Source organism: Protomyctophum parallelum, assembly GCF_964188405.1.
Source record: "Protomyctophum parallelum genome assembly, chromosome: 16".
Classification (NCBI taxonomy): domain Eukaryota; kingdom Metazoa; phylum Chordata; class Actinopteri; order Myctophiformes; family Myctophidae; genus Protomyctophum; species Protomyctophum parallelum.
In genome coordinates this window covers 24,437,825-24,489,936 of record NC_139711.1, presented here as the reverse complement: position 1 = coordinate 24,489,936, position 52,112 = coordinate 24,437,825, and the positions used below count along the sequence as shown (strand labels likewise).

General features: G+C 42.9%; 7 protein-coding genes across 8 annotated transcripts; 3 read left to right on the top strand and 4 right to left on the bottom strand.

Annotated features, from left to right (window-relative positions):
- Positions 1-1,636: 1,636 nt before the first annotated feature.
- Positions 1,637-6,500, top strand: LOC310873393 (transmembrane protein 179). Its single transcript, XM_083785763.1, has 4 exons — positions 1,637-2,135; positions 3,156-3,293; positions 4,508-4,586; positions 4,764-6,500. The coding sequence occupies exons 1-4, from the start codon at positions 1,813-1,815 to the stop codon at positions 4,956-4,958; spliced, it is 735 nt and encodes a 244-aa protein (XP_083641889.1). The 5' UTR covers positions 1,637-1,812; the 3' UTR covers positions 4,959-6,500.
- A 401-nt stretch (positions 6,501-6,901) lies between these two features.
- On the top strand, positions 6,902-12,239 carry LOC310872978 (heterogeneous nuclear ribonucleoprotein U-like protein 2). Its single transcript, XM_083785202.1, has 11 exons — positions 6,902-7,798; positions 8,007-8,077; positions 8,376-8,627; positions 8,775-8,887; positions 9,028-9,291; positions 9,440-9,562; positions 9,670-9,771; positions 9,987-10,155; positions 10,453-10,680; positions 11,951-12,000; positions 12,097-12,239. Exons 1-11 carry the CDS (start codon positions 7,089-7,091, stop codon positions 12,193-12,195), a joined length of 2,181 nt encoding a protein of 726 aa, XP_083641328.1. The 5' UTR covers positions 6,902-7,088; the 3' UTR covers positions 12,196-12,239.
- Positions 12,240-12,643: 404 nt separating this feature from the next.
- On the bottom strand, positions 12,644-19,865 carry nudt22 (nudix (nucleoside diphosphate linked moiety X)-type motif 22). 2 transcript variants are annotated; one of them, XM_083785204.1, is made up of 7 exons: positions 19,544-19,865; positions 18,811-18,948; positions 17,591-18,296; positions 17,198-17,323; positions 16,923-17,020; positions 14,249-14,342; positions 12,644-12,817 (listed from the first exon to the last, which is right to left on the bottom strand). In XM_083785204.1, the coding sequence occupies exons 2-7, from the start codon at positions 18,894-18,896 to the stop codon at positions 12,674-12,676; spliced, it is 1,254 nt and encodes a 417-aa protein (XP_083641330.1). In that variant the 5' UTR covers positions 18,897-18,948; positions 19,544-19,865; the 3' UTR covers positions 12,644-12,673. The 2 variants fall into 2 exon arrangements, with proteins under 2 accessions (XP_083641330.1, XP_083641329.1); XM_083785203.1 differs by having other exon boundaries at positions 18,811-18,902.
- Positions 19,866-20,109: 244 nt separating this feature from the next.
- On the bottom strand, positions 20,110-22,710 carry LOC310872980 (F-box/LRR-repeat protein 12). The gene is made up of 3 exons (XM_083785205.1): positions 22,324-22,710; positions 22,085-22,160; positions 20,110-21,809 (listed from the first exon to the last, which is right to left on the bottom strand). The coding sequence occupies exons 1-3, from the start codon at positions 22,422-22,424 to the stop codon at positions 20,778-20,780; spliced, it is 1,209 nt and encodes a 402-aa protein (XP_083641331.1). The 5' UTR covers positions 22,425-22,710; the 3' UTR covers positions 20,110-20,777.
- Positions 22,711-22,848: 138 nt separating this feature from the next.
- cops6 (COP9 signalosome subunit 6) lies at positions 22,849-28,089 on the top strand. The gene is made up of 10 exons (XM_083785207.1): positions 22,849-23,161; positions 23,909-24,034; positions 24,571-24,702; positions 25,517-25,605; positions 25,698-25,760; positions 25,877-25,924; positions 26,027-26,141; positions 26,719-26,811; positions 27,210-27,310; positions 27,658-28,089. Exons 1-10 carry the CDS (start codon positions 23,119-23,121, stop codon positions 27,796-27,798), a joined length of 951 nt encoding a protein of 316 aa, XP_083641333.1. The 5' UTR covers positions 22,849-23,118; the 3' UTR covers positions 27,799-28,089.
- Positions 28,090-28,717: 628 nt separating this feature from the next.
- Positions 28,718-31,547, bottom strand: and4 (actinodin4). The gene is made up of 5 exons (XM_083785206.1): positions 31,537-31,547; positions 31,260-31,323; positions 31,043-31,087; positions 30,711-30,871; positions 28,718-30,286 (listed from the first exon to the last, which is right to left on the bottom strand). Exons 2-5 carry the CDS (start codon positions 31,309-31,311, stop codon positions 29,519-29,521), a joined length of 1,026 nt encoding a protein of 341 aa, XP_083641332.1. The 5' UTR covers positions 31,312-31,323; positions 31,537-31,547; the 3' UTR covers positions 28,718-29,518.
- A 1,126-nt stretch (positions 31,548-32,673) lies between these two features.
- mcm7 (minichromosome maintenance complex component 7) lies at positions 32,674-46,267 on the bottom strand. Its single transcript, XM_083785179.1, has 15 exons — positions 46,092-46,267; positions 44,067-44,146; positions 42,063-42,227; positions 40,727-40,851; positions 40,267-40,447; positions 40,016-40,153; positions 39,591-39,740; positions 39,055-39,169; positions 38,749-38,880; positions 38,371-38,454; positions 37,704-37,915; positions 36,830-37,095; positions 36,070-36,238; positions 34,429-34,538; positions 32,674-33,430 (listed from the first exon to the last, which is right to left on the bottom strand). Exons 1-15 carry the CDS (start codon positions 46,120-46,122, stop codon positions 33,208-33,210), a joined length of 2,181 nt encoding a protein of 726 aa, XP_083641305.1. The 5' UTR covers positions 46,123-46,267; the 3' UTR covers positions 32,674-33,207.
- Between the last annotated feature and the right edge of the window lie 5,845 nt (positions 46,268-52,112).

The following is a 52,112-nucleotide window of genomic DNA, read 5'->3' as shown; positions in this document are numbered from 1 at the left end:
GGGTGTAAACAGAGCTTGGAAACTTTAGTTAATAATATCCATTATCCATATCATCCAATATCTTCTACTACTACTAGCCTACTATCTATCATTCAAACATTATTTAAATGCTGATGTAATGTATAGATTGGCTAGTATAGCCTAGTGGCTGTTTCTCCTCCCGTGGGGGTGGGGCGGCAACTGGCCCTTGAAACTACACAGCCAAGTCCAACCCTGCCCAGCATTCCTCCATTCAGCAGCAGTGATGTGCTGCACTGATGTGCTTGCAGATAATTTGGGAAAGGGGCAAAGGGCAGTAGGGCACCCCACCATTCCCTTAAAGTGGCACTACACTACTATAATGTAACTTTTTCTTTTCATGAATAAAATATAAATGTATCTAGTCTGTATGGTAGAGTATTTTTTAATACAATATAACTTATACCGTTGGGGTGGTTGTATTTTGTCTCCCTGCTGTTCAGACAGGATTTGACACGAATTATTATAGGCCTATGCAGGCTATCCCCTGCCCAAGCAGGCCAGGCAGGTGTTAAAGGTCCAGCACTTGCGCAGGAAACTGGTTTCAAATGGGTAGAAGAGGAGGTTACATAGTGCAGCTTTACAACTCACGATGGTGGTGGGCCTACATCTAGGGCTAGGAGCGAAAGGCTTTAAATTAAAACAGCAAATTTGAACCATGGTTAAGGGTTGTTTATATGAATTAACGAAAAAGAGCCCTACAAAATAGACCTAAATCATAGGCCAATGTGAAAAGGGTACAGAAACTATAGAAAAATACGCACATCACTTCAAGGAGGTGCTGGGTTCAAAAAAGTAACATATGAAAAGAGAAGGGAACCCGCACTCTCATATGCTCCAAAAGATAACTTTTATTGACGACGTTTCGAGCCAAGGCTCTTCATCTGGTCAAACTCAAGATGTCAGTGATCCACCCACTTAAATAGACACCCACGGGTCACGTTACTAGTCAGTGGGTGGAACTAACACTACATGGTCATTAGAAAGGGTGCCATTTGTTCTTACACCATTGATGGCAATTGAATGATTTGAGGCATTTTGTTCCAAAAATGTGTTTTGCAAAAATCCATCTGTTGGTGGCGCTATAACAGGCCAATGTGAAAAGGGTTGTATATATTCCTCAGCGTAGGAAAGTCTGTGAAAGATTTCACGTAAGTTGCACGCTGTGTTCATGATTTGAGGCTTTTTGTTTCAAAAGGGCCAATCCTGCAAACTTTGAAAGCCAATGTTAGCCAATTAAGATGGAATATGAAATATGGGACAGATCCATCTTGAACACATGATTATAGAGATAGTGTGTAACGATTTTCTGGATTTTTGGACAGAATGCACCACTCAGTTCACACAGGTGTGATTTTTCCAAGAAGTCCAGATAGGCCAAAAAATATTAAACTTAATTTTAGATGAAACATAACATTAGGTATGTATAGTTGCTATTACACTTACTTATAACCCACATGGACAATAAGCATTCCCAGCTTGAAATAATTTGCACGCACTGTCTGCAACGAGCATAATGCACAGAATGGATCGTCTGTCTCACCAAGGCAAAACAGACATGCGTGTGGCGAGTGCGTCATCGCTGGCAAGTTTTGTAATATATGAGGGGCGTTGTATAACAGAAACAGATCCATGCCTGCCTTGTGCTGTAAATAGACCGCTGCCTAACCCCGCCCGGGTGCCGTTGGGTTGGCCTGGAAATAACAAGGGAATTTGATAATGCTAATTATTTTTTTAACAACCTAAACTGTATTCAGAGTCCAGTTTCTTGTTTAATGCCATTGAACTTCAGACATGGAGCTCGATCGACGACTGTTGCTGGCCCACTGCGCAGCCCACACCCTGTCGGTCCTGGCGGGGCTACTGGTGGTCGTTCCGCTGGCTCTCAACGGATCCGCGTTCAAGGGGCGCTGTGCGCTCTTTTCCACGGGTTTCTGGAGGACTGAGAACCGCACGGAGCTGACGGGCCAGCCGGGGGACATCTCTCATCTGGTGGTCCAGCAGTGGGGTCCGCCAGCAGCGTGCCAGTTCGCTACGTTTGTCGGAATTTTCACAGTGCTGTATGGTGCCGCGCAAGGCTGGAGGAGTCTCTTCTATCTCCACGGACGACATGACGAGTAAATAAACACACAGCTAACAATTTGACACCACACCACATCAGACAAACCCATGATGTGTTTTAGTGTACAAAGAGTAGTAGATTCAATTTCAATCATTCAAGACTGAGAATTTACAGTATCAGAATAATAATATATAATAATATAATAATATTTGGGCTGGGGGCATTTCAGGAGGACATACTACTACCCAAATAAAACACTGGAGCACGTGACTCGACTGGTCTGCATTCTGCACGTATTGCGTTTTGGCTAGGAGTTGATACATCAGTCACCCCTGCAAAATAATAAATAGGAGTCGTAGGACCTACTGTAGGCTACGTGCACTGCAGGCTGAGTGAATATAGTAGGCCTATTGTATGTCTCTGCTGAAGTGCCCACCCTGCCACAGGTAGGATTCTTTCAGATTTTGTGTGTAGGCCAGGCCTATATTTCACAAATGAAGTACCGTACATAAAAGTATAAAAGTAAAATGTGCATTTTAAAAAGTAAGCTTAAAGATTTAGCCGACAACTGTAGTAAACCAGTCATAATCTATCCATGTGAGCACTGTTTTAGCCAGCCATAATCTGATAATCTAAGTCCTCTATTAAAACATTGACATTGTAGGCCTACTCTAGTTTTCTCCAGGTGAGAGTTCCAGAATTTAGCCACCTTTACAGAAAAGACCAAATGAGGTATTTTAGCCTATATTGTTGGGACCATTATGTTGATACTTGATATCATCATATTTAGTCTCCATGGGTGCTATGGTCATAATAAAGAGCCAATAACGTCTATAAACATGGCCTGATAAAATAATATCATCAGGTAAACATGGGACAGTTAGCATTTTATCAGATTCTGAGATGGAGTGTGGGCAATAATCACAGTAGGTGAAGTGCTTCTTAGCATTGGATAGAGTGAAAATATTCAAAGGCTTTCTGCAAGATAATGTAATTTATAAATACATTGTTTATTGTCATATATATTGTGTTTTATCCCATATCTAATTGTCTATCATGTGTGTTTGTTCATTAGCACCCTGTTCTCCTCCTTCCTGACGGTGTTACTGAGTCTGTGTGTGCTCTTCTTGTCTGGAGGAGCCAGCATGACATTGTCACTGGGCTTGGCCTCCTGGTGTGACACGGTCACCGATGACAACACACGCCCTTACAGGTAATAATATGTATATTATAAATAATACTAATTCTTTTTTTTTATGGACATGAGAATCAAGACATACATAACAATGACACATACACCAGACTATATAGTGTATAATAAACGAGTGACAGGCCTATTAGAATGACTAATGAGGTATATGAATACAACAGTTTTGAAACAGAGCATACACAGTAGCAGGGCATGCAGATCAGCAGTTATACAGTGGAGTCGAGGTGAGCCGTAATAGGGCCCCATATATATTCAAATGTTGCTAGACTGTCCTAGCCGTTGCAACGCAGCCTCTCCAAGTGTATCAGTGATAGAAATTCGTTAAGCCATTTAGTGATTGTGAAACAAGGTACAGTGGGTGTCTAACACTCAGTTGAAATAATTATTTTGGCTACTAGTGTACCGAGGCGAGCATGAGCGTCTGCTGTATAGTATATGGCAGCAGCCGCAGCGTGAGGGAGGTGTCAGAGCAGCCAAACAGGGAACAATATTAATAATATGGTATACTAAATATTTTGCCAACACGAAACAATCTTTGGGCTAATACTAAATCTTGTCTCGAATCGATGTAGATACAACATTAGTATACTGTACACACAGTATGCTGCTCACTGGCTACCCCAGTGTTTTATGGGCTGCTGCAAATAAGCATCTGCTGAGGTTAGCATTACCGTGGCTCGCATGTCTCTTGGGCAAAAAGTCAAACTTTTCATTGAATCTAACAAATTCAATTTCAATAGCACTATGTCATCATTACTGCATGATTACATTGTAATCAAGCGGTAATGACGACAGTGCTATTCTCCTTGTCATTTGTAACAATAAGTATAATTGTGTATGTTGTGTGTTGTACAGTGCACCTCACTGTGTTTATAGCAGCTTAGACTCATAAAAAATAAAGCCTGGGTATCGAGGCTACTCATGGAACAACATTCTTTATTTTTCACAAGCATCTATCATTATCTATCAGAATGATAGACGCTTGTGACCAGGATGCAGGCACTGTAATGTTAAGCCTGATTTATACTTAGTTAAACGCCAGGTCACCGGAAATAGTTGATCTACAAGCTCAGGACTCATGTTGCATTGCGACACATTGTGAGATTGCTATTTTGCGTATTTGACACCAACGCAGAACTAATTATAAATCAGGCTTTATTCATCTTGGTGTTCAATTTGTAGTCTATTTCACCCAGTTATGTTTTGTTTGTGTGCAGTTGTGCAGAGTCCGAGTCTGTCCCCCTTTACCTGGACGTGGACACTTCCTCCTTCTACACAGAGCTAAATCTTGCACAGGTAGGGGTGATTATTTGAAAGTCGGTCTATGCATATTACTGTACCTCTCCGGGAAATTTTCTGATTCTGTTATATGAAATAGTGTTTTCTAAGGGTAATTGATTAGTGTTCTTGACTGACTGTGTTTATGTGCATGCATTTGATCTGGTCTGCCTGTCTGTCTCCCTCTGTCCTCAGGCATCATTGTGGTTCGTCACAGCTCTGTGGCTCACCCAATCAATCATAGCCTTCCTGCGTCTCTACCACTCCCACAGCCAACACATGACTGGGCCGTGCATGCCCAGAGAGAAGGAAATGCTCTTAGGACACACGCCCTCCGATGGCTCCCCCTCCCCTCCCCTCCATCCCTCAACGCCCACCATTTTTGTCTAAATGTCGACATTTCTTAGCCGAAGAACCACAGAATAATAAACTCAACCCAACAATCCTAGGCCTAAGTACATTTACACCAACCAATTGGATTGACCCTAAAAATTCAAATTCTACCCATTGTTTACTACAGGCACATTAAAGTTAAAGATTAATATAAATGAAAGCATTTAACTGATAGGCAATCAAGTCTGCCTGCATTCTGTGCTTGAAAGCACAGAATGCCCATGTAATAATCACCATTCCTATTCACCTATTCCTCCATAGATTACCTTATGTAGTAAGCATAGAGCTTGTAGAATATGGACACATAAGCTATGGACCAGGCCATGATATCTTATTATATAATAGTTACATTAATATAACACAATTATGGTGACACAAAATATGAATGTGGCCAAAACTCCCCAAATTTGCATGGTACTGCTACCCTAGTTTTGCATCAGTCTAAATCCTCTGGTACTCATACCTGGAGTCTCATACGGGTTAAAAGTAATGTAACAGAACATCAACAATAACAAAACAAAATCTAGAAAAGATTAAATAATTGCATTTAGTGATCTAGTCTATTCACTACAGTGTTATTTCCACAAGCCAAAGCGTATCCTCCTGGTAATTTTGATCGTTACAGTGACATTGATGTCTGTGCATCATATTCACAAAATTGATTGCAAGTTGCAACCACACGACCAACAGTAACCTCCTGTTGCTGCACAGACTGTGACATCATTGTCAGTGTCAGCGTTATTTAATATGCATGGGTTATGTTATGTTATGCTAGGTAGTTGTGGTGTTTTGCAAGTTTGTACACTGCAAGCCTGTCAGGGAAAATACACATACAGTATTGTATTGTTTACTCTTCCACTATGTTGAGATACTGCACTGAGGCGATGTGGCCGAGAGCCACTGTATTGTTGACACAGCTCACTGTGTGAGTATGATGTGAATTATCTATTCTCTATACTGTGTAACGGAAACCACTGTCCTCTCTTCACTCTTCTTATAAACTTGTATGAATGATGCCATATGTGTGGATGCAGCCTGAAGGGTGAAGGCACTACAATATGAAGCAGTCAGTCCTGCACATTAACTTAACCACAATGACGGCTTGATCCAATTCTCTAGGAGTTAACCCACACTCTGTGGGTAATTTTGGTGACAGAATGAATGAAAAAAGCTTTCATTGTGAGAAGGATTCCTGCTGAGCCAAAAAGGTCTATAGTAGGTTTCGGTGAAATCGAAAGAGCCTAATTTAGATATGGTATCCTACCCTGAGCAGCTGTAATGACACACATATGGCGGAGCAGTAAAAGTAAATAAGTGAACCAAGATGAGACAGTATTGTCTTTGTTTGAATTGAACACGTTAACTGTTTTGTAATATGTTTGACATTGTTGTTTATTTTTGTTACCATTTATGCCTGTTTGGTGAATATTTATATATCCTTGTGTTTTTGTTGTTTTTGCATTTGCTCGGTCCAATAAAAACATTTGTGAATTCAAAATGGATTAGAATATGTTTAGATTTTGTATTTATTGTTGAACTTATTATTGGATCAATTGTCCTGTTAATTCTGAGTAAAGATATTCATTCAGATTGCAGTATAGCAGTTCAGTAGTAAACTATATCATCTTATGTATCTAATTAATAACCCAACACTAGTTATTGGTGTCCAAAACTATTAGTATTTATTCAGAATGTACCCAGAATCAGTCTTTGCCTTGATGGCAGTGTGGGCTTATTGTGGGGGGATCGAGTACAAAGTGGTGTTGACGGTTACTGTACTAGTGGAAAGAAATATATTAAATTGGTTGATACGAAAATAAGTAGGCCCTAAATATAGCCTCCATTTTTTTCAAAATGCACGCCCGCTAGTCCGAATGCTGATATGTACCAGTAGATGGTGCTGTAGGCGTAATCTGCTCAAAAACAATCGCAAAAGGATGAAGACGAGTTTAACCAATCACAAGACAAGGCACCATATTGAATTGTGTTTGTTGTTTTGGTGTTTCACTTGTGGTATTTCGCCCGTGTCTTCTTACCGTGTGTTTTGCCGTCTTTTACCGACGTTATCTACTCTAGACTGGTACGGTATATTGCATTAGGAACAAAGATAGCGATAAATTACGAAAAATGAAGTTAACGGAAATAAAAAAGCTCAAAGTACCGGAACTAAGAGTCAAACTTAAAGAATTCGGACTGGACACCAAGGGACTCAAAGCTGAACTCGTGGGTCGACTGTGGTCTGCGGTTGAAGCCGGATTGCAATCGAGAGAATGCGACAGCGAAACTGTTGTTAACAGCAGTACAGATGATGGACAAATACAAAACAACTGCCCACCAACAACAACGGCGCCGATGGACGTCGTCGCCACATCGCCCGATCTCCAGGAACCCTATGCCATTGTCACATCGAAGTCGAACGTTACTTCTGATCCAGAACAAGAGTATGTGCCGTCGTGCAAACGTCTGTTTACAAGACAATTCACAGACACTGCCACTCAGACCAGTCCTCAGTCCGGGTCAAGGCAACTGCTTGGTGAGTCGACAATATTGACTTTTATGACAGAAACAGAGCTGCCCGCGGCCGCCGCGTGTCAGACGGTCTCAATCCAACAAGTAGTTCGAGAACACACGGAACACCGGACAACCCTTGTGTCTAGCTCCGTAAGAGCTGATTCAAGCCACGACCCACTGTCCCTGCCGGAGGAGGGACGAGAGTTGGAGGAAGGAAGGATAAATCATCATGATACAGAAGAAGAGGGAGGCATACCTCTCTTTGTGGGGGAGGTCTACAAAGGCAGGTCTTTCTATGAGTTCAAAGAGGAGATTCGGTATAAAAGGTAAGACAAAAGAGAGGCCGTTGACAGGCTTTGCGTTTGTGCTGGAATCCCTTGAAAATCCTCAAAAATAGCAGATATAAGCTCACAGTGTTACACTTTGTGCCGTGCTGCAAACATCTGCTATTACTGGAAAAAACTTTTCTACTAGGATGAGCTGTAGCCTACTTCACCCTCATGCACCATCTGTTTCTTCCTCCACTACAACCAGGGCCAAATCACCACAGCCTCCGCCAGAGAGAGAGGATGTGGACGTGGGAGAGAAAGTCAAACTGGATCGATGTGAGTCTCTCAAAATGACTACATAATCGGCTGTTGCTTAATGTTGAATTTCAGAGCTGTGCCACATCTACCGAAAATTGTTCTTCATTGTTAATGTGTATATTATTCTGCACAAATAATGACCATAGAACTGTAATTCCAGACCAACGTTATGCCAGGTGATTTCAGTAATAATTACATCCCCAGTTTCTGGTTAAAGTGGTTTAGAATTGAATGAAAATGTAATTGATTACACATTATTGGTCTGCATTGGACATTGATGGCATAGATAGTATCATATATGTCGCTCTTCCCACAGATACTTGTGACCTTCACTTTGAAGTGGGTCCTGATGGTTCCTGTGGTCAGCCACGGTTCTGGGATCGTTTCCCACTACTGTGGTCAGGCTGCAGGCTGAGCCATGGAGCTTGGCGAGGCCAGGTGGGATTTGAGGTGAGGCTGGACAGGAAGCTCCTGGTTGCAGGTCCAGAAGAGCAGACGTCCTGTCGAGGCCCGCAGCCTTTCGGCCTGAGAGTGGGATGGTCAGTGGCTGAAAGCCCTCTACTGCTGGGTTAGTACCAGGAACTAGTAGGAAGGACAAGCATTCATTTTAGATTATTTGTTTTGTTTTTTTGCATTAAACCTTTCAATGTACCAAAATAGTTATGGGTCAATCCCATTTCCCCCCCCCCCCCCACTCTGGCCTTTCAACTCACAGGTGAAGAGGACTTATCTTATGCTTACGATAGTTGGGGCAATAAAGTCTCTGATGGAAAGGAGGTGGTGTTTGGGGAACCCTTCTCGGAAGGTGATGTCATTGGATGTTACGCTGTGAGTAAAACTTTCACCTACATGTCTATTTTGTACTGTGGTCATATGTAGAATAGTTAAGCATACATAGTTGTGTCTGTTATTAGAGAGATCATGAAATCTGTACATGACATCCGCGTTTTGTTTGTGTACGCCTGTAGTTTTTCTACGAGAGCTGCATTCAACTTTCCTACCATAAGAACGGACGTGCCATGGGGATTGCATTTCAACTGGATTCCAAGGTGCTCCTGGGGCGTGCCCTGTTCCCACATGTCCTCTGTAAGGGCTGCTCCGTCAGCTTTCACCTGGATTCCACAATGCCTCCCTGGTACCCCGGCCCTCCAGGCTGCACCTCACTTGCATCCCTGCCTACAGAAGATATGCTCTGTTCCCCACGGCCTCCTTCCCCCATAGGAAAGTGTGAGGTGAGGCTTGGCTGTGGTATTTTGATGGCAAATATGTTGCCTTACATTGAGGCTCTATCTATATGCTGTTACTTTTGTAACATATCCTCCCAGAGAACATTTTCAGATCTCTCATCATTTCTTAAAATCTTTCTCTGTCCCTCTCCAGGTGATAATGTTGGTGGGTCTCCCTGGTTCTGGGAAGACTCACTGGGCCAAAGATCACATTAAACAGCAGCCAGGGAAACACTTCAAACTGTTGGGTACCGAGGCGGTAGTCGCCTGTATGATTGTAAGTCTTACTTCTGACCTAGGCAAGCTGCAGTTTAAGCTCCCTAATACTTGACCATTTTGTTATATAAATCAAATGTGATTGATCATCTGTATGTTTGTGTAAAGAGTGGAGGCAACAGGGAGAGCCAGCTACAGCAGGCCTCTCAGTGTGTGACTGAGTTGATCAAGATGGCTGCTCACACTCCAGGAAACTATATCCTTGACCAGGTAATTAAAGTATCCAACTCTAACACACAGACTACAGTGAACTCTAAAATGTGAATCATAGTAATATGCAGATAAATACATTTCATATGAGTTTTGGTTTAGTTGTATGATAGAATCACGGATATAAATATTAAATTTACAATATCCTATCTATGTCTGTATTTTACTAAAGTGCTGTAAAACACTTAAATAACAACTATACACTATGTCCTCAGTCCAACGTGCTCTTCTCTGCACGGCGCCACAAGTTGCAGCTGTTCAGTGGCTTCAGGCGAAGGGTGGTGGTGGTCTTCCCCACAGCAGAGGAGTGGCAGAGACGGTTGGAACAGCACCAGAGACGGGAAGGGGAGGAGATCCCAGACACTGCCCTTCTCAAACTACAAGGTCTGACACATTGTGATAGTATTTGATAGATACAATCCTGGCCTGAGAAGTATTACAGATAAGGTTGCCCCGTAAAACAGCACAATGTAACCTAAACCATAACCATGTTTCATGAACAAACTCCATGCTCTTAAGGCCAAACTGCACCAATGCAACTAGTTGCAACTGCTATTGGGGATAATGGTCGCATTGGTGTGGTTTCGGCTTCAGATAATGTCGCTGACACAGAAGGCAGTATCAGAGTATGAAAGATCTTGCTACTATTCATAATGACGTGTCATTGTCTCTTCTCTCCAGCAAGTTGCAGTCTGCCAGAGCAGCAGGGGGAGCTCTTGGAGGAGTTGCAGTATGTTGAGCTGCCCAATGAACAGGCACAAGTCCTCCTTCAGAAATATAAAGAGGGGGCACGCGGCATGCTTCCCCCCATTGCCAGACGAGAAAAGAAGAAACACCGCCTCAGACAGAACAGGCCAATCCCATATTGTCCTCCCCCGACTCATAAGAGCCAATGGAATGGGATGCATGGTCAGTATACACTATACAGGATGACGACAGTATAAGATATTGACAAGATAGCCAATCCCACACCTCACCACTAGTATGAAATAGCACAAACCTCGCACCTTTGGTATGCAAATTCGGGGGGTGCGCCATTTTGAAGGTGATAGTCACTATACCTGGCCAACGGATATATATAAAAACAGTGCGTCAAAAGTATTAAGCCAACAATGTTACAAGCAAGTGTGTACAGTGTAAAACATAACTATGGTAAAACACGGCGTGTTAAAAGAACGCGTGCGATGGCAATGTTTACAACTTACTGGACGAGTGAGTTGTGCATGCGGACATATCCTTTTTTTTTTTTTTTTTTTAAGATATTTTTTTGCGGCTTACGCCTTTTATTGATTTTTTGAAGGGACAGACAGTAGGCTGACAGGAAACGGGAGAGAGATGGGGGGATGACATGCAGTAAAGGCCGTGTCGGGTCCGGGAGTCGAACCCGCGGCACACTGCGACTGGATTACCAGTCCGGTGCCCAGACCGTTACGCTACGGCCTGGGCCTGCGGACATATCCTTAAGGGAGAGGGGAAACTTAACTTGTCTCTGCAGTAAATAAATGGCGGTTTACTGTTGCAGGCAGCAGGCTAGTTTGTTGTTAGCCACCTATAGCCGAGCTTAACTCATTGCATTCGTCGGTCGGAGATATTAAATAATTAAATGACCACGTGGTTGTTTGACACTTTTAGACAGATGGAGCAGCAGCAGCCAGGTAGGAAACAGGTCGCCCATCTACTGCAGTATGAATCGGCCCGTAAACACGAACGTATAACGGCGTGTGAGATAAGAGAGAGAAAAGTCACACTCAGAGGCGGCGGCAGTGAGAGGAATGCAGTGAAACGTTACATTAGTCCATTATCTATTTTAAACCCTTTATTCTGACCTACTTGTATTTCACAAGTACTCAAGTAGGCTTAATAAATCCCATTTTGGCAAACTGAAAGAGCTCTACCACTGCACTAAACACTACAAACACCAACTTTATAAACTTGAAGCAGATCTAATATGTAGGCCATCACATCCAAGATGGCGCCCGTAGGCGTGACAGCCTACCATGACGTCAGCCTTGCATGCCCCATTTAGCCTGGTCACTCCACGTAAACATCAGATGATGATCAGTGTTGTAAGAAGAGTGTGGTGCTGACAGACAGGTTTCCAGGCTAATTCAATGAAAGTTGAGCACCTTTGTTTTCAAGCCCTTATTTTTTAAGTCTTGTATTATTCTGATTTTTGTAGGGTGGGATGGCACAAGGTTGAACCAGCAATCGGGACTGCAGCAAAGATATGTGAGTAGCATATTTTATGTGTGAAGTGCTTAATACATAGCAGCAGCATGAATATACAGCTTCTCATCCTCATGTTTCACAACATTTACATTGCAGAGTAACTTGGGTTATCCAGACCGGGGCTGCTACTACATCGGCGCGAACTATAACAGCAGCGGTGGAAACTTTGGCTATAACACTTACCAGGGTTACTAATGAACATGTAAAATTCTAAAAGATGAAACTGAAGAGATGAGCTCTCAATTTTTAAATGGATATCTATCATCTTTAACAAATTAGATAATTTTTAGTATCAGGTTAACGGACAACTTAGTTTGTTTTTTGTTCAAGATTCATGTTTTAGGTTGTCATTAGAGAAAGTAAAAGATGAGTGATTTATTTTATTTGTCACGTGAAACCTGACTAACAGGTGTGAAATGTATGCGACCAGTCACAACCTAGTCGACTCCTTTAAGAAAACTGCACCAACAAGGAACATTCTATGCTATAGGAATACTAACGGGACAAATCATGTGTTTTTTATGGTACTGCATTTGATGCTGAAAGTAATCAAAGTATTGAGCAAAAGGTGATCGATTTGCACTCACTGCTTTCAGCAATCAACTTTAATCTGCCTTGTAGTTTGTAAATATTAGACACACAAATGTTTAATATAAATTTTATTACTTTAAATTCACAATGTGATGTGAGTCTGAGATGGACTGCAGCTGTCTTGTTCTTCATCAGGCATCACAAGTTGATAAAGCAATACTGCCCCCTTGGCTGAAGGACACAGCTCTGACCATAGAGGGCGGTCTCTATCCAACTGTAAAATGTCCTTCAAAACCAAAACATACAAAATACAATTTGTAATGTAAAACATTTGATAATACACTAACAATGTTTTGAATCGATCTATTTTAAGAGTTGTATTTTTTTATTACAGGCCATTTGGTTATTCTGTATGACTGCTATACCTTCACACATCTATAGAGAAATCTTGTGTTTAATGTTACTTTGCGCTACTACAGAACCTTTGCATAGAGCTTCACATGAAATGATAATACTTTGAAAACGACTAGTAGCCTACTTTGGTTCTGCTTGGCATCTGTTAGCAACAATGTGACGGGTATTAAAAACCTTTTAAAAGTACCAAAAGCACTATATTGGTTTCTTTGCATTCACATTAGCATTGTCCTGTTTGTTGACTAGGGTTCATGCCATTTCACTTTTAAGTCACTGGGTGAGGCTGCTAAATTCCTAAATTATAAATTGCATAGCTGATGTGTGACAACTCTGATTGAGTCTCCATTAGACCAGGGGTTCTCAACCAGTGTCGCCAAATTATTTTGGTGGGGGGGTCCCCAAATTTTTGCAACTGAATGGCTGGAAAATGGAAAATAAGAGTTTGCATAAACTTTCCTTAATGATTAAATCTGGTTTCAGTATTCATTTATGATGTATTTTGAATTTTCTCTACTAAGGTTATTTTTGGGGGTCGCGAGGCCAAAGCATTTCCAGGCGTCCCCAGCCAAAAAGGTTGAGAACCCCTGCATTAGACCAATGTGTTAAACATACTGGCTGGCTGAATCACCATGCCTTTAGTAGTACCATAAAGTAATGCTACTGATTACAATGACACATTTCTCTATTGATTAAAGGCCTTTCTCTGCCCCATCCTTCTCCCATTGTTTGTGTTTAGTTTAGTTTAGTGGGGTGGAGGTGAGCGGGCCGGGTCGACATGCCATTACTGGGCTGCATTCAAGACACTTGCCTTGTGTCCGACACCTGACTTGTGGGTTTCATGGATGTGTTCTGCTCCCCCCCATCAAACAAATTACATTGGAGCGGCCATTAAACACAGACAACACAAACGCAAGACAGGTGTCTTGAATTTGTGAATGCAGCCTAGTAAGGGCATATGTCAACCCCACCCGTTCACCTCCGCCCCACCCCCTCCTGGTGCTGTGGCCATCTTGTGTGTGTCAGTCACGGAGGGATAGTTAAGGCCTATTCATAGACTGGATTTTCGGTGGTGAGGTGACCACCGCTCTGGTGGAGCGTGGTGAGCTGACCACGTTGAGCTGAAATAACGTTGAGCGGTGGTGAGTAAAAACAGAGAGAAGGGCTGGAGTGGTGGCGGTGGTTTGCTCTTCACCGCAGCTCGTGATGTCATGTTGTAGTTCGGCGGTCACCTAACCACCGAAAATCGAGACTATGTATGAGCCTTTACTTGTGAGTAGTAATGAATAATGATGACATTACTCACCATTCTGCTGAGGAATACAATATCTGTAGATTCATGGGCCTCCAGTCCTCCTCTCCAGTACAACTCCTTGACCTCATCAGATGTTAGTGAACAGCTGAGACACACACACACACACACACCTTGTTATGGAAGCTGCAGTATGTCATAATACATGGTATTGTTTGTCCATTCTATTTAAATGGCAAATTAACTTGCACAAATTAACAGCTTTTGATTCAGGCTCAAACCTCTGACACTATTTCAGACACAGAACTGTGTTTGTTCAATTCCAATGCCACATCAATTTCATAGGGACAATAGCCCCCAACACTGGAAAGAAAACTATGGTTAAGTGGGAAAAACACCCACGATTAATTGTAACAAAATATATATACTCCAGCGTTTACTTGCCTATTCGATTACAGTTACTAAATTAGTTGGACTAGCAGAGTGAATGAACAAATTATTCCATTTAATCATACGATCATAAACATCTTGTTCGTTTGTATACATCTTGAAGCACCAAAAGTAATATTGGGGAAATACAGTTTATAATAGAGGTATTTGGTAAATATGTAATTAGATTTTGTCAATATTGCCCAGTCCTGAGTAGATGTTAACGAAAGGGACATGGCAAGAGACTATAGCACACACAGGACAATAGAATAGAAACGACAAATCAAAGACAATAAGCAAAGATGGCAGCAGAGGAAAGCTTGTATCCTAAATGTGTACATGTCTATAATAATTGCAGCTGACCTGTGAATGAATAGTACTGTTAAATATCAAATTCTCTGATGTACTGATGCCTTGAAAGAGAACACTTTCTTCTCCTTGCATTGTACCTCAGGGATGATCTTTTATGCAAGATTTTATAAATGTATTTCCCAATAAAATGTTTACAGAGACATTTCACACAAATCACCAGTACTATGAATGTGCAAATGAATGCAACACTAGTTCTATGGGCAATTAGGAAAAGTCATTAAAAAACTGGGTTAGTATGGATTTTTTAGCATGTGATGTGACTAACATGCATCTTCATTCTCCGGTGGGCGGTGGATGACTACTGACATTACTGATTCGTTGGCCCCTCCTCTAGCTTCCTCCTGCACTACTTCCTGCTTATGCTTATGCTATCAGCCATCACCCGGCCTAAAAGTTTGAAGGAGAATAGTCCCATTGGCCAGTTTCTCTGTACTTGTCTTTAACCCATTAAGCCAATTCTACGAATGCCGTCTAAATCAGTATCACAGTTTCAAGAAAATTTCAAAAATAGCAGATGTACAAGCTCACAGTGTGGCACAAAGTGACTCGCAAAAATCTAAAATGACAGATAATTCCAGGTCATACTTTTCTGAGAGCAACAAATGATCATGCTTTCCACTACTTTCTCATCAAACTTTTTCTGCAAGCTGATAGCATTATTTCCTTCATCTACTGATATTCCAAACATCAGCTTGGTGAAGGTAGTTCAATTTTGTATCATTGTTAAGACTACATGTACAGGGTAACCCAGGTTTTTTTGCATTGTGACATGAGCTGTGCGACCTGTCCTTATTTCAAGACTACATGTACACATACATAGGCTTCCAGAGTACTACCATGGTATTACCTCCTCCAAAGTTCAAATTAGTATTAGTCCAAAGTTTAACATTTTCCTTGATTAGACAAGACTGAGCTTCTGTTCTTCCCAGCTAAGTCCTGCCCTATGCGGGAGCTAAATATCTCCGTAAGTCCGTAGACAACGCCCTGGTAAAGTCTGTCCCGACAGCCAGGAACCTTGGTGTTGTCCTGGACAGTCAGCTCTCGTTCAAAACACACATCACAGCTGTCACTCGATCCTGTAGGTTTACACTCTATAACATACGACGAATTAGACCGTTCCTCACCCGGGCCAGGAGTCAGCCCAGCTCCTAATCCAGACAACAGTCTTGTCAAAACTTGACTATTGTAACTCCCTCCTTACTGGCCTACCGGCATGTGCACTTAAGCTCCTCCAACTGATCCAAAATGCCAAAATTCTCACACGTCTCCCCCTTCTTCGCTCCCTCCATTGGCTCCCGGTCGTTGCCCGCACAGAATACAAAACTCTGATGCTGGCATTCAAAGCAACCAAAGGCATGGCTCCCCCATAACTTACTTATGATCGTACCCTACAAACCCTCACGCACACTCACATCAGCCAACGCAGGGAAGCTGGAAGTACCTTCACTAAAAACGCCGGGACAACGCTCCACACGTCCCAAACTCTTCTCCCTTCTGGCTCCAAAACTATGGAATGCACTTCCCATCACAATCAGAACTGCAGCCTCACTCCCAATCTTCCGCCGTAGTCTGAAAACCCACCTCTTCAGACTCCACCATGGCCCGTAGCACTAGCCCCTTAGATAGCACTTTATGTAGACTTAGATAGTATTTTAAATATAGCACTTTATGTAGACTTAGATAGTATTTTAAATATAGCACTTTATGTAGACTAAGATAGTATTTTAAACAGACTTATAGCATGTTACGTAGACAGCACTAGAATTGCATTTCATGCATAGCACTTATAGTACACATGTATAATATATAATATAGTATAGTACATGTATAATATAGTATAGTACACATGTATAATATATAATATAGTATAGTATGTATAGTTTACATAGATTGGTTTGGGAGAACTAGTCCAAGCACATGCAAGTACCTGATATAGAACTCTGCACTTGGTCTGCCTGCACTGGTGTGGTTCAGAGCAATGCCCATCAAGACAGGCTCGCCCAGGGAACTCAGTGGAACATTCACCTTGAAATGGAAAAAGAGAGAGAAAGCGAGGAGGAAGAAAATTACAATGACAAGGCTTTTAAGCTACCCCCAAATTGCATACTATCCTCCTGTCCAACACACTAAGTTTTTTTCCCCACAAATATTTCAAATGCATTTTACTCTGCGGCTCCTTAGGTCATGCATAGAAAAGCACACCTCATCTCTGATCTCAGCACACACAGAAGAGAAAAGCTCGGAGATCACTGCCCCCTGCCTCTGCTGTAGCATGGCAATGTTGATCTGGTCTTCAGACGCACCCTGGTCCAGACCCTCACACACTGCCTGAAGAAAGCAGAGAACACAGTGATGGTACATGAATAAAAGCTCAGATGTGGTGAAAATGGTGAAACAGTCAGTTGGACTGCAACATGATGGTGTGACTTACTAAGAGGATTTTAAAATAAAGTTGAAAGAATATCAGAGATGCGTTGAAGGAGAGATGCTACAAATATGAATCAATGATATAAATAATTTAACAGTAAAAGAAGCATCTTCTAAAAGTCCTTAAAATGTCCAAATGAAATGAAACCACATGGCCTCTCTCTTCACCTTAGGTTCTGGGTGTCCCCCAGGGATGTCCAGCAGCCCCCCTGCTTCAGCCACCTTCTGGCTCCTCCTGATCAGCACCACCTGTCCATCGCGCGTACACAGAACCCCTCCTACACCAAGAGGCTGGGCCAACAGCGCCAGAGGATCCCCAAACTCTGCCTCCCCGCGACAACGTAGTCCCCCTGCTTGGTGGGACCAATTTGTCCCCAAGAAGTCTTTATAGCATGTAAGGCCTAGTCTCAGAGTGAGGAGGACAGAACCTGCATTTCTAAGGTCCATGTTTCCGTGAGGACATGGAGACGTGTTGGTCGTGACACCTTCAGATGCGCTGCAGTCAGGGTAAGGCTCGACAGGTGCATTCTCTTTCTTCTCATTGTACCTTTGAAATACACCTACAGGTCCATGTCCTTTTTCTAAATTCTGTGTGGTTGACTTGGACAAAAACACATCCCGTCTTTGATCACAGTGTGGTCTCAGACAGTTGTCACCTGCACAGTCTAAAGATGGTGACTGGGCCAGGAGAGTGGAGGGGGGATCTTTGGGAGCAGAGAACAAAGACAGTGACGGAAGAGGTTCGGGCAGGGCCATACTGAAGGAGTGAAGTCTAAATTTGGCTCCATTGAAAAGCCATGGCTCCCTGGATACCCGCTGTATCCAAACTTCCTCTATATGCCGTTCTAGACCCTCATCTGTCTGTCTGTTAAACCTTGCAGAGGTTTGGAACAAAGACAAGAAAATAAATTAATGCGATTGGTAGAAGCTTAGGTCTCTAAAGCAGCAATCTGGAATTCATTTCAATGAATATACTTCAACACAATATAACTTCCCTACTTTTCCACTGAGAAATGTATAGCTAAAATAATTGATAAACTCTTGATCCAAGAAATCAATTATTTGACAGAAACTTAAAAGTCAAGCCTTTTATGTTTGTACAATGTCTGATCATAGTTTAACTGTCCATTTGCAACATGCCACCATTCAATGCACATGTCATATATGTAAATATAGTGTCAGTGGCACTATATATGTTCTCTAGTGCAAACAAATTTGCACTAGAGAACTGAGTGCAAATTTGTTCATAGGTGTGGTCTATTTTTCAAAGCCAAATTCCTTGTGATTCTGTCTGTCTGTGTATGTTGCATGTGATGTGGGAGAAACCACAGTAAACCCAGCAAATATAGTGTGCATGAGAGTACACGAGAAGATGACAAATGTCTTACCTGTCGGAGAGTTCCACCTGCACTTGGGATTCCCTCAGCCCACGCCAGGCTGCACAGTGCAGTAGTAAAGAAATCTCGGGGTCCATCGGACACTGTAGAATAGATTATAGGTTTATAGGTTCTTGCTCATCACTAGACCTAGAATGGCTCTGTTGTTACATACATTGCAAAGTGACATTCTATTCTATGTGAAGTTATATGAATGATCAGACATTCTAGGTCTAGCTCATCACAAACTCAGCGTGCTTAATATTTTCTGATGAATTGAAAATGGTGGACCCTGTTGTAAATAAGTGTAGCCTATATGGATCGTCCAGTTTTTGTATTGACTTGTGCTTTCGTTTGAAATGTACCCATTCGGCTAGACCTAGAATGGTGATCATTTAATTATACTGTATGTAACAACAAGAGCCGTTCTAGGGCTACCATTCGGCATACTGTGAAATAAAAACTTTAATCAATAATGTTTGTCATGACTTCAGTATCGTTAGTAGTTCGTGTCATTTTTCAGTGTCATTCACAGTATGATAAAAGGACTGAAACAGAGGTGTTTCCTAAAGGCGTTTCCTTTAGAAATCACTATGCAAACTTCTGTGACGGATATTTTTGATAACAAAAACTTAAACATTGTAGTGTATTACATAGATACCATATAGCCTACGGTATAATAATTATAATTTAACTAAGTTACAACGTTAGAAATGTCAGACGATTGGGAAACGTAAACACTGACCTGCGGAGTATGACGGCGTTTCTGTTAGACCGAGAGCTCGTAAACTCGTTACCTACTTGTGCACATATTAGCCTTAGCCACAGCATACGTGTCATTTATATGAATCTAATCTGACATTTAAATCTGTGTCCGACTCGTTTGGTAGGATAATGGCACTTCCTGGTCTTGTGTTTTTGATTGTCCTTTAGCGCCACCGCGTGACTGGCCTGGATTGGTCCTGTTGCACACAGAAGAGCTTCATTGGTCCATTGAACTTCGCGTCAACATTTTCTGTGCTCACATCCGTTCTAGAGCTTGTATCCGGTAACACGCACACACACGCCACGCGCCCATCTAATCTAGTATACAAAGTGAATTTATTCCTCATTCCTGGCTGGTTTGTTAGATATTTGTTGGCTGGGCAGTGCAGATTCCAATATTTTATTCATTAATTCTTCATCGAGATTTAGGCTAAGTATTCAAGAGATCTCTAAAAGTGTTTTTCCCCCCATAAAAAGGTACTCAACAAGATGAACATGACAGGATACTTTATCTTTATTTATTCAAAATAAAGTTAAAATGAAAGTCAGGTTTAAATGAAACAGTTCAATTCATGAATACAGATCTCATAAACATAATTTCTTTCACGCTAATTGGCCACAGATGGTTGGCCACATTATTTCAGTTAAAATAGACTAATACAGATCTCATACATAATTTCATTTGAGTAAAATAACCACAGATGGCCATATAATTTCAGTTAAAATATAGACAACCAAAAGAAACTTCAAACAGTTTGACAGCTTACATTGGTCTCTTATCTAAAATGAATTTAGGCACAAAGAGTTAATAAGGTGAGGTTACTTAAAAGGGTTGTCCTACAATGCAGGTTAACCTACATGACATCATATTCTGTGCTTCTTTAAAACCAATAAGAACAATCAAACACCTGCTTATAACAGATTATTTTGTGAGCGGGGAGAGGGAATCCGGAAACAGCAGAATCATTGTAGCCTAAGATTCAGTGGCGTGCAATTCAGACTCACACCTGCTTCTGTGATGATAGTAATGGTGAAAGTATTTACTCTTTAGTTTTATCCAACAACTGAGTTCAAGTGGGTATGATCATGGAAAAAGAGTATTATTGTGTGCATGTGTCCGGATTTGAGAAAACATTTAATGCACAGGAATTATGGCTAAAGAAACATTGGAACTTTAACAAACAGTGTGATTTGATGCTGTGCCTTAAATTAATCTATTCTGAATTAAACTGAAGAACAGAGCAATTGGTGAACGCTAGTGTGCAGCGGGGCAGCACAGCAGCCAGTGAACGACGGAGACTTGGAATGGGATCGTTCTCATCCAGCTTCTTGTTGTCATCACCTTCACCAGATCCACCTGCAGCTTCTCCACTGTTCCGCTCCTCCTCACCATCACCCTCACCCACTGACGGACACTGACGAGGCTGGAAGAAGACACCAGAAAACTCCAGTGCACACAGCCCGCGCAGCATCCTGCAACTCCGTACTACTTGCATTTCACTTAGTGTGCAGTCCCAGAGGCACAGACGACGGAGGTCTTTCAGGCGGCTAGCACATAGCAGGCCTGGTCCTACCTCCTTCCCACCCAGGCTCAGCTCCGCCAGCCCAAGCCATCCTGTGCCTAGGCCCAGGGAGGCCATCTGTAACTGGTAACCCACCTGTCCAGTGATGCCTAATTCCAGGAACTTGAGGCTGGTCAGCCCTTCTACACCAGAGTTATTCTCCTTGGCAGCACAGTTCCTAAGGCCATTAGCAGTCACACGAAAGGTGTCACGCAGCTCCAACCGTTCGAGTCTCTCCCATGAGGTCAGACTCTGCAGGTGTTGGTCCGTGAATGAGGGAACACCGTGAAGCATTAGTCTCTCAATACCAATCCCTGATGGGGAGACATGCTTTTTTCCTGCCTGGCTCCGTCCTTGTTGCTGAGGACCAGCACTTGGTGTAGATCCCTCAGTAGTTCCACTTGGGAGGCTCTGGGCAAAAAAGCCAGAAGGAAGCTCACAGCCACGCAACTCCAGCACCTTCAAAGTGGGAGGCAAGAGCTGACAATTGGGCAGGCCTCTCAAGTCTGCATACAGCAGATATACTTTGCTCAGACGTGGACACTTGGTGGACAAGGCTTTGAGCCATGGCTCTGATAACAAGATGCCCTTTCGAGCAGAGAGCAGTAACCCTCGCAACCGCAGACATCTTAGTCCACAGCCCAAATACTGCCGCAGGAGGACCCAAAGTATGCGAGATGTCACCTGACCCACAATGATCACCAGGGAAGGGAAATCCAGTTGAAGAATGAACACAGCAGTGGAGGAAGCAGAGGACAAATACAATAATACAATCAGTGTTTAATCTGAATTTATCAGCATAGATTTAAACATAGATGTGTTGTGATTGCACATGGCATGATGTAGTTATTAAATTACAGATTCAAGTCTACGGGAAGTAAAGACTAATGGTCAGATTGAGGTTCTTTACTTGGTATGAAAAGGCTTTAATAGAATCAAAACATTGAAAAATACGTTACCCCTTTCCATGCTGTGAGATCAACAAGTCTCCAAAGTCTTTGGTCTTTTACAAGACGTCTCCATCTCTTACACACCCTAAAATAACATAATAAGGCAAAAGCATAATGACATGTGTTACAGTCTCGACCATGGAGGATTGGCCCCGAGTCTCTCGACACGCGACCCTATGCACGCGACAAAGGATTCTGGCTTTATGTCTAAAGGAAAAATGAAAAGGCAAGCTTAAACTCTTCATTACCTTCCAGCTCGGACCAGCTCTCGTACACTAAGGTGTGATAAGATATCAATCAAAATGTTCTCAGGGAAGTAGTCCAGGGTGCAGATTTTGAAATCATCCATTTTGTAAACAAAATTCTTGTACACGGACTAAATTTCCAGACGCACAGCACGTTGCATTTGAATCAGGAATCCCTAAGAAACGATCGCTAATGGGAAAAGAGTACCTAGATAACAGATTCAGAACAAAAACGTAACCCCGTCGCGTTTGGTCAGTAAAAGTACATGTTTGTCGATATCCAGTGCTGGTGTGTATTCCACTGTTTCTAAATTTAACATTTAGCATTACTAGGTAGGCCTACTTGTTGTAAACAAGCACAGAAATGCACCAGCATTGCCACCTTGCGTTCGCGCTGTGAAAAAGATCACCCTTTCTTCCCCATAGCCAGGAGGGATGCGCTGTGATTCGTTAGTTAGTTGTCATGTCAACGGAGTTCGTATGCGTGGGGGGGGGGATATGGAACGGAAATAATTTAAATGATGTTGACGAAATGAACGAATCCGACTTCGAGGTGACAGACAGCATTGTCTAAAAAACAAACTGTGGACACCCGACATTCAGCAACTACAATGACGTGACGTAACGTAAAATTAAGAGTTCTAGTCATAAATCATGTTGTTATAAGCGCAACCAGACTCCAGAGTGCAACCAACTAAATAACCAATCACCGGGCGGCCGGTCGTCCCTCCCAGCCCTGCGATCTGAACTCTACCATTTTCATTGAACACTTGCGCTTGCGTGTTTACTTGTGTCAAGATGGCGACGAGCAACGGTGGAGGGATGGAGGTGGATGGGGCAGGTGAGATTCTCCCAAACAACTATGTTTTCGACCGATAGTAGGTTGAACTTGAATGGAAACGGCCCCGTATGCGTGATCCTTGGGCATCCGTTCTGTAGGTGCACGTTCTGTGATCTTTGACAGGAGTGGCGGGTGTGCTAATACCCTGCTAAGAGCAATGCTGGCTAACGCAAGCTAACTGAAAACTGTCAACAAATGTATGGCTCTACTAACCGAGCGCCTCCTCTGCATGGAAACGCCCGCATGGACAGCTGTGCTTGTCATGATGGCAGATGTGTTTTCTTTTCTAGATTCACTGTCTTTAACGTTACACTAGTCCTGTTGGCGTGATTTGCCCAACACACTACTTCTGCTAATGCTGTGGATCTCAGTGGGGTCCGTCCGTGGACCCCTAAAGGTCCTTGAGGGGGTTCCCATTCCCAACCAAATCTGTTAATATAGGCCTACCTGTAGCATAAAATCAGTTTGACCACTTTAACCATTAATATCCATCGGCTATTGAAAATGTCAATAACAACACATCTTTCAAAGGGGTCCCTGGCACAAAGACAAGAGGGTCCGTGTGGTCAAATACATTTTGATTTTGGTGTCTTTGACACCAGTGGTTTGAGTTTGCAAAGTTGGCTAATAGCAGATGTACACGCTCACAGCACCTTGTGTATCTTGAAAGTGTGAGAACTACTGATTTAGAAGGCATTGTAGAATCTTATCTGCCTCAGGTAAATGGACTTAATGTGTGTCTTACAGCAAGCCCCAGTGTTATGGCCTCGGGGGTCACCGGGAGTGTTTCTGTGGCCCTGCACCCTCTCGTCATCCTCAACATATCAGACCACTGGATACGCATCCGCTCCCAGGAGGGTCGGCCGATGCAGGGTACATTGTTTACTCATGTGAAAATACCAGTGCATGGAGAGCCACAGCATTATTATATGTACATGGAGTCTCTCACTGACGCCCCCGCTGCTCTCTAGCAAAATTTCCCACTATCGTGGAGGGTTAGAATTCCCCGAAAATGAACACAACCAGGTAGCTACTCACTGAAACAAAGCTTGCTAGACCCTAGGAAAAAGTATATTATCCAAGCTTGGAGCGTCTCAGTTCCCCAGCTTCTCTCTAAAAATGCACTATTTCTGTCATGAAATAAAATGCGGTGAAGTGGATTGGCACGGGAACAACCGGAAATGCCGTAGTGGAAGAAGTTACTGGCTGGTACATTGCTTTATTAAAATGGCACATTTTAGAGAAGCTGGGGACCTGAGACGCTTCCCAGCTTTGATAATAGACTTTTACCAAGGTCTAGCAGGCTTTGTTTCGGTGAGTAAACCCTAAACCCTCACACGGCAGTGGGAAAATTCAGGAAACTGACAAAACTACTTTCCACACTTAACAGTGTTTCTCTTTGTGCCCAGTGATTGGAGCCCTTATTGGTAAGCAGGAGGGGAGAAACATTGAGGTGATGAACTCCTTTGAGTTGCTGTCCCACACTGTGGATGACCGAGCACATATTGACAAAGAGTATTACTACACCAAGGAAGAACAATGTAAGTGTTTTGGATGTGGTGTGGAAGTCAAACTTTACTTATGCTTTAAGTAGCATGTGACATGTCAAACTAGGGGGTTTTCATGAATCTGAATCCATTCCAAGCATTAGTTTTGCACAAACACTCCTTGGGCTAAAAACAGCAATAGCCACTTGCACTTGTCCAAAATGTGCTGACCTCATCACATTTGTGCTGACGACCACACATTTATCATGTGGCTATGGCCGTTTTTAGCCCAAGGAGTGTTTAGTGTACACTCAAGATACTGCCCCTGCTGCCACTCTTAGATCTCCTTATATGGAGCTGACCCGTTCTGACATTCCATATTTTGAACTGACCTCATCAAACCCTGTACACTCAAGACACGCTCCATATATGGCCAGTACAGAATTCATTCCATATGTTGACCTCGCCCTTTAGGCATCTCAGCATCAGGGCGTCTTACTGGTAATAATAATATAGAACTAATTACATCAACTCCTGTACATGATATTAGCTGAAAAACTATATGTCCTTGGACAGTATATTTCAATGCTAAGAAAGTAAGGTCGGTGAGGCTTATTTATCAGGGAGTCCATCCCTGATATGATAGAACCATGGGAGTCTATCCCTGTTTCAATTCCCTAGAGTCCTAGACCCTTGGGAGATGGATTGCTACAGTGGAGGCCCTCCACATAAGTTCCCACTTCCCAGTACTTGCAGAACCCAAGCCATACTATTCCTACGCTGTGTCTTCGGTGCCTGGGATTGAACCCTTGACCGTGTGGTTCCATAGGCGAGTGCTTGCTAATATTTCTGCTTGCATCTCACTCAGTCAAACAGGTCTTTAAAGAAATGGAGTTCCTGGGCTGGTATACCACTGGAGGGCCCCCAGACCAGTCAGACATACACATTCACAAGCAGGTATGGAATTGAATTCAAGTCAAGTTAACATTGTGGTTTTCTGTGTCCGTGAGCTGGTCAATTTGAATTTGCATATGTTTCTTCTGCTACAGGTGTGTGAGATCATTGAGAGCCCTCTATTTCTCAAGCTCAACCCAATGACCAAACACACAGATGTGAGTCCCTCAGCTTTTTCTATTGCAAAGATGCACAAATACACAAATATACAGCGATGCTGTATATTTGCTGAATTTGCCCATACTTGATTCAAATTCCGCTTCTCTGCTTTCAGCTTCCCGTTAGTGTATTTGAGTCTGTGATCGACATAATCAATGGCGAGGTACAGTTTTTATTGAACAGGCACACATATCGGTGAACTTTTTGTTTCATTCTTCATGCTCAGTCCTTCCTCTGACATTGTCACTTTGTCTTTTGATGGCAGGCCACCATGTTGTTTGCTGAGCTCACCTACACTCTCGCCACAGAGGAGGCAGAAAGAATTGGTGTCGACCATGTAGCTCGCATGACAGCCACTGGCACAGGGGAAAACTCAACAGGTAAGATCTGCTTAGCCTGCTATGCTCATGGCATCTACATGCCTCCCAGTGTCCCAGAATCAGCTACATTCATTGCCATAGAATACCGAAGCCAGTACTCTCGCAATATCTAGCAACTGTAATCATATAGCCTTTTTAAATCATATAATATAAGAACTGTTCCAAAATTATGCAACGGTACTCGGAAGTAGCGTTGGAAAACTACATTAGAGATCATGTGATTCACTCCATCAGAAACATTTCCAAGATTCCTTAGATTTCATGACATTTCCCTGTCATGTTTAACTATAAATATTAAGTTAAGATGTGTGTAGTTAGTGAATGAAGCTACACAAATCACATTAGTGGTGAATCTAGTAATCTACACTGTACAGGCTGGGCTGTGTCCGTGTGCTTGTCCTAGTCTGGTGACAGTCTGCGGCTCCTTTAGCCAATTAGAAATGGCTATTTTTATGAACATTTAACCAATAAGAACAAAATATCTTCACAAGAACAATTACTAACTTGCCGCAATAGTTAAATTAGTTCAGATAGACTTTGTATGTGATGCCTTCCTCTCCCTTTCCATATCTGTTAGTGGCTGAACACCTCATAGCCCAACATAGTGCAATCAAGATGCTTCACAGCAGGGTGAGGATCATTCTGGAATACGTCAAAGCAGTGGAAACAGGTGAGATATGGTGTGACATGATGGACGAATGAGGGAACTTCAGGGAAGTATGTTGAAATATTCCTGGAAAACGGGTGTTCTGGCAAAAGGAGTTGTCCTCACTTTGATGCCATTATTAAGACCTGAGGTTGATTCTACAAATGCTTTCTAAATCTGTAGTTCTCAAACCTTTTTCGTGCCATGGACCCCCAAATTGATATGCATTTAGCCGTGGACCCCCCATCTGAAATGTTTTGTGACGGATAATGTGGCCATGAGTGTTGACTCGGCCAACCAACGTATTTTATTGCACCATTTCCTGACTGGATTCTACGATTGTTAACTGGAAATTAAATTGCCATATTTGTTCATGACTTATTTAGTCATTTTGCCTTCTCATCCCGCTCTGTGCAAAACAGGTGAGGTGCCATTTAATCATGAGATCCTGCGAGAAGCCAATGCCCTGTGCCATAGACTGCCTGTTCTCAGCACTCTCAAATTCAAGACTGACTTCTATGATGTAAGTTCTCTCCCTCACACGAAACACACACGGAAATCCACACTCATAGATCATAGCGCTAAATCACAATGCATGTTACAGTCTGACCATATTTCAGGCCAGTTTATTCAGATCAGAGTAATATAGTAAGAGAGTGGCGACACTAGCGTTGACTCCCATTGTAACAATGGAATGTGGAAGTGCTCGTTTTATCTCAATGGGATAGTTCCAGCCATAGGAGCAATGTTTGGAACTATAGCCCATAGGGACCCGCTTTGCGGCGAGATCAAAGCGTGACGCTACTCTCCTACTCTACACTCTGAGACAGAGAAGTTGCTGTCTAACATTTGCATCCCTCTCCCCCATAGCAATGCAATGACGTGGGCCTCATGGCCTACCTGGGCACCATCACCAAGACCTGCAACAGTATGAACCAGTTCATCAACAAGTTCAACGTCCTGTACGACAGACAGGGCATTGGTCGAAGGATGAGAGGACTTTTCTTTTGAGTTAAAGGGGAATTAAAGGGGGGATGAGATAGAAGACAAAAAGAGGTCACAAACACTGCAAATGTTTTATTTGCTTAGGATATTCTTTTCTCTCCGTTTTGTTTTTTGTTTTTTTGGGGATGGGGGGGTATTTTTTTATTGACTCAAAAAATCTTTGGAGTTTCTCGGAGAGCACTTGATTTATACCCCTCAGTCAGGAAGGATACAATGTACATGAACCAGAATGTTATTTTATCCCCTTTGCTTTGTTATTTCATGTTTACGTATGTAATAAATGATCTGCTGATTTTTTTTCCTTTGTTCTTGTGGCACTTGAGATCTCCGATTTCTCACTTATAAATGAATGTCGAGCTGATAAAGTTCAAACATTCAACTGGACACCACAATATGAAGACTAAACTTTAAAGCAAATCTTTATTTTGAATGTAATTTTGCAAACGCAAAAAAGCTGGTTATTAGATTTTGTTTTTGAAGGGAAAGAATTCTTCCTCTACAAAGCAAAAACAATAAAAATGCACTCCCACGCCTCTCAGTGAGCATAATAGGAACGCCTGTCGTGTGGAAGGAACAGAGCTGCAGGTTTATTGGCCAAGGCTGTGTTTACAGTTGGCTTACCTTTTGAAGTTGTGGTCCTGCTGTTCATTGCCTTTGGAGGTATAGGTAGGCATATTGTAGGTATAGCCGTGTGTGAGACAAAGTTACAGCTTTGGAGTCTCAAGTCTTACAGGACTCAGCATTTTTAATACAGCTTTAAAGTATACAGCGGAAGTAGACATAATGAACCCCTAGTCTGTACATTGGCACTTTTTTTCTTTTAATTCTGCTAGTTTGCTTTTACTTGCCATGTGCCGCTGGGCAGAGATGCCCTTTCCCTTACATTGGCTTATAGCTTTTGGTAAAATATTTGAAGCTTGAGTGGTTTCCCTTACAAGTAGAGAATCTTTTTTATTGTCCCATCAGTCCCAACTTTAGCATTACACGTGTTGCAGAATACAGCTTTTTTTCATATGCAGATTGAACATAATGCACTGTGGATAGACAATTTAATGAAAAGCTATATAAAACCCTCCCAGACAACGTAATGAAAAACAATGGCAGCAGATCAAATCTTTAGTGCAGCACATAACGTCATACCTGCTGTCACAATAGTAAGGGCACGTTTAGTTCTACAAAGCTACATAAATCCTAAAGGTACAGCTTAGACAGTTTTCGATCTGTAGTTCAGAAATGTCAGGCTTTCACTCCTACCAGTCCACTGACACCAGGTTATTTCACTATTAACTACTTATGCCCTATATACTTTATTGTAAGATGAATAGTGTGTGGGCTTGTAGATCGGCTATTTCCCACCACATTTTCACCTATGACATGGCCAAAGTATTATAGGGACACCTGGTTTAAAGATGTTAACAAACCTTTAAGGCGACAGACCACAGAGTGAAATCAAATAGTGTCAGTAGTGGGAATGAAAGCCTGCATGCACTCTCAGTCCTCCACGGTTCATGTTGGAGCTTGTTGCTTTAGCGATGCAAATAACCGTTAGTTCTGGTTGCCCAGGTGATGCAGGAAAGGCACATCCAAACCGCACCAATGACTCACAATGCACTACTTGCAACCATTATCCCCAATGGCAGTTGCAAGGAGTTGCTTTGGTGCGTTTGACCTTAAAAGTGTTTTGTTGCAAGCACTGGCGACTAGTTGCATTGGTGCGGTTTGGGCTTTACTCGCTGCTTTCAGCCGGTTCATCAGCAGCGTCCGCCAGCTGGGGGTACTTGAAGCGGGCTTGGTCATAAAGCTCATCCCTGGGGTCATATGGGTAAGGGTGGTAGTAATAACCGTAGGGGTAGAGACCCACTTTCTTCACAAAGGGAGCGGGTGGCGCCGGCTCATCCACGGAGGCTTCTTTCTCCTCTACCTCCTCCACGGGCGGAGGTGGAGGTGGTGGCGCGGGCACAATAATCTTGCCCTTGACTGGCCTGGGTGGGTTGTCCACCAGGCAGTCAGGGTCCCAGTAAGGGTCACAGTCATACTCCATGCCCTTGAAGGTACGGATGGCGACTGGGGGTGGGGGGGATTTTTTCATGACAAGCATTGGCGGTGGAAGTGGAATATACTTCTTGGGTGGAGGTGGTGGGGGCTGGGGCACAACGATCGGCACAGGGACTTTATGGAGCTTGCAGTGTGGATGGTGGCGAGGGTCACACAACACGGGCACAGCACCGCTGGGGAGATAGACAATGTGGGGCTTACAGAGTGGGTCCTTGGGGTTACACAAGTAGAGCACATCAGCCTGAGCGAGGGCTGGAGAGGCAATAGCCAGGGGTGGGAGCTCTGTTGGCTTCGGGGCCCCTTTCATCGGTGCCGGAGGTAGCTTGCTGATAAGTGGCACTCCCAGTTTGTTCTGGAAATAGGGGGCATCAGGGCCATAGGTGTGCTCCAATGCTCTCATCTGTTGGTACAGCATTCTCAGCTTGTCGATCTCATACAGCTGTGAGTTAGAATGAACAAAATCACAATCACATTTTCTTTTTTGAGTATACAGCTTTTTGTCCTGAACTCTTGTCACATTTGTCATTGACAATGAAAGGAGAATGTATGTCATATGTTTCTGAAAGAAATCTGCATTTTGAGGAAACATGAATTCAGTTGTCATCTTACATGCTCATGGTGAAAAGATTAGTTTTTTTTAATGTATCACGGTTAAAAGATAACATAAGTTGACAAATGAAGAGGTATATTATTTTTTATTGGATGATGTACGACGGCAAGAGTGCCCCTCAAAAGTAGGTTTGCACATACAAGGAGTAGAAAAGATTACACTCTGGTAATCTAATCACATCCACATGTGGATGTGGTTAGGGTTAGGGTCATATTGTGCCACATGAACAATATGTCTATTTTTCTTCACTCACCCCTTCGGTGTGTCCTATGCTGCTGTAGTAGCGGTAGTAGGATTGGAAGTCTGGGTTTCCCATGTACCACCGGGGTTCCACATTGCGCTTTGGTCTGGAGTGACTCAGAAAGTCATTTGCTTTCATGGAGTTAATGTTCACACTGCCGGCAGGAACCATCTCTGTTAAAATAAGGCTTAAGATGGTAAGAAAAACGACTTCAAAACAAAACAAAAAATAACAAAATTCAAATATAATTAATATATTTATCAAATACAAATAGCACACCTACATCTAACCTTACAAATTGCAACAGAGAAATAAATAATAAAGTAAAACGTCTTGATCCTTACCTTCCATCTTGATGGCATTCAGCAAAGATTTTGCTTCCGGCAGACCTGCAGGATTCAAATCATTTGATCGATTTATTCTTCTCATCAACTGTTTCTCTTTTCTAGATGTAAGCACAAAGAATAAACTTTGGCCTAATTGTCAACTTTTAAGCATATGAAGCACTTTGGAACTTTTCCGAAAAGTGCTATAACAAATTAAATAATAATTAGAACTAACCTGGGAGCCACACCAGGCAGCACAGTGCCCCTGCCAGCCACAATTGAGACATGTTGATCACCACCTGAAATCCAGAAATTTGTATTGCAAGTTATACATCAGCCATCAGAATAGCATTTTACATGCATATATGCTCATCTACATTAAATAAAGTTAAATTTAATCTACTCTAAAGTAATATAAATATATATTTTAAGAAAATCAATCATGGCAAAATGGCCTGGTTTATTTAATCTAGTAACATGATTTGCCTGAGTACCAGTAACACATCCCTCACCTGGTCATAGGATGCTGTCCTCAGCAGCAGCAGCAGGAGGTGCTTTAAATACAGGCACCAGTTGGGGTCAACGTGACTCACACCCTCCTATCCAATAGCACTGCTCAATCTCCTAAAACAGTAACTTCTGCCCCGCCTCGCTTTTTAATACCATTTAATATGAGGCTTCTGGCGCCAATTAAGAATAAAACGTCCTGGACATGAGCAGCAAGACCATAAAGAGCCCAGACTTCAAATGGAAACTCCCCATTAAGTCTGAGAAGGAAAGAATCACCTGCTGGGGGGAGGAAAAGAATTGCATCCCAGGGGAAAATGCTGCAGACGCAGGCAGGATCTATGCCAGAAAAAAAGAGGGGAGGGGAGACTCTCAAATAACCTCAACGGCCTAAACTTCTGTCTTGTGTATTATGTGTACTGTATACGAATTCGGAGTTTTACATAGTAATTTCTTTATGCACTGAACACCTGCTTTATTGCTCAATCTCGTCTACGCAGGGAAACCTTATAAATATTACACAGCAACGCACAGGAATAGCATATATGCCCTGGCATGTTTGCTATAAAATTCTGGAACGTAAAAAATGAGTATATAATACTATCCATTCACCTGGACAAGGTTCTCATTTTATATCCATATTACATGGAGTTCATGACCCAGCTTTTTAAAGTTGTGTAATTTTGTTGAAGTGTCACAAAGGATAAGTACAAGACTTCACTGTGTTGTGTTCAATACTGTCAAAATATTAAATACCTACACATCTACAAAAAACGTTTCATTCTACCATGTTTGAGGCCTTGAAAACGTCAGCATGGTTTACGAGGAAGACATAAAGATGCTACTTGAAGCAGCAATTACTGTCTGCACAGCCAGGCCGTTAACAAACCAGGTGTTAACGTGATAGCATCCAGCTTCCTATACAAGCCACCAACACCAGCCTGGACTAGAGTTATGGGATTACATTTCTATACGGAACTTTACATGTAGTGGTGTAGCAGAAGTAGTTTATATATCACATTTCTCATTGTCAACCATTAAATGAACAGCAAATTCAGCTAGTTGCATGTCATTGACAGGTTTACCTATTGGCGACTATTGTTGAGCAACACATCATTAAACAGGAAATGCATTTTGAGAAGTAAGGTTTAGGATTTTTTATTGAAATTGTGTCATAACATGTTTCCATGGCAGTATGGGGATACATACATTTCTGACTTTGAGCAATTGCGTTAACATTTTAATTCCAGACTAATCTAGGCATAACAAATTAAGTCATCCCAATACCAATCTCCATACATACAAAATAGTGATAAGCCATACATTACACTAAAAGAGTACATACAGAAACACTCGATTTCAACTCTGTAATGCAGATGGATCCTCATACATATGCCAAATACTGCTTTATAAAATACATATTTACAATAGTAATTTGTGTGAACTTGGCCTAAAACGCATAATTAGGCATCCTCCAAATTGGGCAACATTGCAAAAATGGGCAAAAAGAGGGAGAAAAAAAAGTTCCAAGTTCTACTTGCATTTCTGTCCCAACTGAACTGGATGATGAAAAACAGTTCCATTCATTTCTGTGAAAACAATGTGGCAGGTAGCCGCTACATAGCATTCGTAAGGGAGAGTTTTGCTGGATGTGCAGTGCACGGTGTCGCCAGTCTTCAGACAAAGGTGATGCGGGATCGGGCCTGGTTGATCTGCCACACATTGAGCTCCTCATATTCCTCCAGCGCCTCCTGGAACTGGGCGGGGGTAAAGCCGCGGGTCACAGACCTCTGTTCTGCATCAGCCATGCGCACGGTTCCTCCGGCCTTGGCGCCGCCACGGCCCTCGGAGGCCAGTTCTCGCAGCAGAGAGAAGATCACGTCAGCTGGGCGTTGAGCTCTGGGGTGGGGTGTAGAGACCAAGGTAATTATAGTTTTGAATTTTAATTTAAAAAAAAAATTGAACTTTTATTTTACATATTTTTCTATAATTTTGGTTTGGTTGTGATTTGTTCTTAATGTGGGTTTTCTACTTTAGTTTATTCATTTTAGTGTTAATTATTATTTGTAATATGGATCAACAATGTCAGAAAAATTGCAGATCTACAAGGTTGTCCATTTAGACATTTCGTACATTTTAAGTGGCATTTAGAAAAGTTTGAAGCGTTAATGTTGACATGCCATATAACACAGCAATAACACGGCCCCTGGCGCCTGCGTCAATGAGCATGCTACTGCCGTGTGAAAACGGCACCATTAAAACAGAGGCCCTTTATAGCTTCCTCTAAGGAATGCACACTTCTATTACTGAGGCCTGAGACGCTCATAAAAAAAGGACCCTGAATCAGACCCTCACACCTCTTCATAGTATAAACCCCTAATATACACATGGATCCGGTCAACAATGTTATAAGACATACAGGGTTTCCTGGGTTATCTGCAACACGTCAGGATTACGTGAAAAAATAAACAAAACTCGACGCTCGATTCCTAGGGCATTGGGGAAATTGAGGCACAATGCATTTCCTACGGTGCGTAATTTCTGCATCCATCTGCTTCATTCTGTGTCGTTTCGCAGCGGATTTTTCAACTTGAACAAACAAACGATGAGACTATTTTCAGGCGGATTTTCGTGAAATGGAGGTACAATTGAGACGCCGTGATTCTTCAAAAGGTTCGTGAAAACACCGGTAGGGAACGGGAGTTAGAGATTTATAACGCAGTCAATGTGTTAATAAGGACATTAAATGGTGGTACGCTTGTCGGCTGTAACAGAATCTCCTCCCCATGTCCCTACTGGGATGTCAACTTCACATTAACAATTTGAATGTTTGGGGGGGAATGGTGCCTTGTAGCTGCAAATAAGTGTCCATTTTGAGTGCTACTGTCTGCACTGACCTGGTGTTGTTTGACTTGTCTGCTTGTAGCGAATCCTTGGACATCTCCATCAGTCTCATGGCCTCGTTCACATCTTCCTTCTCCACGGTATCCATCATGCGAAGACGAGCCTGCAGAGGGGATAAAGAGGTTGGATGTAGAGGAAATGGAAGGTTAAGGTCCACCTCAGATCAGATGAAGATTAAAAAAACAGCAGTCATTCACTCAAACACATCTACGGCTGTGTAGGCCAACACTGTAGGCTGCGTTGTGCCGGCACTGTCAGACCGAGACAAGTGCAATGCCTTCTGGGAAGGTCGGCAATTGCCCAGGTCTCCGCCTCCCAACACCAGCTAGTCTCTCCATTACTCGATAAAACAAATTACACCTGGACATGTAAACATGGACTACTTGCAGTCCAGACCGTTTTGTTCTACGTTCCCACACAGAACATGGTGATTGATCCAGACATGGTCAGTTTTGCATGGGTTTGCACAGCTGCTCCTACGCACACAGGCTGACTGCCAACCCTGCAAAGCTGGCCAGGACCAGAAAAGGCCTTCACAGATATAACATCAGGATACATATCTTGTACATAGTCTCCATAACATTAGGATAAATATATTGTACATAGTCTCCCAGTTATTGTGGGAAAGCAGACTAGTGAAGGCTTTGACCATTCTAATATTATTGACAGTTTAAATTGCAGAGATTCGTTACAATTTCAGAACATCTTGCTATCCACATTTGGCAGGCCTACTGCCAACCCATTGGTCGAGAAATACCACACATCACATTTAAAAACTTAAAAAGAATTCTCTAAATGTCCATAGACTTTTCAAAGATAGTGAGAAATAATTCAAGTTGTGAACTGCAGATCTGCCATTTTTTAATTTGCGGCTTAAATGTGATTAATATAGTGTGTAAACCTCTCTTTTGGGCCTTGAGGCGATTTCTTTGCGAACCCCTCATCAGGAGCAATTATTAGACTCCAATAGCTCTCAGGCAACAGTTTAAATTCAAACAACCTTGATATAACTTCTGTGGCACTAAAAACAATACAGACATAACAGTCTTCTGTCCCCTAGTGGTCGTTTCTTGTAGCACACCGCCTGCCTGTGTGGCTCAAGTGCTGGCTTTGCAGTAGGTCTTATGACTGCTACCTGCACAAACAGCACTTTTAGCACCCAGGGGCTAGGAAGAGGGGGTCCTGACCACTTCACATGAGAAATTATGGCTCACCTTGTAATTCAGAATTTTTACCAAAAGTTTAACCACATAAACCATACTTCATTGATTGGATATAGTAGGCCCCTTACTCTTAGCTGAACACTGCCATCTACATGAGCTTGTAGATGCCATTCCCCCCCCCCCCCCCAGAATAGGTATGCTGTGATTGCCAGTTTTCATGAAATGTATCCATGATCTAAACTAAGGTGTACCGAGGGCTTGCGTCAGGCGTGTGAGAGAAGTGCTCACACTGCGGGTAGGCTGGGCATTGTCACTACCTGCACTGTAAGCACTTTAACACACACTCGACAACTGTAGAAATAGGCGCACACAGAACGCATAACCAAGAACTAGATTTTGACGACTGAATACCAATATAAAACCATTATTCTCATCCCCAGGAGGAGCATATAGTCTTGATGCAACTCTCACCAGGGCTGTGGCGAGGCGCAGAATGGAGAGCAGGGTTCGGGCCGAGGTGAAGGTGGTGTCCTTGCTGACGCGCGCTTCCTTCCTCATCTCTACGTAGGCAGCTGTGATATAGTCCGCCAGCGCCTCCGGTACCGTCGGTTGCTTCTTCTTACACAGGGAGATGTAACGCCTGCAGGGCCAAGTGGTTACAATTACATTAGATAATGTAAGACTACAAATAAGAGGCCGGTTCGTCTAAATCATGAGATTTTAAAAACTACGTTTCCATATCAGTGACCATTTCTTGTCAAGGAGCCCCAGAATGAAATTTGAATTTGGCCGCCGACCCCCATCTGAAAATATGTTGTTCCAAGGACCCCCCAGAAGCAAAGATTTGAGTTAAAAACATTCACTCTGAAAGTATATTCAAAGATTATACTTCCCCCCCCCCCCCCCTGGCAACAGTGCAGTACTATCTCTCTCCATTTATGGCACCCCTACTGGTACTAATAGTCATACTGGTGCTCATGAACTTCACATAGGCGGACACATAGGTGAACCAACACAGACATTGCTGTTCCTTGGAGTGGTTGCACCACTCAAAAAATAGCAGATCTACAAGCTCATAGCGTGGCACTCTGTGCCGCTCTACGAGCTTGTAGATCTGCTATTTTTCAACAGCTAAAGTATAACATAATCCTTAATTTAAAACTCCAAAAAGCGGTTCCCGTTCAGAATGGGATAACAAAAAAAACGAATACCCTACAAATGCCCAACTGACCTCATCACTTTCATGTCTATGGGGGTGAAGTGCATGGGCGGCTGACGGCAGTGCTGGTGGACGTAGGTGATGTGCTGCGCCAACCGAAGGTCTGCCTCGGCGTCTGGCTTGTCCTGGATCAGCCACAGCAGGTCGAAACGGGACAGCAGGGCCGCCGGCAGCTGGATGTTCTGCTCCAGACTCTTGCGGGGGTTGTAGCGGCCGTAGGCGGGGTTGGCTGCCGCCAGGATGGAGCAGCGGGCATTGAGGGACGTCATGATGCCAGCCTGGGGAGGAGAGACTTAAGACCTGAGGACAATTCTACAAAATGTCTTCTACACCTTGACAGTTTTCTGAAAAACCTATGTTTCTATGTCAGTGGTTCTCAAACATTTTCATGTCAAGGACCCCCAAAATTATATGCAATTGGCTGCCAACCCCCTCATCTCAAAATATGAGATGGGGTTGCAAGCAAAGTGTTGAGTTAAAACATTTCGCTCTGAAAGAATATATACACCGGTAGTCCAAATTTGCGTCACATTCAAGTTTTCAAAAATAGCAGATCTACAAGCTCGTAACGCGGCAATCGGTGCCATGCTATGAGCTTATAGATCTGCTATTTTTAAATAGCTAAAGCCTGACATAACATACCCCATTTTTGGCAGGAACCCCTTTTTTAAGCATTAAGTCTTAACCCAGGAACCGTTAAGAGGTGATAACATGCCATGCAGGTTTGGGGTCAGGACATGTTGAGAAGCTATATTTAAAAAGAAGTAGGCATTGGCATGTGGGACCAACGTCTATAAATTGGGTTAGACCAGTGGTTCTCAAAGTGGGGTCCAAATGCACCCTTACAGGTTCACAAATCAGTGCTCCCATTTCTGCAGCCCCAAACCTTGGCAATGGAGATCGTCTGCTGCTCCATGACTTCATGGATGGCTGTGCGGTCGGCGTCCGCCATCTTGTCAAACTCATCGATGCAGCACACCCCCTGGTCGGCCAGCACCAGGGCACCACCCTCCAGGGTCATCTCTCCGGTCACAGGGTCGCGCATCACCGCTGCCGTCAGACCGACCCCGGAAGAGCCACGGCCCGTTGTGTACTGGCCTGAGGGAAACACAGGACATGAACATTTTGAATGGCTTACGTGTTGAAATAAAAATAAGTCATTTTTGCCAAACTTGTGATTATGACTTTATTGAAAACATGCATTACACTGAGGAAGAGATTACGTTCTCAGTAGCAGAAATGAGTCAATTACTCAAAGTAGGTACTATGAGGGCAGTGCGCAGATACACCTTTGTCCATGAACTTTCTCAGGAATGAATAAAGGGAGCAGATACAGGATGTCTTACAATTTGCTTTAGAGCCATTACATCTTTGGTTGTTGCACTATGCAGTATTCTAGCGAGCCGTCTGAAACATTTACAATTCATTAACCACTTAAGTTTGATTCTCTGTGCAACACCATCATATGGCAATGTACACGCTCACAACACTGCTTGTAGGTCTGCCATTTTAAAGAAAATGTTTGGGGGGGTTTTTCACAGCATGTCACTTACTTCGGGGAGCCAGGCGGTCAATGTAGGACAGCAGCTGAGACTTTGCTACTCCTGGATCACCCATCAGACAGATGTTGATGGTTCCTAAAGGGAGAACACAACATTTTGTCAACCACTAACACATTTCTGTGTACATATACAACCTGTGGATTACATACTATATGGAATAGAATCACTGACACCTCTCTGTTAGTATGCTTCAAATAAATACAGTGTAGATAGAGCGATTTCCGCACACACAAAAAAAGTCCACTCTCCACCACATTTTGAGAGGGTAAAGGTTTGGGGGAAGCACAAAAATGAGGATGGTGGAGGGATATTATGAACCAAGGGTGGCAGGGGTGCATAACCACTACACCCTGGATAGTTAGCGCTCACCTCTGATCTTCATTCCTTTAGGGGTCTGCTTTACTCCTCCCACCAACAGCAACAGTAGTGCCTTCTTCACATCCTCATGGCCAAAGATCTCTGGAGCAATGGACCCCGCAAGCTTATCATAAAAGTTCTCCTCTGTGTTGAGGGGACATGAAGACAAACGTGGTTAGAAGAAGCAGATAAGTTGTTGGCGCTTTTGCGGCAATAGTCAATCCCCACCCCCCCCCAAAGGTCGGTGCTCTGCTGCAGCACCTAAAACCCTTCCGCTAAGCCAGCTCTGCGCACGCCTCAGCATCAGCAGACACTTGCCTCTGATCTGACTCAGCTCTTCCTCTGTGAGGTCTGTGGTTCCCAACTCGTCATCCTCGGTCTTGTTCATGAGGGTTATGCTGTGGGCCTCCAGGTATGTCTCTGAAAGAAGACCCTGGAGAGGATACAAATAGACACCATTAGAACCTCATGCAGTGTGCTTATGTATGTCATGACTGTTACGAATTGAAAATAGTTCTCCTCCGCTCCCAAATTGACATCCGAATACATACTGTGAGCAGCTAAGGACTGAATCAGCGTCTCAAGCTATGGCTCCATTAAACATGACCATACATCATCTTTTGCTAATCACAATCTAAATTATACCAACAATAAAAAGCAAAGCAATTATTTTCTTGACTCCATAAGATGCATGCGCTTCCTGGGATTCAAACGCAGGCCTCCCACTACGAAATGTCTACCACTGAGCTAAGGCCACTTGGTATGGGCCGGGGAGATGCTGAGCTTTTAGCTACACAATACCAGGTTTCAGACCACCTCCAACCACTGCAGGTGTGTTGCGTAGAGTATTTTACCTGGGTGGCCTGCTTGAAGCCTGTACGTAGCAGAGGGAGGAAAACTCCTGCGATGCTGACATGGTCACCTGGTTGGGTGTGCCTTGTGTTCTCACCCCGCACGTATACTGTCATGCTCCTTGGAATGTTCCCAACGGGCACCTGGTCACTCTGTACATGACACATGGAAAGAGGGTTTGGGGGGGGGGGTTGGGATGTAAGGAAACGGTGTTCCAACTGTGACATGACTCAAAATTTGTTGTCAATGATTTTGGGGCAATCTCCTCACTCTAACATGGTGCATAATTATTGGTAAATCACATTCCTGAATGACAGGACTGCTAAAAATGTTTTCACACCACAAGAATGCGATTTACCAATAGTTACGCACCATGTTAAAGCAGATACAGTATGTGCCCTACATAAAGCCCAATTAATTTCCTTACATGCTCTTGTATGCGAACTTCCTGGAACTTGACGAACTTTGAGCCGCGGGTCTGGATGTAGAGGCGACCTCCCGACTTGTTGGTGACACACTCCTGGCTGGGACACATGATCAGCGGCATGAAGGTAGGGGACTGGATCTGATGGACAGGAGGGTATTATTAACCAGTGGTCAAGCAGTGAGGACAGTGGTTCTCAAACCGTTATAAAATTGTATGACAGTGAAGAAAATAAGTAAATTAAGCAAACTTACTGGCTGGTAGGTCTCTGCACCACACTGATCACAGGTGTATGTTGCAACGGCCATCATGGGTTTGACCTCAGAGGCTCGGGTCACAATTCCCCTCACCGTCACCAGCTGACCGATGCTGTCAGCACGAACGTCACGCACCACCTTGGGCTTGGACGTGCTGGGGGGTTTGAAGTACAGCTCACTGTGGAGATTGGAGACAGTCTCCATATGAAAACCAGTCTAGATTTGGATAAATGAGCCATTTCATCAGTAAAGACCACAGTGGCCAAAAAGTACAATTCTTAACGATAGCATGTTTTTTATATTGCTGGTTGTGATCACTACTGTGTCCTTGCTGGAGAGTGACAGACTACTAGTGTTCCAATACAATGGCGTCCGATTTTGACTTGAATTCTGCCCCATCTGGACTGCGTCTGCAGGCAATGTCTCACAACACTGAAATTATTCTGATCCAACTTACAATCTCCTCATGAGCTCAGGTGGGTACTGGTTGCGAGGATCGCGTGTGTCTGCAGGGTCACGACCTCTCTGCTCCATCATGAGCCGATGTTCAATGTACACATCCAGCGAATCCTTCGCTACCACCTGGAGCAGAGGATAGAAGTGTTCATCTCAGACAACAACAAATATATCTCAGAATGGACCCTTTCTGAGATCACACATAAAGTACGAAAATAAGGATCTTAAGTACATTGCAGTGCCAAATGTCCTCGAGTAAGACACCCAAACCGCTACGGGCTCACTCCGTGTTAAGTGCAGTATTGTTTGTCGACTAACCTATGACAAACAATGTTTGTCGACTAACTTTTCACTGACTAAAACTAAGCTACGATGACTAAATATACTGACAATTTTGTCAACAAATAAAAACAGTCATGGGGGGACTAGGGGAGAAGAGATCCAGTAAAACTAAAAGACAAGTCATTATGTTTCTAAATGACTTCTAAATTATCTACAAGCTCACAACGCATCGTACTGCAACACGTTTTGTACGCAAGGTGTTTAGTAATGTTAGGCTGTACTGGGTTCAGTGTGGTTGAACTGGATATGGTTCTATAACCAGTTGTTGGCTGTAGGCTACTAGCCTGGTAAACCAACCCCCCTGGAAGTAGGCTACTGTACGGGGATCTGATGGTTGAGTGTTGTCTTGTTAGGCTTTACTGGGTTCAGTTGTTTCAACTGTACATTGGTCTTGTTGTACTGTACTGTGAGCTGTTTACAAATTATGGTTCCAAATAAATATGCAGATTCAATCAAAACATGTATTCCTTACAATTGTTCAAAAGGATGAGAAAATGATATGTGAAATATGTTTGATTAGATGGAAACATATCGGCTGACAAAAAAGTAAAGGGATAAAATAATTCAGACTAAAATGTCAGTTTGTTGACTAAAAGTAGAAAAATCACACCCATGTGAACTGAGTGGTGCAACTCCCCCCCCCCCCCCGCCCTCCTCCTCCTCCTCCTCCTCTCTCTCTCTCATTAGCAGGCAACAGAGCAGCACTATCTCTCCGTTTCTGGCACAGCGCCCCTACTGGTACTAATAGGCATATACTCGTGCTCATGGCCACATAGGTAGACACGGACATTGCTGGTTGTAGGAGTGGTTGCACCACTCAATAAAAGGATGAGTTCCACTAAATATGATAAAAACTAACAGTGATTGAAAGTTGAAATTGGACTAAGACTAAATTGAAAAATAACAATTGTTTTTGCTATTGCGAAGTGTACTGGAGAAGAGCTCAAGCCATGGTTAAAATGTACTCAAAATGCAAGATGTATACCATGGCTTACATCTTTTTCACGGTATTCAGGCAGCAGTTCGTGGATGGCGTCCGCGAAAAGGCCCACGTAGCGTGTGGTATTCTCACAGATGCTCATCACCAGCTCTGGGTCCTCCACTTCCACATCATCAAGGTCCACCTGCACGGACACTTGCTCCCTGTGGGCCAAAGCCACCTGCACACAGATAAACACAAGGGACAATAGACCATTACGTACTTACATGTTGTAAACCCTCGAGCAATGATGTCTTTGCATGGCACAAGAAAAAATGCTTGTGCATAGAATTAACTTAAACATATTTGTTCAAATAAATGTTTACAGTTGTGTTGAAATGAAAAAGGTCAGTGTGTGGGATACACAGCATCCCACACAAGCATCTCCGCTAGAGGACACTTTGTTCTAATGCCACAGAATGCCCATGGTGTTAATTATTCTATCCTACCACCCACCTTCCTCAATGAGGAGTGCACACACACACAGGTGTTATCAATCTCAACGTGGTGAAAGATGATCACTTCAGAATGGATTGGAAATTTGGAACAACAAACCTGTGCTGTCGCTGACGTGAACTAATAGGCAACAGTTACAGCGACTAAGCAGTGTATGCAGCGGCTGGGCCATCATCATCATTGGGTTCATGTACAGTTTTAGGCATTCAAATTTCTCTTCTGATACATGCCAGTGCCACCGATTGCCTCTTTGTTACTATAAATAGTGTTGTACCAGTATCGGTATTTGTTCTATATGTTAAATTCGCTGTTTTTGCAAACTTAGGGAAGCTGGAAGTACATTCACTAAAAAACCCTGGGACATTCAAGGGGCCAGCTAGGCACTCCAATGTTGAAGCGCTGATTTTGGAGGTCAAATGCGGAAATGCGCCCAAAAAAGGCGGAAATAGACAGTCCCTCCAGCAGCTTCAAAACAACACTGAGCAACTTCCACTGACATGAATAGCGGATGGGGCGGAGCTTCGCGCCAGTTCAGTCTCTATCCTTTTAAAGGTATATTCAGTGATTTCACTCAAAAAACCTTAGGTTTCGTTTTTGGCTGTGGGACCCAGCCTTTCGTCCAATCAGGATAGAGAGTCAAAAACGAAACCTACGGTTTTTTGACCCCCAGGGGTTAACTGGGGACAGGGAGGAACTCCTTATATGGCCAGCACACTCTATAGTAGGGAGGATTATCACAACAAAACAAAAAAATAAGTGATATTTGAATTAAGTGAAATCACTGAATATACCTTTAATACTCTATGGGGACATCCCAAGCTCTTCTCCCTTCTGGCTCCAAAAATATGGAATGCACTTACCATTGCAATCAGAACAGCAGACTCACTCCCAATCATCCACCCTAGTCTGAAAACCCACCTCGCCCTAGCCTCGACAACTTTATAGGCGTATGCAAAGGCTCAACTTAATAAGTAATTTAAATAGCATTTTATGTAGACATAGCACATAGCAACCCTATAGTGTATACGCATAGTTTCGCATTATATAGATATTCCACCGTTAGACGAATGTTAGGTTCTTAGCTTGCGTATGATTGACCATTTGTAATGCATTACCCTGTGTTGTTCTTGCTTACTGTAACGCTCTGAATTAAGAGCGTCTGCTAAATGCCTGAATTGTAATATTAGCATACCAACAGCCACACAGCTCACCCCAGTAAACTCAACCAAGATCTGTATAAATAAGTACAGGCCAGAGTCACTCTTATGTTAAATCTAAAATATAAATGTAATTTCAGTCAGCAGCAGAAAGCAAAGATTCCAGACAGAGCATTCCAAATATAGGCATGTGCTTTTGAAATTGAATCCTAGACATTTATAATATATCTAGGCCAACATTGTACCAAGTACATAAAGTAGGCTACACAGTATGTAAAAGTGAAACTAGAAACTTTCCAGTTCCATTCTGCTACCCGTACAGTGGCTGTATCAGCAGGTGCATTTCATAATTAATCTTAATTTAGTGTTTATATAGATAAAGAGATGAGTCCCACAATTATACGCACCAGCTGAGCTCCATATTTGAACACTTTCTTCCCATTGTCATCCTCTGAATAAAACTCCTGCAGGAACTGTTTGCACTTTTCTGAAAGTAAGAAAGAAAAAGTCAGCGTCACAGGAGCAAAAAAGTGTGCACAGATATGGTGGATAGACTTTCTGGACTGATAATTACAAAGATTAATATTTGTTTATCCATTGCACATTCCATGTTTTGAGTCAGTGTATTATAATTATTCGCCAACATTTTTCTTTCACCATCCACCATACCCGGTTGTTTTCCATTTATTATTTCTCACTATCATTTAATATTTTAGATGGCAACGTCAAAACGCCCCCTCAGTTTCAAAGTAATCATTTCAAGTCAACAGATTCAAGAAAAACAACCACCGCTCGTGGGCCTACACACGGAGAGCTCATTTGTTGTCCTACGACGACCCCCTTTGTTGAGTAACATGGCATCCTGTAATCTCGATGAGTCACTATTCCGTACGCAGTAAAACTACATGCGAGCGGACACATTGGGCGCGCCAATATTTCATCTGCGCACATATTTTATTTACTACCGAAAATATGGACAAATACTAATCAACAGATGTGTGTCCATAGGGCAAAACAATGTAAACATCACAACAGGCGCGCTCAGTTCAGTGTCCATTTTTAGGGGAAAAAATATCCCCCCCCACTTCTCGGAAGAACCACCACCAAACTACGACTAATAATTAATTCAAACGTACCAGAAACTAAGCGAACCATGCGTACAACGATGAACGCACTCAACTTACTTGGAAACGATGGTAAAAAACGTCCATCTGCGGTAGATTATTTCTATGATCTAGGATGTTTTTGTAAACAAAGCAGCACATGGCTTTTGTGCCTAGTCACTCCGGGAAACCCTCCGCGATCCCTGCGCTCGTAAAATAGTCCCGATTGTTATCTCCACACACACCACGAACCAGACAGATGCCGTTAAACCAACACACATTTACAATGCAACCCCGCGGCAACTAAATACGTATATAGTGCTACCAAATACCCAGAGTGTATGCATGTAACATTTGCAAGGATTCACAAAGTAACACTATTGTGTTGTTCAGCGAGTTAATGCTATAAACTAAAATAATGATGGAATCCCTGGGCAACCCCCTGCAGGTTTAGTGGTAGTTTTACTTGGAATAGTTGTATGATCCCTTCCTTAATTCTGTTGCCCATTTTTCGTAGATGGCAAATTATGTTAACATCCGTTCTTGTCATTTAGATTAGTTTTCCTCTATTAAAATATGCTAAGAATGTCAGTGTTTAGACCGATGTTTCCCTGGTTTCTTACATCGAAGTTGTATTTGCACTTTATTATGGCCATTCAGCCCGTCGTTTGTGTCTAGGGACTAATGTCGCTCTCGCGCCCTGGATAGGAGCATCTGCTTAATGCTAATAATGCCCAACTTGTAATGCAATGCGACTCCCAGGCCAGAGTGAAGCTAACAGCTAACATAAACGAGCAGTGCGGGTATATCTAGGGGCCATGTGCACACTGGCGCCTTCTCCTTTGTTTGACGAGTTCCATCCGGGTCACTCCGTCAGTCACAGAGACAGAGGAGAGCCCGCAATCAGCATGCATTGCATGGCGACTAGTTTCACATAATAAAGTGAAGTGACTTCCCCCTTCAAACTATAAAACAACGTTTATTTACGGGTGCTGTGCATCTATTAGCGTGTCCTATGTGGTTTTGAGTAAACGTCTACATAACTTAAAAGGGAAGAGAGGAACAGCATCAATGCATAATGTTGAGATCACACACGGTTAGTTTCTTTACGGACATGTTACATGTAAAATCCCCCTCCCTTTGAACGTTATCGCGTTTAAACTTTAACAAACGCCATTTGTTCATACGTTGATGGTCTAAAAGGCTCGGTTAAAGTTAGTGGCATTCATTCTTCGCTACTAGTCCAGCTCCAGGCTCCTCCAGCCTGTTGCTTGCCATGCAGCAGCAGCGGCTAGTCATGGAATTTAAAGTAGACTCACTCGACATTACCTTTTTCTGCTGGATAATCCTTGGGAGCCATGCTGCGTGCAGAATGATGTTGACACAACAACGGTTCAGAATCCCGACTCCCGACTGACTCTTTTCTACGAGATCTAAAATACACGTCTTTTTTCCCTTCACAAACACTACCGAATAGTATTATTCTTCTCTCACTCACTCCAAACTTTAAGGTCTCCCGGACGTTGTGCAAAAACTGGCGCGAGTCTGACGTTCTGCGCCGCCAATCAAAGCGAGTCTTTCAGCTCCTGGGGGTGTGGCTTTGGTATGGCGCGAAGGTTGCGTCAAAAGCATAGTCACGTGACTTAACAAACTTCTGCCTTGTTTATGAGGAGTGGCGCGAAAAGGAGTAGGGGATTGGAGTTTATTATATCACACACACTCTCAACAAAAATGAAAGCCTGGTACCGAGGCTACACCTTAGAGTATATAAATATATATACTCTATGGGCTACACACACTCTGACACAGACAGAACCAACCTACCTGAACAATGTGGACCCTGTTGTAAACAAGTGTAATGCTTAATTGGGTCGTCCACTCACAGTTGACAGTCTTTGTATTGAGTTTGTGCTTAAAATGTACTGTAAATTCTACAAACTGTTAATAAATATTTCAATCAATCAATCAAAAGTCACTTAGGCACTAGTAGGCAGTATTGAGTATATACACCAGTGTTTTTATCATGTCATGGAAGGAGTGGACCCCCCAAAACAATAATGTATTTTGATTGTATCTGACCCCATCTGAAAATATTTTGTGCTACTGTATATGGACCTCTCCATACAAGATGTGGGGTGTTAAAATATTAAAACAAAAATAGTCCAGATTTTTTCAATCTTTCCGTGATTTCAAGATCTATAAGCGACACCACTTTAAGAACCACTGTTCTACGCATTAACTTGAGCACATCAAAGTTGAATTGTGTATTTCGTTCATAAGACCATGGCTGTGTTTTGTGAAAGTTATAATAAGGCATAGCCTACTTGATGATTCCTTCAATGATTGGAGTCAAAGTGTCTTTTGCAAGAGAAGTCAAACAAATGCTGCAATGCAAGTTACACATGGACAATTAAGTGAGTGGTCACTTAAAACAAGGCTCCAGTCAGACTTCCCAAAACAGTTCAGGCTACTACTTGGCCTCACTCCCTGAACCCACCTCACCCCTGCCCACTTTGACAGGCTGGAATGGCTTAGGGTTGATGACAGAGTACAGCATCTTGCAATGGGTCTGGTCCACAAGATTCGCTACACCACCAAGATACCCATGTATGATCACTATGATGTACATGTACAGTACCTGTCTAAATACTTCCTTAATGAAGTCCACAACTGCAACAAACCATGTGCAACTCAGATTCGGCACAAACAAGGGACTAAATTAATTTCGCTCCTATGCCACCAAAATGTGGAACGCTCTACCAACAGTCATTAAGACATGCAAATCCCTTGACTCCTTCAAAACCTCTCTCAAAGGGCACCTACGGACGGCTGCAATTCGAAACTGGCCCCCGTAAAATCGGAATCTTTTTTACCTCCTTTTATGATGATTTCCTGTTTTTGGCTAGAAGTGTATATCTCTAAATGTTCTGATGAATTGAAAATGGTGGACCCTATTGTAAACAAGTGTAATACTTTATAGTGTCGTCCACAGTTGTGCTTGAAATGTACTGTAAGTCTGCGAAATGATAATAAATACTTCAATCAATAAATCAATCACTCTATTTAACGGAGAGGAAATCCATACCTCAACCAGTGGCCCTCCTGTGTTTAGGCTCCATAGGGCCAACTGCCAAGTATCCCTAGATGTGGAGGCTTTATGTTTATGTTTATTTATTTGATATGGAATTTTCACCACCTGCCCACAGGAGACTTATAGAAAAATACAGTAACACTTTAAAAAACCCAAGTACAAAAAAGGAATACATAGGCCTACTAATAATATTTACCTTTCATATTAGGAGCTATGCTACATTCTGACAGATGGCCAGGAGAGGGCAGCCTTGGAGCATGCAGCTGCATTAAGACTCGCTATGGCAAGATACAAAGCAGGGGAAAACTTTTGGTTTAGCAATGTCCATCTGCTAAGTGGAATTAAGAAAGGGGGAATTGAGCATTATGTATAATTGTGCATTTTTCAGAGTGGACTTGGGACAACACAAATTCAGTCACTTCTGGATTTGTCAATAAGGAAAGCTAGCACACTTGGATAACTTGTCAACTAGATGCCCAAATTTACAAGTAGGTCTACCGGTATTATTAATAATTTCTACTTCTGTTTATTTCACCCACTGTTCTTCTGACTCATTTGTTAGTGCCTGGTTCTCAATCTCCTCCTCTTCTTACCATTCATTCTCTCACTGCCCAGTACGACCCACACACCTTTTTAACTTTTTGTTTTAGGTTTTGTTTGGCATCTGTTTATTTCCCCACTGAGTACAGTAGAAGGCTGGTTTCCATTTTCAAGGGTTCTAGTATAGAAGAGCAGTGGTATGGGGTCCCAAAATGATTTTCGGGGGTCTTCAGATGACTTGCTTAACTCAACAAACAAACCAACTTACAGCATACAGTATGTGGACACAGGGTGTCTGCACATTCATTACTTTTAGAGAATAGAGAATAGACTTTATTTGCCATTTGCACAAGTGCATAGGAAATCTTGGAGCCGGAGGTCAGCATTAAAAAAGAGAGGGACAGGTGAGAAAAGAAACAGAACATACAATCCTGGAATAAATAAGTGCTTCATAGTCTATACCTAAAAACATAATAATAATCTGCCTAAAAACAGTGCATAATTCAATTCAATTCATCTTTCTTGATTCAGTTCATATTATTGATTTCCGTCCCTAATGTCGCCGGCTACTAGTCGCACAGTAGAGGGAAAACACTGTTGGAGAAGCGTGTTGTGTGGGTGGAGATGCTCTCTGGACGGTGGTGTCTCAAGTTGTGTCCTGAGTCCCTCCACACGAACAGAGAGTGAGCAGGATGGTGTGGATCCTTAAGGATGCTCTGTGCTTTTTTTTTTTCTTTAATTTCTTTATCCCACGATTTTGTAACCCAGTTTTCTTTTCACCCAGTGCCAATTATCTAATGTAATCCTGGGCGCTACACTTCCTCTGCCAACCTGGGGGGGCAGCGGACTGACCTCATGCCTCCTTCTATGCATGAGGAGTCCAAGCTGCTTCTTTTCACCTGACAGAGGGGAATTTCCCCAGCCGGACGTAGCGCGTGGAAGGGACACGTTATTCCGACCAGTTCCTTTCCCCTCCATCAGGCGCCCCGGCTGGAGGTAGTTTTAGAGACCAGGATTACGGCATGTTTTTGTGAGGGTATCTACCCAAAGGGACACGGGGAGAACATGCAAACTCCACACAGAAGGGCCCTATCGCCAACCCCCGCCTCGGGTATGGGCACTGATGACGCGGAGGAGGGAACACGCCGCCAGCACCCACAGCGTCCCCAACGGGAATCGAACCCAGGACCTTCTAGCTGTGAGGCGACAGCACTACCAACTGTGCCACCGTGCCCCCCTCTGTGCTTTTGGCCCTTACTGCATGAAAAGTAACAAACAAACTATCGTTGGTCAAATGGTCAAATATTACATTAAGAAAAGGCGAATGTTTTGAAAATAGCGAGGCGTTGTGAGCTTGTAGATCGGCTATTTTCACTATATTTATCTGTGCTTTTCAGGCCTCAAATAATGATATTTGAGCGGGGGATCCCCCATATTTGAGCTTGGGCATGACATCTCCACCTTGTCATAATGTTTGAAGACGTCTAACGGTGCTGAGGCCCAGCAGGTCAGCACGCCAGAGTATCAGTTTGCAGTAGCCGAGCAGCTACTACTCTATCTATACATTTGCAGTGGACAGCTGCTAGCTTCACTTCCTCCACCTCATGGAGAGGATAGAAAGGGTGCGAGTGAATCATTGGAGAACTGCAGATTGGACTGCAGTTTTCCTGACAGAGAGAAATTGTAGACTTTGTTTAAATATTGTATGAGTCAACATACTGGTCAATACATTTGGTGATGAACAGTAGCCCTACTGCGGATGTAAGCATAGTCACCTGAAGGGGGAAAAGATGGACAGTGAGAGAGATGTTTTAAGCAACAGACGAGCTATAGAGGAAATTATAAGCTTTGATAAAGATATGCCTAGAATTACATTTCCATTTGTAGCAACTGCCAGTACACAAGTTAATGATGATTTATTTTAATAGCAACATTTAAAAGTACATGTTCTATTATTTCATATTTCTAATTAACGCCATCTGTCAAGGGTAAGGTCCTATAAATTCTGTGCTGTCTATTGTGTGATTTTGTTATTATTTGGGGGGTTTTAAACACTATGTTTATGATTTGATATATTTTGAGTGACATGGGTCTGGAGTTGGACTGACGCCCATAAAGTAGGCGTCGGTTACCGGCCTGCAGGTAGACGGAGAGAGACAGACAAACAAACAGGGAGTCTACGAGGGACCTGGACACGTTTGTTCTCTAAACATCTCTACTAAAGAAAGCTATAGCTACACGAACGATAACGCTCACGGTGGGGAGAGGCGCGAGACGTTCTGCAACCGGTGAGATCGTTCGTCTTTTATTTATTTATTTCAACGTCCCGCGAGGATCCGAGGGTTTTCTTCCTCTTCGTTTGGAGTAGCAGATACCTGGATTACGTTCGCTACGGGGATGGATTAAGTTATTTTTATCACCTTTACTTTACTTTGGAGGGAGTTTTACGTTGTGAAAGGAACTCTGGGGGCAACAGACTTTGGTTGTAAACATCCACGGAACAATAAGAAACAATAAGAACGGGCGTGCGTGTGTGAGACACGGACACTTTATTTCATTAATTTACTCATTCACTTCATTCAACTCTGTATAACTGTTGCTTTGAACTACAGATAAAAGGTTGACGTGAGCTTTGCTTCTGACTGTTTTATGCTTGCTTATTTGGGCTATTTCATTACATTCCACTTTATCAGTTGTGTCCTAAGAGGAGATCATTCACAACCCGTGATTTAAATAATTAGTAGCAGTGATAGAATTATCTGACCGTTACATATGGTGGCCCATACGGGGATGATTTAAATTGATTCTGTTTTGGTTTGTTTTTGTATTGATGGCCTGCAGTATGGCAGCAACAAAAGTGAAGACAGTCAAGTTCAGTGCTACTCATTTAATTTCCTCTATTCATGATGAAATGTCAACTTTGATGCAAGAGTTGTATATAGAGGATGAGAATCAAAGTACACTACATGGTAAAGCACCTGTTGAAAATTATGATGATGATGATGATGATGATGAAATTGGAGATTTTGAGGCTCTGTGTTGCGAGCTTAAGAGGGAAGTGAAGGTTCTGAAGGCCGAAAACGGGGAAGTTAAAGGAGAATTAAATTCTCTGAGGGAACAGGTGGTTAAATTGGAAACTGATTTCAGAGATTCTGTAAATAGTGCAGTAAACAGGGAAATCCACTTGAGGCAGTCTTTTGATGCTGCTATAACCACGCTGAGAGCAGACATACGTACGCTGGAAAGGGAAACTGTGAACTGTATGTTGCGAAGGGATGACAGTTGGAGGAAAGAGCTAGCTAGCTTGAAACCCACTAGCACGCCCCTGACAACCAGTCCCGCAGCCGTGTCCACTGATGTCAGCCTCATGCCCTTTGCGCCCGGCCGTCTGCCTGGTGCACATTCACTCTCCTCTCCGGCTCTCCTCTTCCACGGGGGTTGAGGCGTATTGGAGGGTAATCCCTCCTGGACGCTATTGGCGAAACACCTAAGTTAAGGGGTCCCCCCCATGTAGCCCACCCTGACCACTACTCATTGGTCAGGGGCATTACAGTCACATCTAGCTTGGTGACTCCCTCAATGACCCCATGAGGTCAAAGGGAATTACATATGTATTCCATGTGAATAACACAGTTATGCAGTGTGATGTGTTGTGAGCTTGCAGATCACTTGTTTGGTGTAGATTCATTTTCAAATTGGCATGTGTACGGAAAGGAAAT

Bases quoted from the DNA above. Each gene is read 5' to 3' on its own strand.
- LOC310873393 (XM_083785763.1), top strand. From the start codon at position 1,813: ATGGAGCTCGATCGACGACTGTTGCTGGCCCACTGCGCAGCCCACACC. The intron at 3,294-4,507 runs GTAATAATATGT...GTTTGTGTGCAG, and splicing joins GACAACACACGCCCTTACAG to TTGTGCAGAGTCCGAGTCTG. The intron at 4,587-4,763 runs GTAGGGGTGATT...CTCTGTCCTCAG, and splicing joins CAGAGCTAAATCTTGCACAG to GCATCATTGTGGTTCGTCAC.
- LOC310872978 (XM_083785202.1), top strand. From the start codon at position 7,089: ATGAAGTTAACGGAAATAAAAAAGCTCAAAGTACCGGAACTAAGAGTC. The intron at 9,563-9,669 runs GTAAGTCTTACT...GTTTGTGTAAAG, and splicing joins CGGTAGTCGCCTGTATGATT to AGTGGAGGCAACAGGGAGAG. The intron at 9,772-9,986 runs GTAATTAAAGTA...CTATGTCCTCAG, and splicing joins GAAACTATATCCTTGACCAG to TCCAACGTGCTCTTCTCTGC.
- nudt22 (XM_083785204.1), bottom strand. From the start codon at position 18,896: ATGGACCCCGAGATTTCTTTACTACTGCACTGTGCAGCCTGGCGTGGG. The intron at 18,297-18,810 runs GTAAGACATTTG...AACCTCTGCAAG, and splicing joins CAGGTGGAACTCTCCGACAG to GTTTAACAGACAGACAGATG. The intron at 17,021-17,197 runs GTGTGCTTTTCT...TTCCATTTCAAG, and splicing joins GTGCTGAGATCAGAGATGAG to GTGAATGTTCCACTGAGTTC.
- LOC310872980 (XM_083785205.1), bottom strand. From the start codon at position 22,424: ATGGATGATTTCAAAATCTGCACCCTGGACTACTTCCCTGAGAACATT. The intron at 22,161-22,323 runs GTAATGAAGAGT...ATGTTATTTTAG, and splicing joins GAGCTGGTCCGAGCTGGAAG to GGTGTGTAAGAGATGGAGAC. The intron at 21,810-22,084 runs GTAACGTATTTT...ATTGTGGGTCAG, and splicing joins ATCTCACAGCATGGAAAGGG to GTGACATCTCGCATACTTTG.
- cops6 (XM_083785207.1), top strand. From the start codon at position 23,119: ATGGCGACGAGCAACGGTGGAGGGATGGAGGTGGATGGGGCAG. The intron at 26,812-27,209 runs GTGAGATATGGT...TGTGCAAAACAG, and splicing joins CGTCAAAGCAGTGGAAACAG to GTGAGGTGCCATTTAATCAT. The intron at 27,311-27,657 runs GTAAGTTCTCTC...TCTCCCCCATAG, and splicing joins TCAAGACTGACTTCTATGAT to CAATGCAATGACGTGGGCCT.
- and4 (XM_083785206.1), bottom strand. From the start codon at position 31,311: ATGTCTCAATTGTGGCTGGCAGGGGCACTGTGCTGCCTGGTGTGGCTC. The intron at 30,872-31,042 runs GTAAGGATCAAG...TTATTTTAACAG, and splicing joins GAATGCCATCAAGATGGAAG to AGATGGTTCCTGCCGGCAGT. The intron at 30,287-30,710 runs GTGAGTGAAGAA...TCTAACTCACAG, and splicing joins GCATAGGACACACCGAAGGG to CTGTATGAGATCGACAAGCT.
- mcm7 (XM_083785179.1), bottom strand. From the start codon at position 46,122: ATGGCTCCCAAGGATTATCCAGCAGAAAAAG. The intron at 40,154-40,266 runs GTAAGTTTGCTT...CCTGTCCATCAG, and splicing joins GTGCAGAGACCTACCAGCCA to ATCCAGTCCCCTACCTTCAT. The intron at 36,239-36,829 runs GTCAGTTGGGCA...TTGGCCCTGCAG, and splicing joins ATAGACATGAAAGTGATGAG to GCGTTACATCTCCCTGTGTA.